Source organism: Condylostylus longicornis, unplaced genomic scaffold (assembly GCF_029603195.1).
Source record: "Condylostylus longicornis isolate FDR11 unplaced genomic scaffold, ASM2960319v2 ptg000063l, whole genome shotgun sequence".
NCBI lineage: Eukaryota > Metazoa > Arthropoda > Insecta > Diptera > Dolichopodidae > Condylostylus > Condylostylus longicornis.
This window is the reverse complement of record NW_026578031.1, coordinates 206,278-274,918: the sequence shown is the minus strand read 5'-3', so window position 1 is coordinate 274,918 and position 68,641 is coordinate 206,278. Positions and strand designations below refer to the sequence as shown.

Sequence of the window (68,641 nt, the reverse complement as noted above, 5' to 3'; positions counted from 1 at the left end):
TGGGTCATATGCACCATATTTACCGTCTGGGGCTAATACAAATTGATATTTAAATCCAGCTATTTTTGATATTTCATGAATTAAATCAACTGAATATCCTTCATATCTTGCATTTCCGATTAAACTTGAATCATTTTTACTTAAATCAAATAAAAACGGTTTTCCCACACGAGATGACACAATAAAAATTTTACTTTGAAGCTTATCTTCTTTACGTTTTAAATTGCCTTCTGATCCAATGCCACTAAAACCATTTATAGGATCCCATTCAGAAAATTGTGCAAATCCATCTGGTGTTAATTCTAGAATTTGTGTTGTAAATTGTATACGTTTACCATGTTCATTTAAATGAATTTCGCCGGTACTTCCTGATTCTTTTCTCTTCAAAATCAGATATCAATCACGTTTTTAATTTTTTCCTTTAATATTAAAATTTAAAAATTTTATACTCACCCCCTTAATAAATTCAACAATCCTTTTACCAAAAGCCCATGGTTCTGGACTATCACATGTACTAGACGGTGGTTCTAGTTCTTCAATTATTTCTAGTGTAGAAAGACCTTTTGCAAATAACCATACAGCATCTGTTAATGTTAGCATTGTCGTCTAAAATAAAAGTTTTAAATATATAAGAAAAACATCAAAATATCTTATTTCTTTTACGGGTACTTCCTCTGGACTCAATTTATAGTATTTATTTCTTTCTTTTTCTACTTCCTCCAAATCAGCAACAACATTCAAAATATTTGAATCAGAAGGATCTACAATCCTTATTGTTGTTATATTTGCTGAAACTGAAGCTAAATCACCAAAATCTAAAGTATAAGTATCAAGTGGTATGAAAAATATACTCTGATATTCTCCTAACATTTTCAATTCTCTTGCATTCTCCAACAGAGGAATAATAGTCTCAATATCACAATTTATTATTAAATTAACTTCTTTTTTGTCATGTAAATTTTTTAAAAATGGTAAAAATTGCTGCTGTTCATCATATTCAATTTCATAGAATGTTGTTAAAGGTGAATCACGTGTATGTAACTCTAAAACATTTTGTAATTCTGTGAAATCTTTAAAAAAATAAATAAACATTAGTTATTTCATATGAATGAAATTCGTTTTGTTACATAATTGCAAAGGGCAATTTGAATTTATTTACTTACGTTTATTAGATTCATATACCACAGCATATCTTCTCCATCCATGAGCTGTGACAGCTTCAGCAATAGCTTTTCCTAAAACACTTTCATCCGGATACATATTAATTGTCATTGAATATAAGTCTTGAAAATGTAAAGGATTTCTTAACTTGTAATTAAATAAAAAATGCGGTATTTCCAAAATATTACAAATTGATGAAACAATATCTAAAAACAATCAAACCAAGAATAACAAAAAATACTAATTGAATTTTATTCTCAAACCTGATACATCACTATCTGTTGGTCCAAAAATCGCTATTACACCTTCTGCAGCTAATTCACATGTTAATTGTTCTAGCATATAGCTATCCTCGTAATCGGCATACTTTATTATTTCATTTAATTTAAAATCTTTTTCCATTTGATTAACTCGATATATTGCAGCTCGAAATGCAATATCAAAATCATCATTTTCATTTTCAAAAATTGCACCTGTACAATAAACAACAAAATAATTGTCATATAATATTATTTATTTTTAAATAAGACTTATTTAAATTGCAAATTCATCATCAAGTCCAAAAACAAGTGAATAATTTTTAAGCTACGATTAATAATTAAAATTTTTTCTTCCTCTCTAGTTTTTGTTGCGTTTTTTGCTATCATTTCCACTTAATGTTTATGTATCTCAATAATTAATCACTTATTTTAAGTATTTATTATATTTCAAAATTTCTCAATTAAAATTATTCTCAATTTACAATTATTGAATTTCTCACTTTTTGCAAAAAGCGAATTGCATATAATATAATACGAGAAACATTTACTTTCTCATGAAATTTACATGATGCAAAACCATGATTCTCTCTCAATATACTCAGTGAGTTAAAATAGTGAAATGATGCTCTTACATTTTACATTATTGTATATACTTATATAAATTTTAAATAAAATAATTAAATAGAACATTATGGCGTATATTTTATAATGCAGGCACCGGCAACGCAACATTTAAAATAACCTTGTAATAAAAATGAAAATAAATACATTTATGCTGTGACGTCTTTTACGCAAATGGGAATTTATGCTTTTAAAGAATCGCCTGTCTGTTTGTTTTTTTTTTTTTGTCATTTTATAAATACCCTCCATGCCGCTATGCGTCATGTTTATTACATAAAAGTACTAGATTTTTTTTTTTTTTTTACAATTTTTTGTCTCGTCGCTCACTTTGCTCGTATGTATGTTTTGTATACGTGAGATGAAAAATTCTATGTAAAATTTTTTTCATTTAAATTATACACTTAATTTATTTTAATTTTTAATATTATTTTATTTAATATATTTTAATAAGAAACCATACACACCAATTGAAAATTCTTTTTTAGGTGGTTTAGCACTTAAAATAGAATTTATAAGTAAAATTAAAATACAAATGCATAAAATAATTATTTTCATTTTTCTACATTAATATATCAAACACATTTCGTTAATTTTAAAATTTAATATTAATTAAAAATTTGTTAATAACAAATTATTTAATATTTTTAATAAATTTTCATTAATTTAAAAAATTTTTTTTTTTTGCTAAACCGAAAAAGTATCGTTTATCTTGACTCATTCACAGTTTAAATTGTACTAAAAAAAAATTTTTTTTAATTTATTAAAATTAAAATACAGAGATATTCTAAAATTAGATGTGTTATAAACCTAAAAAATTTTTGCAATATTTTTATACAAAATGCATAAAGCAAAAAAACTGCAATCTCTAAAAACTTTATATTTTATATATTTAATTGATTTTCACTTTTTATTTATTTATTTTTCTCTCTATTTAAACATTTTTTAATTGAAAATAAGCCAAAAAAAAAAAAATAAATAAATAAAAGTCGTGTTTTCTTTTTCAAAATTTTAAGGTCATTCACGCGGCATTATAAATTATTCTGTACAAATTCTATTATGAAATGTAAATATTAAAGCTTTTTCTTTCTTAGATTTCAAATATTTTTTATATATATATAAATTTTTAATACTTATAAATTATTAAAAACAATTAGCTTTTTTTATGACGTTCAAAATATTTTCGCATAATTAAAATTATTTAACAACTAAAATTTCAAGTACTTGCAAAAAAAATGAGAGAACAAAGCAAAAAGTGAGAGAGGGACGAACTTAAAAAAAATTTTAAAATAATATGTTTGATTTATTAAAATAATAGCTAAAAAAAATTTAATTTTAATTATGTGGGTATATGCAAAACAATTATTTGACAAAATCATTAAATTTTTCAAATTATTTAAATTTATAATTTTATTAGCTTTTGTTATTGCAGTATGTATGTATGTATTGAACAATCATGTTCGTTTTTTAATTTAAAATCTCTTTATATCTCAAATTTTACAATATATATATATAATTTAAATAATAAACCATGTTGTGTAACCAAGTCTTCTACTCTTGAAAAAAAAAAATTAATTAATAAATTTTTTAATAAGAAATTTTCTTTGAAATTTTGTTCTTTCAAAAAAAAAACATTCAGTTTCTCTTTTTATCCTCCTTTATGATTAAAATTGAAATTTCTTTTTTTTTCTCTCTCTTCTCTTTCAATATTTTCATAATTCAAAATTGAATTTTTATCATAAATCCCTTTTAAAATAAAAATAACTGTTCATATTTCAATAATTTTTTTTCTTTATTTGCTATTTTCATTCAAATAGAATTGAAAATTATGGCAATCATTCACAATAGATGAAAAAAAAAAATTATTTTACAAAAGCATATTTTTCTTCTCTTTTTTTTGCTACAAAACCACTAAAATATTACAATTGAATATAATTACAAAAAGTAAAAAATCCTTATATAATTTTACAAAATATAAAAGGTAATCACGGTTAACAGCTTTCAAAAATAATAGTAATTAAATTTATAGGTACGTGTTTATATAATGGAATTGAATTAGTTTTCAAAATTTTTTGTTATGCATTCGTAAACATCCAGATAAGTATAATAACTAACAATTGGAAATTTTAAAGCTAAATAATAGTTAAGTGTGATTTTTTAAATTTAATACGACATAGTTGTGTCAATGATTTAGTTTCGTCAAACCAACAGTAATATCTTTCTTGAAATAGTTAGTAGTACTTTCATCTATTTCAATTATATAGTTTAATAGATTGCATACATTTCGGATGAGACAAGAAAAAAGTTGATAGAAACATTAACATAATGGTTGAATTCAAGGGTTAATTCCGTGAGTTATGATAAGTAATTAAATTAAATTTCTTGATGGCATGGTATCATTATATCGTTAGATTTCAGGATTTATAGAAATTTGTGAATCGCCTAAATTTTAAATTTTACAAATTTTGAGAGACTATCGTCTTGAGAGAGGATGGAAATCGAAAAAATTTCCAACAAAATTAATTATTAATAACTAAAAGTTACTAAAATTTTAGATTTACAACTTATCGTCTAGAGGAAAAACGATAAAAAAAATTTCAAGAAAACGAATTTAATTCTACTGCCATTTTGTCATTTCTATATACTCAAATATTTATATTAATAGAATTTAAAAAATGTTTGTGGTTTCGTTTCAATAAATAGTCAAAAAAATAGTCAAAATATTTAATTTTAAGGACTTTGAAAGGCTATAACTTTTTAAAAAATCTTTTAAAATATAAAATTGCAGCTTTCAGAAAGGCGGATGCACTGACTAAAACTAAAATACACTTTTTTCAAATTTTTTTGGAAAAATGCTAAAAAATTCATTACTTAACGAAAGAGTAGTTCTAATTAATTTCAAGCATATAACTGGTGCGATTTTCTCAGTGAAACTATTTTCTGATTTCAGAAGTCTAATTTTAGCTTGTTCACGAATAACATGAATAATTTAGCTTGTTCAGGTATTGTAATATGTAAGCAGTTTATCAGTATAAACTAATGAAACCAGTTTAATAAACATTGAAAAAGGGGGAAGACCCTTGCATATTTATCCATATGTGACATAATACCATAATTATAATTAAGTTAAGATAGTCCGGTATAATTGTACCATACATTTGTGTCGTACAATTTCAAATAAAAATTAAATTTGAAAGAATTCAATTTTTAAAATTTAAAAAATTAAAAATATATTAAATTCTAAAACCTTAACTTTATAATTAAAATTCAATTGTTAAACAATGTAAATGTTAAAAAAATTAAAGAATACTATACTCTTTTTTTTTGTACTAAGAAATGAATCTCATTTGATTTGGTTTTAAGAGACTGTTACATTAATAATACATTACATTTTACATATACATTCGCATATGTGCATTTGTATATATATATTAAGTTTATGTTACAAAATGAAAAATTAAGAAAAAATTGAAGAATAGAATTAAAGGAATTAAAATTTTTATCTAAAACACAAGTTAACAAAAATAAAACATGCAAAAAAAATTAAAACAAAAACAAGAAATTCATACATACGTAAGAGAAGAAATAACAATAAAAATGAGACATAGAGAGAAAAAAATAGAGATATAGAAAGAGGGAAAATTTTTTCACATGACTGAACTAAGTCCTTTATGAATGCACTACTGAAACCATAAAATTGCATTATCTTTATTTTGCATATTTCCACTAAAAAACAAAAACATAACGGAAATATCCCATTGAAAATATTTTTCTCTCTCTCTGTCTCTCTTCTATTCTCCTTTGTTTTAAATATTTTTCTATTTACTTTTTGTTCTGTTTTTTTTTCTCATTTTCAATTTTGTACTATGGTAATATAAGCATCACTTTGTTTGTGTCCTAATTTTTCTATTTTCTTTTTATTTATTTTTTGTTTTCATTTTTCTCTTTTCTTTTTTTTTGTTTCGTTTACTACTCGTTCTATCTCTTTTTTCAAACTATTGTAGTAATTTTACAATATTTTATGTTTGTTTCGTTTTTTTTCATTCTTATTGTTTTTTTTTGCTTTTCTGTTTAATATTTGAAAGGAAAACACTTTGTAGCCCTCTGTGATAATATGTTTTTCATTTTATTGTATAATTGTATTTGTTTAGAAGCTGTAATGCATTTTATTTTTGATTGTTTCGATTCTTGTTTTTTTTTTCTAATTTGAAATCAGATGAGAGGACAAGCCATAGAAAAAATGATGAGAAAATAATATTCATTTGTTGATGATATTGTCTATGTACAGTTACATTTTATGGTAAAATAACCGTAAATTCTAGATAATGTACATATATATTTAGGTACCTATATATTTACTACTCGGCTGATTAACAGGTATGTTATATTTTGAACAAAACCGGATTTTCATTTGGTTTGTATTGCATTATCATATTTTCTCATATAGATTCGTAAAACATATGGACGGCAACGGCAAGAAATTATAAAGGAAAAAAATACAAAAGAATCTTTCTCCAAACTCTTAAACGCCGTTCAAAAACTGGATAGCGGATAACTGGATAGGCTAGTGAATTTTTTTAGGAGAATATTCTCTTAACTTAGCTACTAAGCAATTATCTTCTCTATACATTCTTTAACACAGAAATCGTCAATAAGAACAATCTTTTCTCTATAGCTCATGCGGTCATTATTGAAACAAATAAGTACGAGAAACCCGCAGCTTTATCTTATATATAGCTTATTATTTATTATTATTATGTAATTAAAATAAATTTAAATTTTTTTTTTCCTTACAAATTTGGTATGAAGATATTTTTAATGATTTGAATCATTATACATAGGGCGCCTCTGTTCTAAATGCACTGTTATATAACTCACTGTATAAATCCCCATGAGGAGGTAAAACTTTTGCTTCGAGGCAAAGTTAAAATAATTCAACAGTATTATAATTAATCTTGATTGTTTTATTTTGCTTACTTTTTGAAATTTTGATTAAAACTCACTCCCTGTTTCAAATAGACGCATTATTAAACTGTTATTCATATTTGAATTCAATATTTTTAATATCCTTTTAATGTTGAGGTTTTACTGTAATATTATAGTATAGCTTTGTATTCACAAAATAAGATTATTTTCACTGGTTTAAATGGTAGTTACCTTTATTAAATTACTTTTATTAAATAATTAATTGTTTTTGTCTTTTATTTTTTTATTTTTTTTATCATCATACGTTTACTTCTCATTATTTACAGTTTAAGAAAAATTGTCAAATATTAATAATAATGAAAGTGTATAAAATCATTGAAAATTTCAACATGCAATAAAAATGGCTGAAAAGAAAATCTAAAAATGTAAATAAAATTTTAAAGTGAACCATAGATGCTGTTTATTTTATACATATAAGAGTTCCATTAAGCAAAGGCAATAGTACATAAAAATTTTTAGCATTTTGAATTGAAATTGTATAAGAATTATTAGGTTTTTATAAAATCACTAGACAGACTATCACTATAAACTTTAAAGAGACACAAAACTTTTTGATTGAAATAATAATGGGCCAAAATTGAAAATTGCGGCGAGTTCTAAGAAACATTTAGTAATGACGTCTCCTAAGCAAATTAAACGAGATTTGTAAACATCTCTTGAAATTAAAATTAGAATAAACACTACAAATACATAATTCACTTATCTTATACATGTATATATAAACATTACGTATAACACGAATCATATAACATGTAGCATGTGCTCGTATCTATCACTCCCTGTGAGTCAATTTATACTCACATTTTAATATAATATACACAATTACATTTATAGTATAATATGGATAAATACTCACTCTTTCTTTTTCCGTTCACTAATATTTTGACACCAATAGATAATAATAAACCAATTTTGTTTTTTTTTTTATTTGCCTTAGGAATTAAAAGCTTTTATTGAAAAGTAAAACTTTTTTTTATGCTGCTAGAAAATAAACATAATAAGTTGGATTGGGAATAAGGAAGGAAAGAATAAAATCATAGCACGTTCTGGGTTTTTTTTTTATTCTTTCGTTTCTTCTATTGAATAAGTAGATTTGGATTTAATTTTTTTTTTTTCATATATGTATGTATCCATATGTACGTACATACATGTGAATAAACTTTGATATCTTATTTAATTCAATTTTATATGAAATTTAATTTAAAACTTATTATAAAAATTCAATCTATATTAATTTGAAAATAAGTATTCGTATGTTGTATAGTGTAATGTTTGAATGTATGTTTGTATGTATATATAGTTATATGTTATATTGTATAGGTAATTTAATTTAATAATTTTTTGTATCTTGTAAGAAATATTTGTTGGTACAGTAAGAAAATATATGATACGATCAGCACATAACCGAACCCAAGCAATATTGTGTAGTTTGACGAAAATGTAGCACAAAATTATAAAAAGAAACTTTAAACACTTCTTTCAAATTTTATAGACGGTCGTAAGTTTTCATTTAGCATATCTAGAAAAGCGTAAATTTGGCTCTTACTAAAAATTATCCTTTCGCCATCCCTTGATTGTCGGTTGATTCCAGGAACGAAAAGAAATTAAATATTACACTGCAAGAAATTTCGTCAGAAAATTCCTTAGATATGATAAAAAATGTAAATTTGATCTGAAACTTAATTTATCTCATCGTCCCACCCTCCTAAGTTTAGCGCATTCGCATAACCTGCCTTTTGTATGCAATGCGATCGGTAAAAAGAATGAATTAAATTTTAATTTTACTAATTCAAGAGATCTGGTACGGATTATATGCACAAAATTAAAATTAGTGATGCTTTGATTATGTTTTAGAATTCAGCTTTTATTTGATTTGCTGAAAACCGTAATACAAGCTCAATATTGAGTTCTTTCTATGACATACAATAAAATTATTGTAACACTATACAATTTAGTAATAACAAACTATGCGCTGAACCTTGCAGTAATAAAGTATACAAAAATTCTGAATATTTATTATAACAATATCCTGCAGAAATATCTATAATGACTGTGTATAATATAGATTCATTAAATGTTTGTTCATATATACTATAACAAAGGAAATGTACGGAATTGCTTGTTCCATTTTATAGTTACATAAATAAATTGCTGAATTATAAGTCTCAAAACTAGCACTACAGGAGCAGCGATCTCAAGAGAATACTTGTATCACAATATAAATTTACATATGTACTTTTACAGTTGTACTTCACTTTTTTTGCTTTCTCACAATAATAATTTACGCTTTAAAATGTTATACATTTTAACATTATACACCATTTTATAATCATACATCAATCTAACAATGCTTGATTACAAAATTGTTGTAGTACTGTATATTAAGACACAATTCACAGCTTATGAGTTGCAATTTCTGAATGGTACTTACGAGTATATCAAATTGACTAAAATTTTTTGAATTTTATGCCAGATTTTTAAAGTTTAAATTATAATTGCTTTTAAAAACATTAAGTATTATTAAATTTAAATCTTTTATTATAAAACATTACTTTGATATTTTACCACAATTTCGAATTAATTCTATAATAAAATTTTTTTTTTATTAATTTAGTATACAAGTTTGTTTTCTTTTGTTTTTTTTTTTTTAAATTTTCTTAAAATTTATAATAAAGTTTTAAAAATAAAATTCATTTTATTTGCCCTTTCAAGGATACTTTTAAAATATTTTATATTAATATAGTGTTATCTTACAAGTTAAGTTCTTTATTATTATTTAAAAAAATAATAAATCTATTTAGCAATATATGTATGAATGTATATATAGAAATATATATAGCAATAATATAACAAAAATATTTGTAGTATCAATAACCCTTGCCATTGTCGAATCATCATTTATCATTCATTTATGTATGTATATATTTATGTATGTATGTATATACTTATTATATTCAAAAAGAAAATTCCTTAAAATCTTGTGGTTCTAAAAATAATAACTCTTTTACAATAAAATATCCTTTTGGTTTATATAAAAATGTGTTATACGCTATATATACAAGATGTTTCATTTTGTAAAAAGAATATAAAATTTATTTCACAATCAAATATAGCAATCACCTACATTTGATTTAATTAATTTTACCTTAAAAATTTATTAAAATATTGAAAGAAATTTTATTAAGCCCATTTCCAAAGATATTTTTATACTAGTACGAACGTATGTTCGGGTAGCTGCCATAAAACTTCTCAATTTATTTGGCTAGATCTCTGAAACTATAAAAGCTGTGGTATTGAAATTTCATACAAGCGAATATATATAAATATGGCCAATGTGGTCAATAAAAGTCGTTGAAATTGCTTGACTTCTATACAACTTGAAAAGTTATTTGGCATTATCTCAGAAATTATTGAAGCTATAATATAAAAATTTCGTGAAAACAAGTGTATTATTAGGGTTGTTATTTGTCATAAAAATCGTTGAAATTCCTTGATTCCTTAGGGTAGCACCCATACAACTTCAATAGTAGTTTGACCATCATCTTAAAAAATATTGAAATCACAATACTGAAATTTTTCCATAAATTAATATGGTAATATGGCAACTAACAGTCATAGTCTGTACCATAGTCAGTTATGGAAAATTCATACATCGCACATAGGATAACAAATTGGCACGGGTATCAAAAACTTGACACGGTCAACTCTTTTTTTTCTCGTTTTTATTTGTAATTTAAGTAATTATCGTATTATAACTATACGGATAATTTTAAATATAAAAGCTATTATTTGAAGAATAATATAATTTTTAAACACCCTGTTCTAAACATGTAAAAAATATAAAACTCATGTGCATTAATAGATTTTCATTTTATTTATTTTATTTTTTATTTTTTTTTTCATACTGTAGTAATTCTAAGTCACCTGACAATAATTTATCAAAAGATTATCTGCTTCAAGAAGATTAAGATGGACCAGAAGTCTGGTGACCCTTTTTGTCTTTTCTGTTCTTAATTTTTTTTTTTATTATAAAAATATTATGAAAGAATGTTATGCTTATTTTTTTTTTTTTTGCCTTACAAAGATTGTTTTTTATTGTTATTTTTATGTTAAATTATTACCTTTGGTTGATATTATTCTGAATTTTTCAAATATAAAAATATAATAATAAAGTAAAAAGTCTCTTTAGTATTTAAGGAATTAAAAAGATTCTGTATAATATTTATATTTCAATATGAATCCTTTATATATATATATAATAGTTTAAAACTAATTTTAAAAGTATTAGGGTAATGAAGGATGGTATAAAATTACATGAACTTATAGAGTTTTCATAAAAAAACAAAATGTTTACATTAAAAATGCATAAGATTTTGAGTTTTTAAAAATTTTTAATTTAATAAAGACCACAAAATAATTGTAAAATTAAATAATTTTTTAAATGTGATCATGAAATACTGAGTGTATTTTAAAAGTAATTTAATTTTTATAAGACAGAATTTTAATATATTTTTGCACATAATCAGTTTGTTCAGGAGATAAAGTTGAATATTTTTTCATAATAAATAATAGATAATAAATTTATAAATATAAAATATTATATTAAAAACTGAATTTGATATTGAGGGTAGCTTAATATGAAATTAATTTAATACACGTAAAATGATTACCTACACGTATAATGTTAATTATATAATAACAATTTTAAATAAATTACATTCCCTCTTAGAAATCACACTTAAGCTCTACATAAATAAATTAATTACTTGATAAATGAATCATTAAAACAAAAATCTAAAATATATATTTAAATATATATGAATACATACATATATGTATATACATATATACAGAAATAAATTTATTCAAAATAATATTATGAATTTGTTCACGAAATTCAGAAAAGTTCTTTATCATTATAAGTTCATTATATTTATAAGTATAAGCTACCTTTAATAAACGTGATTTGATTTTAACTATCTCCTTCAAACTTACTACATAATATAGTATTTAGTTCAAAGCATTATACACATGAATATCCTTTACATCTACATATATACCCAAGCATATTCATGAATATCCTATATAATATGAACAAAAATATAGTTAAAAGAAATCACTTGTTAAAATTTCCTTAATTCCAGCACAAGAAAGAAAAATCAAGAACAAGAAAATCTCAATATTTCTTTTCAACAAAGTTTAGTTTTTGGTTTTTCTTTTTGTTTTAGGTATTATTAGGAACTTTTTTTCTTATGGTATTCATCACATTATACAAGTATATAGAAGTAGAGTAAACTTTTTTGTCACACCTTATGAAAACTTTCTACACAAGATTAAAGAATTTTTTGAAAGAAAAATTAAGAAAAAATTAACTACGAAAGAATCTTTTTGCATATTAAAAAGAAATAAAAAAAAAATCTCCAGTACCATAAATTTCTTTATCAGTTTTTTCAAAAATTTCCAATAACTGAAAAAAACTATATATGTATGTACGTATAAAAAAAAAATATCAGGCAATCTGATAATGGTACGTTGTTCAGTTTCCTTCTTATACATATGTAAATAAATAATTTTCTGTTTTAATACTACAGAGAATGTAGATTTACACGAATATGTTTATAGTATTCAAAATATCTACATTTATCAATATCCATTTTTGGAACACTAAAAATATAAAAACTATTAAGTTTCTTCTGAATAAACGTATAACCTATTATACAGTTGTATGTTGTACTTTATATTCTGCACGTAACTCATGACGCCTGACAACATTTGATGATCTTCTCAAAGCCCTTGTCAAGCAAACCTATACCCAAAAAAAAAGTTAAACCTTTATAAACTTTTACTTTATATGATCGTATTTATATCACTTATTTATTCAGAAATATTCAAATGGGCTAATTAGCTCGTATATATAGTTTAATTTTACTATTTAATAATATTAATATTAAATATATAAAATATTACTTCAGTGCAATTCAAAAATAATCTTACGAACTAATTATAACAAAACTTATATTAATTTAATAAATTAATTATTAATTGATTTTTTAAATTTTGTAATTTCACTAATATTCTTCAGCTCAATTGGAAGTTCATTATATATGCTATATAGCCTTTATTATAAATTGCCTGTTAAGTCTAACATTTTTGCGTATCTTTCCTGCACCCCTTGTATTATGTTTGTGTACGTTACTATTCATTAGTGTTAATGTTCTTTACTACACATTGAATGAACCTGAATGCCCAGCTTCAACTTATTTAATATTTTATTGTTCGTGTGATTTTCACGATTTACCGTACTGAGTTTATATCCCAATATTTGTTTTGGACTTTAACAATCAAATGACGTTAGTTTTAAAGAAAAATCGCATTACCTGCTATAGAACTTTTACCATTTTTTCTAATCAAATAAATATTCCAATGAATAAATTATTTAAACAAGACAAACAAGCAAAAGTGTAATTTACAACCATTTTCAACATAAATTAAAATTTAAATTATTTTTCAAATTTATTTTTTAATTCCAAACTAACAAGAAAAAAAATACTGGAAACAGTGGTATAACAAAATTGTAAGGAAATTTTTTTAAATTTTTTTTTCTTTCGAAATTCTCACACGGGAATAATACACTTCTTATAGAATTTTATCTTTCAATTAGTTCTTTGACTTTCTACTACCAATACTCATACTTTTATCTTTACTAATTCGAATTTTAAGCACAGAAAAAAAATTCTTTATAGAATTATTTGATTTGCTTTTCTTTGAACTTTTCGAGTCCTTTTTTGTGTCAGTTTCATCGTCTTCCTTTGTAGATTTACTGAGGTTTTCAGAAATCTTTTCAATTTTGTCGTAGTTTCCATCACTTTTCGATGAACTCCTTGATGAACTTTTAGAACGATTTGAAACAATACTGTCTGATGATGAGTTACTATGTTTACTTGAAGTAGTTTTGCTTTCACTTTTAGGTGTACGAACTGGCTTTTTTGTTTCCCAAAATTTTAATGCAAACATTGTCTCGTCTATGAATGCTTGTGACATTGATATCTAAAATTAATTAAAAAATTTAAATATACCATTTTTTTTTAATCTATATCTTTTAATTCACTTTTTGCTCTAAGGCAACCGATTGAACACTGTAAAAATATTCAATAAAACCAATGATAAAAGCTGCTATCAAACCTATTCCTAATGCAAGGAATACACCACCCACATTACCCATTCTTAATTCAAGAGAATCACCTCCACCAGCTTCAGCCGGACATTCGCCACCACCATACTTTTCTTTCCACCAACGACGTTTTAATTCGACAAGCTTACCAGTTTCGCCCAGTTTAAGCATAGCTTCACTTATTTGTTTTCGCCAGGGTGAATCTTTAAAAATATAAAAACTTATATAACTCTAAAAATATTATGAAAAATATTCCACTTACTGAATGGCATTGCTATACCATACGTTTTATAATCTAACCACTTCCCGACTTGATATAAATTGCAATCTCTTTCAGCTATATATTCCAAAGTTGTTGATTCCATAAAGAAAGCATATTTTCTTTTAGATTTTTTAATTCTTTCAACACCCAAATCATTTGTTTCAGTCCAAACAGATGGATCTTCTGCATCCATAAAAGACCACATTTTCTGATATAATGCATCATCGGAATTTTTAAAGAATCCCTGTGTACTACCACCAGCAACAGCACCATACTTAATTTCAGTTTGTTTTGCCAAATCTTCTACATTCTTAATTGAAGTATCAATTTGAGAATTTGTTAAAAATGCCGCTAAATTTGCGGTATAAGAATTGAGCATCATAAGAGCAAAAAACCACCACATTCCTGTTAGAATACGTGTAGAAGCTGATCTAAAAATTAAAAATATTGCAATTTTAATATAAGGATATTCCTTATATACTAGATATACTACTTTGGAAGTAAATCGCATCCTTGACCCATAATAGATCCCATTGCCAACCAAACCGTATTTTTAATGGTCCAAATATTTTCCAATTCTTCAGGTTCCGGGTTTTGCGGTGACGGATTTTCCCATTCATCTGGAGCTATTCTTGCTGTAACAAATACCATCAATGAAATTCCTAAATAAGCAGCACTTGTGTATTTCCACACGTCTAAATAAGAAAATTGTTTTTAAAAAATTTTACTATTCTAATGCAATTACTTAATATGAGAGTGATATTGAAATTGGAATTAACAATTACCTGCTGAAAATGGCAATCTAAATGAGAACAAATCTGGTGGTACTGGATCTGCTTTGATATAAAGTATACTAATACCCAAAGTCATAAATGGTGGTGTAAAATCAACAACAGTTCTTCTAGCTGATGTCATCGTTAAATCACATATTCCCATATCAGCTTTCTTTTGAAATACAAAAGTTATTAACAATTAATTTTATTTATTTTTAACCTCAACTTACACCTTCCATGACTTGACCTACAATTCCATTCCATTTTCCAGTTGATTTGTCAAATGCTCCATATTTTCCGTCCGGTGACAATACAAATTCATATTTAAAACCAACAATTTGAGATATTTCATCAATTAAATCCATTGAATAACCTTCGTATCTAGCATTTCCCGTCAAACTTGAATTATCTTTACCCAAATCAAATAAAAATGGCTTTCCGATTCTTGATGATACTATGAAAATTTTACTAGCAAGTTTTCCTTCTTTACGTTTAGCACTCTCTTCTACACCAATATTTTCAACACCACTTAAAGGATTCCATGTTGCAAATGCAGCGAATCCATCTTCTGTTAACTCTAATATTTGTGTTGTAAAGAAAACACGTTTTCCATGTTCTGTAATATCAATACGTCCGGTACTTCCTTCTTCTTTTCTCTGTAATTCAAAAAATATTGTGTATTTTTTATAATAAAACTTGAATTTAAAAATGAAATGCAAACATTTTTTATAGAATCTGTAATATTTCTGCCAAAGGGCCATGGCGTTGGATCATCACATCGACCAGTTGGTGGTTCCATATCTTCTACAAGACCAGATTCAGCTAATCCTCTTGCAAATACCCAAACAGCATCATAAACTAATAACATATTTGTCTAAAATTATTTTTATTTTAGTTTCTTTTTTTTCATATAAGTACTACATAAATATTTTAATTTCAGATTACCTTAACATTACCATCGGAAGTTTTGAAATAGTTTCCTCTACTTCTTTCTCTTTGTTCTATATCATGTAAAACACTTTTTACACTAAAATCTGTTGGGTCAATTATTCTCATTGTTGTAATATTTGCACTTACGGTAATCAACTCTTCGAAATCTAAAGTATGTGCATCCAATGGCATTAGGAAAAAGCTCTGTAATTTTAAAATAAATACGTGCAACATTTTAGTAAGGATAAGAAAAGTTAATTGAATTTTAATAAAATACAATAAGTATCACCTGATATTCCCCAACCATATCCATCTCTTGAGCTTGTTTTAAAAACGGTATAATATTTTCATTGGCAATGTTTACAACTAACGTCATTTCTTGATTATATTTCAAATCTTTTAAAAATGGTAAGTATTGTTGAGAATCATCATATTGTAATTCACGAAATGTTATTCGACTTTCTTCGGTATTTGGTAAACCCAGTACATCTTGCAAATGTATAAAATCTATTTAAAAATAAAATGTTACAATTTGGATAATACAAAAAAAATCTATTTAGGTATGTACCCAAATGTCTCTCATAAACAATGCAATATCTTCTCCAGGAAAATGATGTAACAATAGCTGAATATGCTCTGCCTAAAGCCGATTCATCTGGATGAATATTTATGGTCATTGAATAAAATTCTCTAAAATCAATTGGATTACGAATTTTATATGTAAATAAAATATGTGGAATTTCTAAGGAATGGCATATAGAACTAACAATATCTATGGAAAATAAAATATATAAATAATGTATATGTAAATACATATGTTAAATGTATAATACACAGTATAAAATTACCTGAAGCATCAGCATTACTTGGTCCAAATATTGCTATAACATCTTCGGAAATTAATTCACAAACTTTTTGCTCTATACTAAATGTATCTTCTTGATCTGCATACTTAACAATCGGAATAAGTTCTATACTTCTCTCAAGAGTATTTGTTCGATCAACAGCATCTCGAAATGCAACATCAAATTCGTCGTTTTCACTTTCAAATATTGCACCTATAAAAGAAAAACACATTAAAATAATTCCGTTGTAAACAAAATTTAATTGTAAAACACAATAAAAAAGTATGTATGAATGTATGTAAAGCTAATTTTACACATCATGTTTTTATTTACAAAAAAATCTATCAACAAATTTGCTTAATTATTTGATTATCACTCAGGCTTCAGGCATAAATACACAACCGTACATATTACGTATAAAATTATATGAATGTAAGTTTACACTTATAAATAATATTAATGAGCATCAAATTAATGAATGAGAAAGAAAAACGAATTAAAAGAGAATGAGTGTTGTTCTAATTTACTTTACGTCATTATGAGCAAATAATTTATTGCAAAAATTATGGTATTTTCTATTTGTTTTTATTTATTGTACTCATTTTTTTTTATTATTAGCAGTTTTTTATTGATATTTTCGTGTATCATTTAATAATAGCATAATAATTATTAATAAAATTAGATACCTAGGAAAATGTATACATATGTATGTATATAATTCAGCCAATAACATAACAATAAATCGTGTACATCACGAGTATACATACATACATTATAAATTGAAGAATTTTTTAAGATCATCCTAAAAATACGAGTATTATCATACATTCTTTATTATTGTATGCTTTGAATACCTGCAGTCATACTAAAATGATCAGACCCTGTAAACTCTTTTCTGAATGAGAATTAAACATAAATTAACATTAAAAAAGTTTTAATAGAAAACAAAACATTTACCCGTATTCAAATTGATACAATTCCATTATTACTTCAATTTGATATTGCAACAATAATTTTTTTTTTTAAATTTTAATTCCTTTTGGCAATCACTTTTGATATTACAAAAACAAGAAGACATTTAAATATGTAATTACAACATTAAACTATTTGCATATGTTAAAATTTTATTGCTCACAAATAATTCAAACAAAAAAATAATGCTCTCTTTGATTTCCTTAACAATTCTTTTAATTGTTATATAACACGGCAAATATTTTACTTACAATTTAATATTTGTGTACTGGTACAAATTAATTTTATTTCAAAAATTTAAGTAAAAAAAAATTACTTACCTATATTAAATTGCTTTCTACCGGCACCTATTGTTATTTGCAATATTAATATAAAACATTTTATTAAATTTTTTATATACAATTTTAAAATCATTAAATATAAAACTGATCTTTTAAAAATATGGAACAAAAAAAAAATGATTTCTTTGATTCCACCGTTTAAATTTTAATCAAATGCGTCCGTAACTGAATAAAATTCTTACGAGACTAAGAAGCTGTAAAGTGAAAAATGAGTAAAAAGTTTTCTTTTCAAATGGGTCTGCTCTGCCGTTTTCCGATGACCTTCGCGAAAAAAAGCACTTTACACTAAGCCAAAATATCATATGTGTATGCATTGCTCTTCATCCATCCTCCTTAAAATATTCTCTGTTTTGTTTTCTTTGTAAATAAACATAAAAATCTTTTGTTTATTTTATACGTTCCAATTTCTCTTTTTGTTTCAACTTTTGCATATTATTTTTTTTCTTGGATTAAATTAATTCTCTGAAATTATATTAATTTAATATATGTATGGGTATATGTAATTAAATTACCTACATAGTTGCGCAGATTCATACAAAAATATGGTAAATGAACTTAAATACATATGTATACAAAACCATAGAAAATAGATCTTCCAATTCAAAAATACTCTCAAAAATAATAGATAGCAGAAAATGCACATGCACTGCAGTTGGATCGTATTTAATTTTATGAATGAAATGATTACAAAAAATAGATGTATGTGAATGTTGGTGAATATACATTAGTATATATATAGATACAAAAAAATTAAATTGTTTTGCTTCGCTTAATTTTTTATAGTTACGTTTTATTTATTTGTAAACAAAGTTTTTTTGATATTAATAAATTTAAGTGCATCCCTACATACATACATATGTGTGACATACGTAAACACAACAGTAAAATTAATGATTAAAGTTGAGTAATATTTTCGTTCTTCACATCAGAAAGTAAATTTAGCCTCGATAAAAATAATAACTATATTAAAAAGATAAAAATAATATTATTCTATATTCCAATTTAATGATGTAAGCAAATTTCCGTTAACAAAATTAACAATTTCATCATTAATAATTTATAATAAAATTGAAATTATTGTTATAAAAATTTTTTTCTTAAAATAAACTTCTTGATTTTCTCAAAAAATTACTTTGGTAGTTGAAAGGAAATAAATTTAACTGATATTTTATCAGCACCATCTGTATGACATTTTTATAATAAATGTGAACGGCAATTTATTTTTTTGCTATAAAAATGACAAGCTGGTATAATTTTGACATTTCATGTTTTATATATACACAAAATAAAAAAAATATTATAAAACAGCTGTTTGACAAGAAAATTTTTCAAGTTTCACCTATTTATTTCTTTTTTCTATTTCGATTAAAAAAATAGTTATGGCTTTAAGAAATATTGTAAAAGAATACAGGCTTTTAATTAATAATGGTCAAAGGGCTTTATCTTCAAAAGTTGTCTCTGAAGATAGATCAGATCTAACAAAACGTACTCATACCGGACAGGTAAAGTTTGATTACGCAAAAACTAATCAAAATAAAAATCGAATTATTCATATTTTTTATATAGGTTTTTGAAAAGGATGATTATAGAAATGTTCGTTTCACAAATGCTGCACGTTATGTTAATGAAAATTGGGGTATAAAATTAATTGACGAAATTCCACCAAAGGAGGTTACAGAACGTGTAGTTTGGTGTGATGGTGGAGATGAACATCTTGGACATCCTAAAGTTTATATTAATTTGGTAATTTGAAAATTTTATATCCTTTTAAGTAGTTGTATATCACATACATATGTATGCACACATGTATATTGGGAATATATATGCATAGGTATATACCATAATATGTATATGTAAATAAGGTTATTAGGCATTACTTTACAACAGCAAATTTATGAATTAATCAAAAAATAAGATATTGTAGATCAAACACTAATATATATATAATTTTTTAATTTAATTCATAGGATAAACCTGGAGCACATACTTGCGGTTATTGCGGTCTTAGATTTATAAAAAAGGACACTCATCACTAAATAAAATTTATTTTGTAGTTTAAATTTGTTGAAATTCAAATAAATGCTAAAGATCATTTAAATTTGTCTTTTATATAGATATTTAAGAGTCTTAGACTTTCTATTCAAAATTATGCAAATTTTCAAAATTATCAAGGCACAGAAGCGTGATGAAAAAAAACTTTCTTCTAATATATTATGTACATTTATTTCAATAAATCCAATTTAAAATAGAGTTTTCTCACGGCTAAATTTATTAACATTTTTAAATAAAATTTTTCGAAATACAATGACAATTACATTCTAAAAAGTAAAACGTTAAAAGATAATACAATTTATTTAGATTTATTTTACATAAGGGAATAACTTTTTTTCTTATTGTTTTATTTTTTATTAATTTTTCTTTGCATTAGCTTAATCAGTAAATTTACGATTTTGATTTCTGCCGAATAGAGCATTACGAATTTCTGGTACCAATTGCTGAGATATCATGTGTAATCTCGATTCCAAAGTATTTGGAACTTTGCAACGGCCATTTAAAGCGATAAGTTCAATACCGCCACAAGTATCAGGTGGTAAATAATTTTCAGTATCAATAGTAACAACAACATCTTTGCCAATAGAAGCACGATATTGTTCATATGCACTTGGCAATACATCTGAAACTAAATCATGATCAACCTTACGGCAGCGAAGTGTCACTTGTGGTTCCATTGTTTGGAATAATGCTTGAACAATTAGCTTTTGCAATATATCCCGATAAACTGATTGATTTTTAGTTACTTCTCCCAATCTTTTACGAGCTTCATCTAATACTGCTCTAACATTATCCTCACGTACTTTTAATACTTTTAAGCGAGCTTGATTTAACATATTAGAAGACTGAATTTTCTTTTGTAGTTCAACTTGTTTCTCTTTCTTTTCATAATACTCCATTATTTTCAATCGTTGTTGCTGAACTAGACGTCCTTTTTCAATATTGAATTCTTCTTCAGCTTTTGCATCGATTTCTTCAGCTTTTTCAGTAGCTTCCTGTTCGATGAAAGCCATCATATGATTTATTTGTTTCTGAACATCTGCATCGCTTAGAGCCATTTTGATACTATTTTTATGGAATTTTTCTTATTAGATCTGCAAAACAATAAAAAATCTTACAAATATTATCTTATAAGTTATTTTGATCATGTGACAGATATATTTATTTTAAAAAATTAACTAAAATTTTAGATATTTTATTTTTTTTTTGTTTAAATTGTAATAATAAAAATTTACAAAGATTTTAAAAAAAATTAATTTTAAATTCTTTAAAAATTTTACGAACCAATTGGAAAAATAAGCACCAAGAAAACTTAAAGATGAAATTTTTCAAGTTGCTGTATGTACGTCTAGTGCAAATTCTTTCTTGTCAGGTGACTACAAAAATTTGATAGAAATCGATTTTGACAACTATTCAATGACATTTTACGACACCGCAAATTAATTTTATAAAAGCGACATCTACGGATTCATGTGAGGAATATTTAGAGCAAACTAATAAAAAATATGTCCCTGTACGAGACATTAATAAATTTTAACTTAGTTATTCCTAGTAAGAAATATTAAGCATTGTTAATTATTTTTTAATTGAGTTATTACGTAGCCTAGCCTAGGCTGAGTTATTACGTAGCCTAGCCTATTATTCCATTTTTGTTTCGTGAAGGAACCTAATATTAAGGACTACTGTTGTATAATACAAACTAGCAAGTGAAAAATTTAATACTACATTCAGTTAATAATTATACAAAATTAAATAATTATGTAAAAATTCAAGAATTTCCTTGAAAAATTCAAAAAAATTCGAGATAAATTAGTTAAATATATTTTTAAGAAAAAATTGACATATATACTATATTATTTCTGCAAAAAATTCAATGAACGTATTCGCATCCGGCTGCGGTTAGACTTACCATTTCATTCGAAAAAGTAAGTTTCTGTATAGATCAACTTTTAAACTATCAAACCGACTCTTTTTAAATTTTAATTACCGTTGTCTAAAAAAGCAAAAATATAGTTTATCGGCAAACGTAAGACAACCATTGATGTGGGTTTTGTAATATTAATAATAATGATGCTATTGATAGTGCATTTGTTCCTAATTGTGAAAAGCGTAACGGTATTTGAGTAACGGTAAATGGTGTACGTATACGGTTGTGCATTATTCAAAAAAAGGTACATACGTAAGTATATCATATTATTAAAACACATTTAATAACATAATTATTACGAAAATATTTGCTACAAATAATAATGATTTTAGTATAATAGTAATTTCAAACTTATTATAAAGGTGACTTCAAATTATTTCAATTTCGATTTGGTTTTTGATTATTTAAACATTTATTGCTTAACTTGAATTCGTTCGTTTTGCTTTCCTAAAAATGCACGCACACTTTGTTCTTCCATGGTTTTTATATGTACATTTAACGAAATTTTTAACCGCTTATTCCTTTTGTTCAAAATTTGGCTATTTACTAGCAGGGCAAAAAATGGGGAAATGCCCTTTGGTTTTAATATGTGCCTACTATATCATAAATTAGAGATTTTATTCAAATAACTAAAATTGAACCCCCTTGAGTACATTAATATGCTTACAAATTTCAAATAAAAAGATTAATATGGTTCTATTGAAATTCAGCGGAAGAATTACTACTAAAAAAAGGCTCATTTAGAAACTGCAAATTTAGTACAATTTGTTATATTTAAAAAAAAAATACATATAAATAAAGTAAAAATAAGAATAAAATTAAACAATTAATATTAAAGAACAATAAAAAAATCATTACATTAATTTTAAAAATATTTTCATGTATATATATTCGAATTTAATTAATAGAAGAAAATCATATTGTTTTATAAAATCACATAGAGATTCGTAGAGTATAATATGATAAACTTAATGCTCTTTCAATAAAGCAATTAAATGATTCTTTTTAGCTTTTTCTGATTTTCTGTATTCATCAAATAAATTTAATTCAAAATGTGTTGATACAATTTTCCTTGCGCCTTCGTTGCAATCAATGATAGTAACAATACATGGATAAATGACAACATTGAATTTTTCCGGCAAATTTCTCAAATTTTTTAAAATTACACAGTGAGGGTTCGTAATTAACAAATTTTGATTTTTGTCATTATTTGCACAAAAGAAACCTAAACTGGCTATTAAATCAACTAGCATTGCTTGACATTCATTATTATCAAAACCTAAACATTTAGGCCCACAGTACTTCAAAAGCATTGATACAACATCTAAATATTTCATAGAAATAAGAGATTCGGCTGTCAATACGGACTGGAATGTATTAATATCTAAGACTGCAACTGATATGAGTAAATTAAATGCTGCTGCTGCTAAAGATATTATTCTTGGTGGTATAGTTTCACCAACAAGCACAACATTTGAATATAGTGTGGTAATAACCCCAAATAGATCTGTTGATTTAATACTTGATAAAAAACGTGTTGGATCACTTGGATCTTGTGGACATATTTCAGTAAATTTTGTTAAAAGACCAATTGTTGCCAGTAAAGATAACACAGCACTTTGTTGGCTTTCTACAGAATCTTGTATATCACTACAACGACGAGATAAAATTCCTATTAAACCTGTCATTATTGCATAATTTATTAAATCGGGAATTCGTTCTATTACGATGGGAATATGCTTTTTAGTTCCAGATGGTGATAAAGCAACGGTGCAAGCTAACATTAGTTCGACTGACAATGGAACTGCAATTCGAGCTGATTTTATTTCTGGGAGTTGACAACTTTTCGTTAAAGCATCAAAAAGCACTGTTATAGTATTTCCCATCAGAGAATGTCTAGCAATTTGAGGGCAAGAACTGCAAGCATTCCTATAGAGTTGAACTGAAAGAATTGTCGTTCTTGTATTTAATTCATCTGCATTCTCTATAGCTTTAGTTAAAAAAGAGGCAACAGTACCCAAGCCATCTAATAACCAAAAACATTGAAAATCATTTACTTGACCTTTTCCGATGATCCTAAGTAATTGATTAAACTGTCTTTCCATTCCTAAGGGGCCTCCTCCCTTATTCACTAAATTAAGAAATTTCGGAACTTGACTTTCTCTTTTAATATGAATTGGAACTGGTGCTAATTGCTTTAAATACTCTTCCGCCTTCTGACCCATTCTTTGTTTTAGTTTTTTCAATTTTTTCTTTTGATTCTTTGAATTTTCTCTGCTTACATCTGAAAGAGTAGATGAAAGCTCTCCGTCTTCTGGCTTGCAATCTTCTAAACTTTTTGTTGAAGAAATGGGTGTGGAACATTCTTCCACGTTTCGGGAAGGTATGGACAATTCTAAAGCTCGTTGCCGAATATGTTCGATATTTTCTTCATGACGTCTTGCAGATTCCATTTGTTTTTGAATAATTTTCTTCTGAAGTTCTTCAGTAGTTTGCTGTTGCTGTGCCTGCAATGCTAACAATCTCTCTTCGCGATCTTTTGCTTTTTCTCTAGCTATCTGTAATCTTTGCTTTTCCCTTTGTTCTTGCATTTTTCCAATCCTTTGTTCACGCTCAATTCGACTTTCATTCATTTTTTCTAATCTTCTTTGTCTTGCTTTTTCAATTTCTTGTCTTCTGCGTTCGACAGCAGCTTCTTTTGCAGCTTTTTCTTCTACCTTTTTTTGTCTTTCTTGCTCCAAATCTTGTAGCCGAACTTCATGTTCCTTGCACGCTTCTAAAAAATCTAAACGCTTATTTTGTGCCTCTAAATTTTTAATAAAAGCTATTTCTTTCAACTTTTCTTCTTCATCATGAGCTTTTCTGACAATATCGCGCAAATACTGATTACGATTTTGCGTAGCCTTTTTCAATCGCTCTTCCATTCTCAAACGTTTTTTCTCTATTAACTGCAATTTAGCAGCTTTTACATCCTCAACTCTCGCTAGAAGGTGCTGAATTTTTAATGCCTTTTCTTTTTGAAGTAGTTCCCTCTTTTCTTTGGCTCTTGCTTGTTTAGCTTGATATTTTTTGAGAGTTTCTTGTAAAGATCTTCTCCTTGATGGGCTAGACAATTTTTGATGTAATTCCTGTGCTCTTCCCGGGTATCGACTAACGTAGGCTTGTAAGGTTGCAAGAGTTTCCTTTCTTTCACAATTAGACATTTCCGAAAATAAGGGATAGTAGCGCATTTCTAATGTCATGTCTTCTTCTGGAACAGTAAATGAATCGTGTGAAAGGTCATTGGTTAAAGTTTTTTCGTTGCAATCATCCAAATCAATCATAACTTCACAGTCTGTTTCATCAGTTTCTGTATCTACATCAATTTCCGTATTTTGTAACTCTAAAATTTGTTTTTCCAAAAGTTCCTGTTCTTCGAGCAACTTACGTTGATCTTCATCAGATTCCATATCATCTCTTTCTTCATATTCATCGCAACTGGAAAGTGTAACATCATTCCTGTTAAAATTGGGACCAACTGATAAGCTGTCATATAAATCTCCTATTGCTTTCGAAAATTCCCTGTTTGTTTGGATTTTAATATCAATTTTATTTGGGTCTATTTCATCGGAAATCAAAATTTCATCTTGAATCTTTTCCTCTTTGTTTTCATTTGACTCAACACTTCTTTGTGGAGATTTACTTTTTTCTATTAACTTTTTACTTTCTATATATTCTTTATGAAGTGATGTTATTTTTAAACCAGTTAAATCAGATTTTTGCCTTTTAATGAGAGTTTGACGAGTTTTTAACCCATTATTAATGTTATTTGTTTTGTTATCCCTGGCTGTTAGTTTTGTAATTTGTCTATTCGAGTTTCTGCTTGATGCGATGTTAGGTTTCGTTTTCCCTACACTTTTAGTTTCCTTTTTAAAAATGGAATCATTTTCCTCCGTTCTGTTTTCGTCCTTTTTTCTTTCAGATTCATCTTTTTCATCCAAAAGTGGAAGGGCAGGTAAGCTTGCATAACCGGTTGGTTGATTAAAGCGCTGAACCCAATGGGAGCTAGATTTCCTTTTGGTTTTTACTGTTAACCAACCGTCGTTTTGACTTTGCTGTTTTTGATTAGAATTGGAAACGTTGGCATTACAATTTTCGAAAGAATTCGTTGACTTGAGATTACATTCATTTTTTAATTCAGTTGAATTATTTATAGATCTGCTACTATTTCTTGAAAGCCTTCCAAAGCTTATAGAATTTTTAGGCACATTTTGTTTCTTGCTGTCTTTTATATCAATCATAGTTTTTGAGCGCAGAGGAATGCGATCATTCGTAGATGACTTCCATCGATCAGTCTTATATAAATTTGAATTATGTTGTGGACTGATTTTTTTCTGGGCTACATTGATAGGTATTTGGCAATTTTTAATGCTATTACTAGTACTAAAATTAATTTTATTCAATATTGTTTTATTATTTGCTTTATTTGCATTTGGAATACTGTCGTTCACGGGTTGAACATGTTGTGTATCTAACGAACAAGTTGACCGCACAAAATTTTTATTTCTTAGTGACACCGATTTCGCCGCTGGTTTACTAGAAATGTTTTTATTTAAAATTGTAGAATACTTTACTGGACTAATCTGTTTTTTAAGATTTTTCTCAATTTGCTTATTTTCTATAGTTTTTGTTGTAACGTTTTCAGATTTCTTTTCGATTTTGTTTGTATTTTCTGTTTTTTCCTGAGTCTCTGCAATCTTGTTTTTCAGATCCATATTTATTGATCTAGGTAAAATTGGACTTTTATTTTGATTATGATTAATCTCTTTATTCATTGATTGTAGTTTTTCTCTTATTTCAGCTAATGTTAAATTTTCATCTTCTAAATCTGTTTGAGTACTATTATCACATTTATCAAACTTATTACACAATTCGTTTTCAACTACTTGAACGGATAAATCTTTATTTTCACAACCAAATTCATAATTCAATTGCTCTTTAGGGCTTTCAGCATCTTCCAAGTTTCTATTACTCTCATATTGAATTTCATTTTGTTCTCTCACTATTTCTTTCGTTATTCCTTTATTGCTAAATAATTCCTTGATATTTAATTTACCAACTGTTGAATTTTTAGAAGTTGATTCATAACAATAGAACTTTTTAGGAGAAGGTTTGCTGTCTTCAACAGCAGAACTGGGGCTGCTTTTACCAGAAAAATTTGGACTAGATTTCCCAGATGTTAAGGGACTTGAAAAACTTTTATGTACTCTGGGAACTGGATTACTTTTTCTAATTTCCCAGGCAAGTGAATTTGGGCGCTGCGGTAATGGTGTAGATTCATAGTCCCATGAAACACGAAACCACTCTGCCAAAGCCTTAAAATCCCTAATATAGTTTTCCAATACTAAAATAGTTTCTTGACAAGAAGACATATTTTCATAACATTCCACAGTTTCATAGATTTCATTAATAGCTCTTTGAAGATTTCCAAATAGAAATGCCCAATATCTGGCTTGAATTTCTGATTTTTTATCTCGACCTGTAGATGCACTTCTAACTCTTCTATTTGATCCTTTTGAGTTACTGTCATTTTTGCTTTTTCCAGGATATAAATTTGGTCGAACCTTTGGAAAAACGGGAGGCTTTTTAGCAATTGATGATTCAGAAGACTTAGACAAAAATGACATTAGTTAAACCAAGTTTTATTGAGTGTTTTTAAATAAAAATCTCCGTAATTTTAAAATAGAATGTTTCCTCGCTTTGTGATATTAACAGATGTTTCATTTGCAATTAAATATTGGAAATTAAAAATTTTAAAAATAATTGTATCCAAATTTCTTGTTTACTGAATACAAAAATAGTCTGTTTCTTGATTTAAATTCCTTGTCTTCGAATTAAATAATTTTTTCTCCTAATTCAAAGTTTTAACTTTAACTTAGTTTTATTTTTTTTTTTGCTTTTATTTACGTTAAATTTTTTTTGGTTTGACATATGTATGTTAAACTTCAAAATATGAAATATTTAGATAGGGTTCATTCGATTGCCTTTCTAATTGCCAACAAACGAAAATGTTTTTTTGTAAAGTTCATAACTTAAATACATAATTTCATTAACTGACTTTATTTTAATCTTAAATGTGGTTTTCTTCTTATACAACATTTTTATAAAAAAAATATTAAATTTAAAAACTACAGAGTTCTTCAAAAACCACAAAAATGAAAAATCTTTCAAAACTTAAAAAGGAATTCAAATCTTATTTTAGTTAATTTTTTTTATTTCCCAATTCAAAATTATTTAATTTGTTCATCTTTTTGCCAAAAAAAGTTTTTTGAACTTACTTTGAATTTTGAATTGCTTAAAAAATCGATAAATAAATTAGGATCAGTTTAGTTCCAGGGGATTCTATATTATCGTTATTCGAAAATTATTTTCTCGAGTTATTTCTTGATATATCTATTTGTTCAATATATCTTAAATGATCAAGATGCAGAACAGGCGTTATTACTGTGACAGCTTTTACAAAACTGTGGTGTTAACGAGAATGACATTTAAAATATAAAGTCATATAAAGAGCTGTCATGCGTGTTATTATTTTTCTTATCAGGAGTGAAGCAAATTTATTTCCAGATAGTTCGGTTTCGGTTTTTTTTCCTTTTTTATATTATTACAAAAGGAAGTAAATATTTATATTATTATAAATAACAGTATTTGCAAAACATATTTCATTTGAATATATTATTTAATTTTATTTGAAAATGGATATTTTAAAAAAAATGTTTTCAAAAACCCAAGAAGGAAAATCCGAATCTGAAACTGAGTAAGTTAATGGCGGAAAATAAATCGATATTTTTTGACAAACCCGTGAGAAAAAGTTGAATTGCATATTGAATAACAATTTTTTGCAACGTAATAAAATATTGAAAACAAAATAACATATATCTTATTACTTTGTAAATTACAACGATTGGGTTATTATTGGATAGCGTTGCATAAATATTTTCGAGTATTTGAGATCAATAACGTAAACAGTTCATTTGTAATGTAGGTACCTACCTACTGCACCTACCTACCATCTATATTATAAAATTTTAGAACTTCCCTCAGAATCTGAATTTATAAATTTATGAAATAAATTATAAATTGAACGATCAAATTTATAAAATAAAATACATATTTTTTTTTACACAGATTTCAAAAGGATGAGTTTCGTAAGCCGGCTTGGTATGAAGAAGATGAAACTGATGATGAACTTTTTGGAAGGACAAAAGCATTTCAAATTTTTACTAATCCGATCGAATTGCAAAAGCATTTTGAACGTCAAATGCAAGAAATGATGAAATCGATTAGAGAAATTGAAGGTATTGATTTTTGACGTGTGTCGGAAAAATTACAAAATATCTTGTAAATTTCAGAAAATGGTGATTTGTTTGACAGAGATTTAAAGAACGAATATCTGAAACCTGGTTATGAAAAAGAGTTCAAACAGCATACAAGTGATACTGATTTGGACGGGGAGTAAGAATAATTTTGATTTACTCTTTTTTATAAAATTAGTTTTTACAATAATTAGACAAATTGTCTTTTAAAAACTTATTTGTAGAATTAATTCCGATCAATTACATTCATTGGTGCAACGCGTTTCACCTGAATTGGATAATATACTTTCAAAGCCGAAGTCATCTAAACCAATGTTTTCTAATTCAAAAGATATAAGAAAATTAGCAGATGAAGAAAAAATTTTGGGTAAAATTCATGGTTCAATTATTGATGAAGAAGAGAAACGTCCGACAGTTAGAAAGAGGGATCCTATAACACCTAAATTTTCGCCACATTTTGGTGGAGTATTTGAAGGAACATATCAGGTGATATATGATAACAACTTAATTAAATTTTATAGTTGTATAATTTCAAATATATGGGTTTAGGGTCCGAAAATGTTTGGTCAAAGTGTTGTAACACATACAATTCTTAAACCTGATGGTACATATGAAACAAAACGCGTTGTCAAAGATTCTGAAGGTAACATAAAAACCACAGTTACGCGTACCAGGGATGGTAAAAGTGAAACAGTAACAACATACGGCGACGGGAAAACTAAAAATTCATCTCCAACTCTAATTGATGTTAACAAAACTGGATCAATTTTGGCATCAGATCGCAATATATACGTATCCAAAAAAGGATATGCCTTGCCAATGAATTTATGGTGACCAGAATTCGCCCAAGCCTCGAATACTATGATAATTTTTTGGAAAATATTTATATATATTCAACTAGAAATTAGTATAAACATTTGGTGTTATAGCTGAAAATACTTGATCTTCAGAAAATCATTAATCTATATAATTTGAAATACATACAAATTTTTCTTTGCAAAAACAAAATTACATAAATATAAAACATTAAAAAAATATGATATTTTAAATATCATAATCATGTAAAATTGAGTAATTAAAAGAATTTTTTCACAAGTAAAAAAAAACTGAAAGTTTACCTTAATCATGGAGAAAATTCTTTTATAGATTCAACAAAAAAAAAAAAATTAAAAAAAAAAACAAAAGCAGCAAAGCAGCTACTAAAGGTAATGCGTTGTTAAAATACATTATTTTGCTAAACCTGCTGATATATTAAAATTAATGTAATTGAATTTGATATTTACATTATTTATTAGTGTCGATGGTATAAGGTGATGAGGATAGTTAGCAATCAATAATGCATCTAAAGAATTTGCTGATGTGAAATGAATTCTGACATATTTGTAATATCTTTTAAAAAATATTTGTATTTATTTTTAATTTATATGTTTCTTTTAAATTTATGTTTTTCAAATATATAAAAATGGAATAAAATGAAAAACAAAATACAAAAAATAGTTGACTCAAAAATTAACGAATAGTCAAAATATGAGGCGGTGATTTAAAAAAAAAAAAATTTTTTGAAAGACAAGACAAATTTGATACTTAAATTTTTTAAGTATTTATCTTTAATAATGAAATATAAAAAACAATATTATGATCAAATTAATGGACTGAACGATATGATACAAAAACAACTGTGACTATAGTTATTATTCAGTTTGTTTATTTAAGTTACTTAATTGACTAATTCATGCATTAAATTTATTTACAAAAAAAAATTCAATTCAAAAGCAAAAATGTATCTGTATATTTAATGAAAGGTAGTAATTTAGACTATAGAATAGTATTTAAAACTTAGAACTATATTTCATGTACAATGACAAGAAACAAAAAAAAAATCATATATTTCAATAAATTGTGTTTTAGTGTGCAATCAAAAATCTAGTTTAATTGTTTTTTAATTTATTGTATTTTAGGATACCCAATGAATTTTTGATTTAAAAATGAAAATGTGATTTATATTATCATGATCAATTTGTCTTTTAATTTAAATTAACTGAAGCTCTAAAACTTAACTCTTGGGGACATGGGAATTATAAAATAAACCATTTCAAAATTTTTTATCTTATATTTTTGAACAAAAAAATACAATTAATTCTACTAGTGCTGGGAATATTTAATAATTATATATATAATATATTTATATATGTATATACACATATATATTATATATTTTACTTATATATTTATTTATATTATGTACATTAAATACAAATCACAAAAATCTTATTATACAAATTTTAATTTTCTAATAACATTTTACATACCAATTTATTTTTGTTTTAAATTTTTATGTAGCTAATGTGAACATTTTTATGGTTCTTTTGAAAACTTACTAAAATGAATAATATAGAAATAAACTACAAATTACTTAAAAATAATTAAAATATTTCGTTTTGTTCAATTTATTACTTTTTTTTTTTAATTCCATAAAAACAAAATACTTCTCTTTTCGGTCCTAGAATATAGAAAAATTTTAAACAAATTTCAAATACATTAAATATTTCTAATATTTATTGATTATTTTGTTGATTTATTCTTGACAAAATCCTTCAGTCTCTTCAATAGCAAACGTTAATTTTTCTACTAATTGATCATAACTCTTATACGGTGGTAAATCTAACCGATTAAAACACGTATGTGATCTTGGTAACCATGTCTCTTTTCCTACTTTTTCAATGCAAAAACGTTGTGGTCCATTTGATCCCATTAATTCAGCAAAACCACCTACGGGTACTCTACAAGTTCCGGTAACAAACTGAAGAAGTCGGGCACGTTTTTCATTATCCGTTTCTCGTACAAACTAAAACATTAAATGTTATTTTTCATATATTGAAAAACAAATTCAAAATACGGAATAACTCACCTGCCAAAACCAAACAACTTGTTTGCTATTGCGATTATAATGTCTATATATTGTGTTTCTTTGCCAATCATCAACATCAACGTCTTGCATTCCGCATAAAATTAATTCTAATTCACGTTCGTCAAAATATTTAAGCCATTCTAAAGGTACCACTTCATTGAAACCTTCTAAAAATGTTTTTGTTTGTTGTTCAATGCCCCTAAATAAATAAATAAAGATTCAGTTTGCTCCCCACTTATTTTAAATCTTTTTAATGTAATTTTTCTTATTAGAATTATTATAAAATATTAGTAATATAAATGCAGTAAAAACTAAATGTTTTAATATTAAATCATGTACTTCTTGCTCTAAATGTGCATACCTTGTCATTCTCCATTCCGTCATCAACGTAATATACTCTTCCTTATTTTCTTCTGTAACACGAACTTTTTCTCCGTTTTCTTTTAGTTCGTGATGAATTATTTGTCCCAATACTTCAAAATCGACACTAAACCATAATTCCAGACCACATTCGTCGATATTATTATCCCTTACCCATATTAAAGAATTATAAAACTCTGGATCAATTGTTTCGATATCTTTTATGGTTAATTTTTTATTTAACATTCTTTTGTAAAACGGCATTGTAAAACCAGAATATATGAAACGTCCGTGGTATAAAGCCATTGCTATAAATCGCCCGATAAATTTAAAATATTGCAAATGATCTGGATTGACATAGCTAGCTGGATTAATTTGTAAGCTATAATTATTTTTATTTGCGTACTCAAATAAGCAATACATTGGATTTAAAACTTCATGTGATAACAAGAAAAACCATTCGCGCGACACTCCACCGTAATCTAGACCCTCTTCTCCTCTAAATATAATATACAAACGCCGTCTTAGTTCATAAGCCGGTAGTCGCATAATTTGATGATATGAATCTTCAAATAATGTTTGTCTGGTAACGGTAATTTTTATATGTGACGGTAATGCGTTGCTTTGACACAAATATCTAAATTGACTAAGTTTCCATCTAAAAGAACGTTCGTATGCTCTTGGTACACCATAAACTCCTTTCGCTCCTTTAGGGGCACCAGGTCTAGGATCTTCAAAAGTTGTTCTTCTGGCGTTATGGTCAACAAAAAATCTTTCCCCAGTTGCTGTATACCTTATTTCCCAACCTGGTGGTAAAGGACCTTCATTTATCAAACTAACTTCCTGTCCTTGTGTTCGAGGATCTTCCCATTGCGTTGTCCGATTTTTGTGATTCACAAAATAAACACGATTATCAGCTTGAACTTTTTTCTCCCAACCATCAGGTAGTGGTCCCAAATGATCTTCTTCGTCTTGCGTAACGGGTGCTACTGAAGCAGTAGGCTGTTGTTGCTGTTGGCCATATAAAAATCTTTGATTGCCTTGAGCTACTACATGAGCTCGTTGCCCTTGCCAGTGTTGAAAATGCATTAAACGCTCACTATTGGGGCGTTGCCATGTGGTTGTTCTGGTATTGTGATCCACATAGTAGACTCGACCTCGTGGATCTTTACGTATTTCCCAACCTGGCGGTAGAGGGGTGGGCTTTTCCCAGTAGGTAGATCTTGTGTTATGATCTACATAATATCTTCGCCCATACTGATCAAAGCGAATTTCCCAACCCGCAGGCAATGGTTCATCATCAGCATGTTGAGCTTGCAGTTGCTGATCTGTTGCGTTAGAGACGGGAGCAGGACTTCCATTTGGAACATTAGCCGCAACACCATTAGGCAGTTGTGCAGGTGTTAATTGTTGTTGTTGTGCTGGTTGATCAGAACTAGTGCTAGCTGATGGTTCAACTATTTGATGCTGAGTTGGATAACCGGGTACAGAACGTTGGCTTCCAATTCCTATAGTTAGATTTATTTTATAAATATTATACTTCTAAAGAAAATAACAGTTTTTTACAATCTTGTTTTGCACTTACCGTTTGAATTTGGTGCAATAATTCTTTGTGATTGAGGCTGCTGCTGTTCCCATACATTGCTACTGTTTACATTATTTCTTCTAATAGCTCCAGTTGACGATAATGTATTTTGTTTACCAGGTGACAATGACGGGGACATTGTTGGTGCTGATCCACTTAAGCTAAAATTACTTATTCCTGCAGTTATTGTATTACTTCCACTTGCATTTCCGCTACTATTGCTCGTTTGAAGTTGAGGAACACCATTCTGAGTAGGTTGCATATTATTTGTCCTTAATCGCATTCTAGCTCTAATTCCATTCATTAAAATACTTCTTCGTGAATCATTTGAACCACCATTTAGAGCTATATTATTGTGTTGCATTTGATTGTTATCATTTGCCGACACAGCCAATATTGGGGAAATTTGAGCCCCTGAAGCAGTCCCCAAATTTGCTCCACTATTACCATTAGGAACACCATTTTGAGTCATATCTATTTTTAAACCATTCAAGACAGCGACCAATTCGCCGCTTTTCGTTTGTCTATTATCTGATTTCGATGTAAACATTAAATCCATATTTAATTCCAAATTATCTATTCTTCCATTATAATGCTGTAATACTTGATTTAAATTTACGGAACGTTCACCTATTAAAGCATCTTTTCGAAAACTAGAGTGATCTAATACTTTAAAAATCAAAATTGAATTGGGAGTTACCTAAAAAATTAAAATAAAATTCGTAATTCAATTCGTAAATTAAAAACTTTTCATAGTAGTAGAATTTACCAATACTGTAAACTCTTCATTCCATTTCGGCAAATACGTGTTTTTCACAAAATCCGTTTTCCGCTTACTTTTATTATCAATTAAGAGTTCTACATACGGATTTGGTTTAAGAAAGCCATTATTGCGTAGGGATGCGTGTTCAACTAAAAATAAAATTATAAGTCTGATAAAAAAAAAGAATATTTTATATACATATATGTATAAGTAAAAAAGAACCAGAATTTTTATGTACAAAAACTGAAAACAAAAATTATTTCACACTTGCTAAACGATGAGTAATTTTAATTACGGAAATTTACGTATTAACATTTTGTAGATTTCCATGTTAATCAAAAATTAATAAACACGAAACTTTTTTCATTAAATTCTAAAGAATTTTTACCTTCATTTTCACATCATTTTCCTGTGTGATACGAAAATTATACAAACTTTATATTTACTTTTCTTATAAATTTATCTTTTCATTAATTCAATTATATGTGCTCTAAATAAAATAACTTACTTGTAACACTTAATTGATGATATCCTTGATTATTGCGATTAATTGTCGATTCCGCCATTATTTAAAATTGAATTTATTTAAAAATTTAAATTTCATAAATATTCAACAATATCATTTTCATATGATGAAACAATGTCTCTACAATAAAAAGAAGAAGAAAAAGAGAATGAAAAAATGAAATTATTTTTAAATAAATTTTAACAATAAAAAAAATTTATTATTTACTGATAAAAAATATAATTAGTCAGTCAGGGTTGCGAAACTTTTTAAAAAAAATAATATTTCAAATAAATATAATACGTTATGTATATATGCATGTGTGTAAAATATATATTATTCATTACTTATTAATTTTTAATCCTATGAGAAGTCATTGTTGTAAAACAGTATTTTAATTGAAAATCTCATGTCCCTTAATGATACAGGTTTTATATAAATGTAGTAGACAAAGAGGGGCAAAGAACTGGTACAAGGTTACCTTATTTTTATTATTATTATTTTCTATGTAATTTTACAAAATTAAAATTCTTAAATTTTAATTTGATTGTAAAATAAAGGGTGGTTTTCCATAATTATTTTAAAAATTTCAAATATCATCACGATAAAATTTCAATAAATATTTTGTAGTAAGGTAATTACGTACGACGACATATGTATATTTCATCATTACTGAAAGAAGTAAATAGGTACTACCTTTTAATCTGCTTTATCATGATATTATAAAGGTAATAGTATAGAACAATATTCTCATGTGTATATCTACCTATTTAGAGTTAAAAAATCAGATAAAAGTACAATAGCCGGTTCAAAAGAGTTAATCAAGAAAGTATGTAATATCTTACAAAGTTTATTAATCAACAAAACACGTAAGATCATAAATTATTTTCATACCCTAAAAACTTGAAGAAAAAAAAAGCAAAATACACAAACCAACTTATACTCGTTTTGATTAATTTTATTAGAATTTTAGCAGGAAAACCATTTAATTAACATTATAGCTTTTCCACATCGATTTATTACTAATTTTACTTATCTTAAATAGGTAATAATTCAAAAATAACCCATAGTATTGATAAAGAGCTTTTCGACAAAAAAATAATAATAATTATACTTACTTATTATCAATTTTTCTAACAACAAGAAAAATATTTGAAAACCCAATTTGTAAATCGATTTTTTATTTTTTTTTTTCAAATATATAAAATTTAAGTCCTTGAAATAGAAATAACTTGCACCAAAATTATATTAATTCAATTGAAATTTCACAATTTTTCTTATATTATGAGGCTACGCGAAAAAGGTTTACATATAATACAAATAAAATAAAAAAAATCACTTGACCTTTTATCGTGGTATAGCGTAGACTATTTGAGTTAAATTTTAATTGCTAGGTTTAGAGGTTGATATGTATAGAAACGTATTATAAATGTCGCATCAAAAATATTAACTTACTTTTCTTATATCAAAATTTAGAAAATTTAAAATTTCTATTTAAACTATTATTTTAACTAGCTAAACATAAAGTTTTTGATCATATTAAATAAATTTGATTAACTTTGAGTTTTTTTTTATTTTAGCTTTGCTTTCTTATGAAAAAGTTAAAAAAAAAATTTTCTTGATGTCACTTTTTTACATTACATATTTGACAACTTCACAATAAGTCACAATTGCCATTGTGACTTATTTAATTTCCCTTTTATCGTAATTAGATGTGTTCACATTGTAAGGTGTTTAACGTAGCCGATAGAATTCTGAATATTCTTTTTTAAAAAATATTTTCTTCTCTTCTTGTTTTTATAATTATTATTTTTGGTCTTTTTTTTTAAAGTTATCTGAAGTAAAATTTTTTATTTAATTATAAATTTGAAATATTATAAAACTAAACTATTAAATAAAAAATGTGTTTTAGACTTTTTGTTATTCAATAAAATATTGGCATGTCTTTAAATTCGACGTTATGACTCTTTCATAAATAAATGTGTTATGTTTCACTACCCCTTACCCACAAACAAATTTTGTAGATAGAGTTTTTCCAATAGAAAATACTGTTCCTAAAAATGATTCAAAATTGCTTTTCTTTCTTCTAAAATTGAAACAGAACCACGAAAAGAGAACTAAAATGAAAATAATTTGCTTTCGCATGTAGTCCCTCTACAATAAACAAAAAATCCCAAATCAGTAAACAAAATAACCATGCAAAGGTGAAATTGAGTTTTACCCGTCGAAGGATTAGGTTGAACCCTATATTTTTGCCATTTCTAGGATATCGATATATATATATATACATAAATATGTATCTCTATATACATATTTGAAACGTCATTCGTTAGATTGAAAATAAAAAACGCAACCCCAGCTGTTTGAGTGGTATTGTCAAAAAATTAATTATTAAAAGATTATAGAAAATTATATACAATGCAAAAGTAAAAACAAAAACATTTAAATATAAATACATGAACATTATTAAATTAAATTACTGGTATCAATAACACTGAATTAAAGCACAAAGCAATTAGTTGTTCTTCAAAGATGCTTTCAACAAGGACCCCAATATCACAAGAAAACAAATTATGGCTATCATGGCATGATTCCGCTTTAATTCCAATTCTCAATCCGACAAATATAATGGATTATTTTTCTCAAAAATCAAATCCATTCTATGATCGAAACTGCAATAATGAGACTTTAATGATGCAGCGTATAAGTTTAGATCAGTTGAAGTAATTGATGGTACAAAAATAATATGTTAAACATTTGTTATTGGAAAATTTTTCTTTTAGAAACATGACTGGAGTAGAATATATACTATTACATGTTCATGAACCAATTTTGTATGTTGTTCGAAAGCAACATCGACATACTATAAATGACGCTACACCATTGGCAGATTATTATATCATTGCTGGCGTTGTTTACCAAGCCCCTGATTTGGGGAATGTTTTTAATTCGAGAATTGTAAGTTTATAACTAAAAACACATATATATTTGTAAATGCAATCTTCTCTGTAAATGCTTCAGCTTTCTTGTGTGACTCATCTTCAATCAGCGTTTGAAGAAGCTAGTCAATATTCCAGATATCATCCAAATAAAGGTTACACATGGGATTTTTCTTCTAATAAAGCTTGTAAGCGTAAAATCTGATTCATGATTTACTATTTTTTTTACTAAAGTATAAATATTCTTAACTTGATAAAACGCTTTCAATCAAATTTTAGTATCTGAAAAGTCTAAAGCAACGACGAAGAAAGAATCTAATACCACAAGAGAAGAGCCTGGAACTTTATTTCAAAGACAACGAGTAGACATGCTTCTGGGAGATTTGCTTAGGAAATTTCCGCCCCCTATGCCACCTCAAATTCAGCAGCAAGCTCAAGTGCAAATAAATCAACAACAGTCAGCTGCGAATGCGAATGCTGGAACTTCCTCCCAACAAATTAAAACAGAACAGAATCAGCAAATAGACTCACAGACACAACTTCAACAAATCAAACAGGAACCAGTTGAAATGAATGCGCATCATTCTAATAATCCCTCAGATACAACTGCAAATATGCCAGATCAAAAAATCGACCCTTCTTTAATGGATATGAAACCACCTCCAGAAAAGAAAATGAAAATGTAACTAAAACTTAGTTTAAAATTAAGTACAATGAAATATTTAAAATTGACTGATTTTTAATTTTAATATCCGAAACCGAAAGTAACGATAAGTTGCCAGTTAATCCAAATTGCCCGATAGTTTCGAAGTTCAACGTAATATAGAGCAATCTAACAATACTCTTATGCAATAACTTTTACAACGCTGATCTATGAAACATCTAATCATGAACATTATAAGCGACGATTCCAACGAACTACAAGCCAATTTGCCTAAAACAAATATGTAATTAATTAAGCTTAAAGCTTATAGTTAAAATATGTAGGTAGGTGTTTACCAAAGTTGAAAACTCAAATTAAATTATGAAGTTATGCGAATGAATACTTACTAGCCACATTATTTTTAAAGCAGTTTCTTTTTTTTTAATTTTTGCATAAAGTACATACATACAAATGTATGATTAAATAGTTTCAAAGTGAGGAGAAAATAGGCCAGTGCCTACATGTATGCATTCTTGATATGGAAAATTAATTTCCTTCACTAGTTGACAGAGCTGTATTTGTAGTAAAAGTTCAGCATGGAGACTATAGTCAAATTCATGATCTTTCGTAATTTTCATGTTCAAGACCTTAAGGTTCAACGAAATACATACATATATGCATAAATATAAAACTCCAGATTAAAACGAAATATTGGTTTTTTATATTTCAAAACAGTTTAAGTAATTAAGTTCCCTCTCTATCAGTTAAAATTTGTTTATGAGATGTTTATGAAAATTGTTTATTTGTTAATGAGTAACGAATATAAAGCGAGTTGAACAAAGAGTAAATAAGTTGAAAAATATAAAAGTAGTATGTAAGTTATGGAGTTGAAAAAATATTTGACAAAGTAAATGTCAAAATCATTCAACAATTTGCTTCGAAACAAAAAATAGCTATCCGGTATAAACCAAAACAATAAGAGCGTTTTATTTGAAAACAAAATTCAAATGGATGAAATCAATGTAGAATATTTTATATCCTTAGTCGAAGTACATGAATGCATTTGGAATAATTCGGTAATAAATGCTGAAAGTTTACCGAAAATTGAATCTGCGTGGTCATCAATTGCTTTTATAATATACGAAAACTTTGATGCCCTAAAGGGAAAACAGAAGTTTTGGGGTAAGTAGCTATCCAAAAATTATCAGCGATTTTAACTGATTAAAATATTGTAGTTAATAATCTGAAAAGGAAATGGAAATCAATACTTAGTAAATTTAAAACCCTTGGAAAAGACTATGAGCATTTTCATTTACTGCAGTTTTTGGCAAAATCGAATAAATTTAACTCACTTACTTTTGAAGGCGAAACAAAGTTTGCAAACTCTGAACCATTGAAATGCGGGGAGATCTTATTTACCGAAAATGTTTATATTTATAAATGCTTGATTTGCAACATATCATTTGCTTCGTTATATTCTTTTGAAACACATATTTCTACAGTACATAGTTTGCCTTTACTGGAAGAAAGGAAAAACGAAAATTTAGCTGAAGTCTCAAATGGAGAAAATATAGAATATTTAATTGAAGATTTTTGCGAAGAAAATATTAAGAAAGAATTTAATATTCAAGAAAGGTTTAAAAAACGTACGTATTTTTTATTAACGAGAATATTAATAAAATAATTACCTAAATAAATAATATGCACTTAAATATACATATAATTTGTAACTATTATACTACTAATCAAACCAATTATTTTTTTAGCAAACACAAAAGAGGAAGTAACAGAAATATCAACTTCCGAGCAAATGATTGTTATGAATGAAGCAAAAGTCGATTATTTTGATGAATTTAAAAATCAGGAAAACAATTCACATAAGAGACTTAAGCATACGAATCAAATTGAATGCCCCCATTGTTCAATCATTTTTGAATTAAATGAACATGATATCAATCGCTGCTTCGAAATACAGGATATGATTTTAAAGCTTAACGGTGATCTTCGAGCCTTACGAGATGAAGGAATATATCATTGTGACCGATGTTCTAAATATTTTGATTCTTCAATTAAAATGCACAATCACCGGAGAAGAGAACATTATGAAATATGTCCAGTATGCAAAATTCGTTTATTAAATATAGAAAATCATGTTATCTCACATCACACTGATATTGATTATAAAAAGTTAAAAATTCCAGATTCGTTTAATTCTGGAATGTTTGAATGTAAATTTTGTGATAAAGTTTTTGAGGCAAAAGATATATGGCTCAGACATAAAAATAAATGTTCAATTACAAAGCAAGAAAATCATAAATTCATAAGTTTATCTTGAATTCCTGCTTAAAACAACAACTTATTTTAAAAGTCTTGCAGCAATTTGATACAAATACCAGTTTATGGCCCTTGATGGAGCTTTGGAGATTTTAAGAAAAGACGCAGAAATTAGATTTCCTTTGCATTTTACATTTCATAAACTCAGTCGTAAAATAAATTCAATGTAACTAGGAAAATTATATTAAAACATGAAATAAACTTCAAAAACTTATAATTGTATTTGCACTAAAGATAATAAACTTAATAATAAAGATTCACATTAAACTTTTGGTATCCATATAAAAAATACATTTTGTTCTTTATGCTCCATTTGCAACACTCCTAAATGTCTCAACATAGCTAATTTTGACAATGAATTTCTGTCTAATTTTTGCTTATTCATCTTTTTTGCTATTTCATCTTGTGCTATAAAGTTTTCATCTACAATAAAATTTCATGTAAATAAATTTAATTACATAGATAGGTAGATATAGTTACTTGGAAAAAGGACGGTTTGGGCTTTGTATAATTTCCAAAGATTAAACTCGGTGTTGTTCTTAACTCCTTCCCGTTTTTTATGGACAAGTTGATATTTTTCATTAAAACAAGGAATAACAATATCATCCAAAAATCGTTGTAATTCAAAAAGTGTTTCACGGCCTTTCACGTATCTACATTAAAATATTTTTTTTAGAAAAATTTATTTTCTGAACATTTTTTAACTTTACTTGGGTATCAGTTCAAAATCAGCAGGATTTATTTCCAATTCAAAGTTTATGAAGTAAATTTGTTTCGGTTGTGTTTTTTGCTTTACAAACGGGCTATTTACATACTCAGATAAGAGCATTTTCGAAAAATTTTGCTAAAAAATAACTTCATTATTGGCACTGAAAAATATTTTTCTTTTTACAGCTCACTTTCAATGGCGTTACTAAATTTGATTCTGTGGGTTTTGCCAAAGTGCTATTCTTCTTTTTCCTTACTTCTAACAACAAATCCATAACCGTCAAATGCTGGTTCTTCATTTTTTCTATAACTGAAAATAAAGACCCTTATTGATTGAAAAATATTAAATTTTTAATTTGTAACAAACTTTCTTGGAAACGAATCTTTAGCTGAGGTAATTGTACTTCATACAATTCTCTAGTTTCCTCCAAAAGATTTGCAACATCTTCAGCCTTTTTTCTTAGTTCTTTTAATTCAATTTTAATAGTGTTTTTTGGAATTTGTAAATCGCAAAATTCATTTAATAGCTCACATTTCTTACATAAATTTTCAATATTTGTTTTAAGGTCTTCCATAAGCGCAAGGATCTTTTTTTATTTCTTTCAATTAAATTTAGTGGATTAATACACTTTGATGTTTCCTGATTTGATATTATTTTATATTTTGAAAGACAATATCGCAAATCTTGGATTTCCAACTTTTAATTGCAACAGTATTTTTAAGGCACAGTTTGATTATATTAAAATAAATAGTTATTTACTCACAAATCATGAATATTGGAAAAAGTAATTCACAAACAATTTTCTACCTGATCACAGTTTTAAATTATTTAAAAGTATTTGTTGTTTTAATAAAATAATTCTAGATCCGAGAACTGCCAGGTTTTATGAATTTTTGAAAAATTCAAGTTAGTGTGTACATCGCAATAGTTTTTTGTTCAATTTACATTAAACGTTTCATGCTGGTTATAATTTTGAATGCTTATCTTTTAAATATTAAAATTTCTACCAAAAGCAAAAATAAAACCAAAAATCTCTGTCATAGTGCATCCTGTAAATTTTACAAAGAACTTTTAATTTAAACTCTTAATGAAACATAGAATTTTTTTACATGTTTTTTTTTTCAAATTAAAGAACTTTGTCTAACATTCTTAAAAAAAATCTTTGTGTTTCATTTTCTATTAGCGACACATTTCCGCCCAGAAAGATTTCCATGAAAACGAGAAGAGTTTACTCGTCCCGAAATTTCGGGAAAACACCGACTTATAAAATTATTGTTTTTATGTTTTATGTTATTTACATGTTCCTCCCTACACACTTGAAATGTGTTTTAAATTTAACTTTTAATGGGTCACTGAACACACATAACCAGTTTAAACTTTTGTATTACTTGAAAATGACTAGTATTCTCATAATGAGTTTTTGAGTGAAGTCGACGATTTTAACGAGTTTGTCCGTCATGACCCACGAGTTTGCTTTATTATAACGAGTTGCTAAATAATACTCGATCGGGAATTAGTTATTTGACTCATAAAACTTTTTACTGCTACCCATCGTCTGTCGATACTAAAGAAACAACATAACAAAAAAAGTTGCTGTATCCAAAATAATGTAAATTTAGTACGTCATTTCCTAAAACGATATCTTTTGATCAAATTTTGTAATTCTAGAGCGATGAAATGAGCTTAGCTTTAACTGATGCGTTCTAGAAGGTTCAAATTAAAGAATAACTTTCATTTAATAACCATAACATATTGCGTTTGTAAAAGAATGTACATAGTTGCATACGTCGTTGAGATGCATAAATCCCCTTATGACTCTATTTGCTATTTATTACTGATTACTTGAAAAGATAAATTGAAGGGGCGCTGGCAATCCTAATGTTGATTGCGCATATTCTGTCAGATTAAAAAAAAAGTTGTCAATAAAAGCGGCATGGGTGGTCCTTATTTTGCCCTACGTTTTAAATTTTTGTTTTTATTTTTTATATACTTGAATTAAAATTTTTAAAAATTTATAACTTTTAAAACACTTTATTTTCAAAATAAAGTGAATTTTTGTTTGATGCTATAGAATTGGATTTTTGTATAAACTTAATAATTTTTTTTGAAATTGGCTTTATTTTTTTGTTTTGGCTCAAACGGGGAAGTGTCTGTCCTTGATTAAATTTTTTTTTTTAAATTATGACGTGAGTGCAAAAAAGACAAAGGCATGTAAACATTTCAATCAGTGCTAATTCAATTATTTTCCAGGAGCCGAACTTCTTGCATTCTTTTTATGTTTTTATTTTGGTTAGATTTAAATGTTGCATTAAGTATCAATCCGTCTTCTCAACTTACTCAAACAGACCAACAGTTAGAGCCGATAAATGGAACTATTAATTTTAGGATGTATGGTAAGTTATAAAAAAAATATTTTACGATTTTAGAATAAATAAAGATTTATTGTAGGGAAAAAAGGTAAAGATTTAGATAAACCATGGTATGATGGCAGAGGTGATATAAGGCATATACAATGTGTTAGACCAGGACGTTGTGAAACTTTAAATATAACAACATGCTTTGGTGCAAAAATTTCTTATCCACAAACAAGTTTGGCTTTAACTGATGCATTTAATCAAGAGCAGATTAAAGAAAAACTTTTTAATTATCAAGCGTTACAATATTTTCCGAAATGCTGGGCGCATATTCAGGTAAATTAGATTGTTTCACAGCATTTTTCCAAATATTTTTATATGTAAATTAAATTAATTGTTATTTCTAATTTTCAAGCCTTTTCTTTGTGCTGTGTTTGTACCAAAATGTGAAAAAATTAAAGACGAGGATTATGTTTATCTACCTTCATTAGAAATGTGCAAAGTTACTCTTGAGCCTTGTAGAATACTCTACAATACATCATATTTTCCAGAATTTTTAAAATGTAATGAAACCCTTTTTCCTTCAAAATGCAACAACGATGCACGTGAAATGAAATTTAATGTTACTGGTAATTGTTTAAAACCACTTGTACCGACTGAATCATCAACAAGTCACTTTCACGGTATTGAAGGATGCGGAATTCAATGTAAAGATCCTTTATACACAGAAGATGAACATAGGCAAATTCATAAATTAATCGCATGGGGTGCCTCAATTTGTTTGCTGTGCAATCTATTTGTAATAATTACATTTGTAATAGATTGGCAAAATGCAAATAAATACCCAGCTTTGATTGTATTTTACATTAATTTATGTTTTGCTATAGCTTCACTCGGGTAAGTTTTCTTGCTTTACATTTTTAAAAGTAGTATATAAATTTTTAGAAAGATTAACAATTTTTCGACTGTAATCTAGATAATACTATAAAATATTTTTTCCCGAACTAATTTATTTTAAACAAATCGTTTTCTAATTTAAATTAATCTGCTAATTAAAATTTAAATTAAAAAAAAACCCTATTTTGTATTGTTTTTAGATTTTGATCCAAGAATCAACGTTTTTTTTATATTTTCAAATACTAAAATTATACATTTTAAAGAAGAAAAAATATTCATTATTCAAAAAATTTATTAATAATTTTCTTTATATATACTTTTCGTTTCATATGATCAATCTTTAATTTTTTAAAAATGTTATTATTGCTACGTTATTTTTTACTTAATTCATTTGATAACCAGTCCAAACCTTCGTATAAACCTTGCCCTTGCGAAGCACACGTTGCTTGAATGTACCAACTACGATTGCGCAATTGATTTAAATTTAATTTTTCAGTTAACTCAGCAGCAGTCATTGCATTAGGTAAATCTTGTTTATTTGCAAATACCAATAAAATAGAATCCTTCAGTTCATCCTCTTGTAACATTGCATGTAACTCTTTTTGCGCCTCCTCAATTCTCTCACGATCATTTGAATCGACAACATAAATTAAGCCTTGTGTATTTTGGAAATAATGCCTCCATAATGGACGAATTTTATCTTGTCCACCAATATCCCATACCGTAAAACATATATTTTTATATTCAACTGTTTCGACATTAAATCCAATTGTAGGAATTGTTGTAACAACCTCACCCAATTTTAGTTTATATAAAATTGTGGTTTTACCAGCTGCATCCAATCCAACCATCAAAATTCTCATTTGTTTTTTTAAAGATAAACGTTGCAAAAGACTGGATATAGTTAAACCCATTATAAAAGATTATTGGAATGCTAAATTTTAAATTAAAAAAATGCAATGACTCAGGTTAGGTGGTTTTCTAATATTTCTGACAAAAGCATCAATTCTTTATGAATTCGATGAAAAATTTGTATGCGTGGAATATCAATATTGCCAATCTACTAATTTCTTTACTTCCGTTTGTTTTTCTAAATTAATGAAAAATATGAATTTATATTTAATTTTTATTTTCTTCAATTACTAAAATTGTTTTAAAAATTAAATTACTTTTTATAAAATCCGAATAAACAAATTAAAGAACCCGACACGTCAGAATCGCAATCAGGAATTAAATTTGCTTTTGACAGTTCACATGGGATTGTTTTTTCATTTAGCAAAAGAGTCAAAATAAACATGACCGTATGAAACGACTCTGACGCAAAGAAAAGTTCTTCAGATCAGATATATTTTTAAATATTAATTAAAACATTAATTTAAGCATGAATTTGGTTTTTCATATAAATATCACAGAAATTTGTAAATTCATATGTATTGTACATACTATTTTTTATTTAATTTGCATTAAGGTAAAATAAATGTATTTACAGGTGGCTAATTCAATTTACACCAGGAAGTCGAGACGATATTGTTTGCAAAAAAGATGGAACTCTTCGTCATTCAGAGCCAAGTGCAGGAGAAAATTTATCCTGTATTGTAGTGTTTGTTTTAGTGTATTATTTTTTAACGTCTGCAATGGTTTGGTTTGTTTTTCTTACGTATGCTTGGCATTTAAGATCTATAGGGAATAATCAAGATCGTATTGATAAAAAGGGATCATACTTCCATCTGGTTGCTTGGTCTTTGCCTTTAGTGCTTACAATTACCATTTTAGCTTTAAGTGAAGTTGATGGTAATAGTACTGTTGGAATTTGCTTCCTTGGTTACAAAAATCATCAAATTAGAGCTGGTCTTTTATTGGGACCATTGTGTGGAATCTTATTGATTGGAGGATATTTTATAGCCCGTGGTATGGTGGAATTGTTTGCTTTGAAAAGTTACGCAACCGATATCAAATCGACTTCTGCAAGCAATAAAATTCATTTGATTATCGTTCGAATGGGAATGTGCGCAATGTTAGTGTTTGTTTTCATTTGTGTGACTATTGCATGTCACATCAATGAATTTAAAAACTCTCAATCATGGATGGAAAGTTTTCGCATTTTTATTATGTAAATTTTATTTATGAAATTTAAAATATTTTATTTTAAAATATTGTAATAACTTCTTAGATGTAAAATTTCATCTACTTTTACTGATGAACATAAAACATGCAAGATGCACAGTCGTCCAAGTGTAGCAATTTTACAACTTCACTTATTGTGTCTTTTTGGGTCTGGTATTGTTATGTCATCTTGGTGTTGGACAAAATCTTCAATCGAAACATGGAAAAGATACATTGCAAAGTAATCAGAAAAAGTAATTTTATTTTGTGTTAAAGTTTTATACATATATTTTTTATAATAGGAAATTTGGTCGTGAAGGAAGCGACGACGTTAAAATGCCGAAACATAAAGTTATTGCCCAAACTTGGGCGAAAAGAAAAGAATTTGAAGATAAAGGCAGATTATCAATAACTTTAAATAATACTCGCACAGATCCAGTTGGCTTAAACTTTGATGTAAATGATTTAAATTCATCTGCCACTAATGAAATTAGCTCTACTTGGGTCAATTACCTACCTCAATTCGTTACCAGAAGATTTGCTCTTACGGGCGCCCCTGTAACTAACTCATCTAGTCACGGTGCTCCACGTAAAAGTTCTTTAGATTCGGAAATAAGTTTCAGTGTTCGCCATGTATCTGTTGAGTCCAGAAGAAATTCGGTCGATTCTCAGGTAAGAGATAATAAGAATTTAAGAAGGCGAGGTTTATTATTTTGTTTGAAAATGGAAATAAATTTTTTATTTAATTTTTTATTTTATTTTTATAAATTTTTAATTTGAATTAGGTTTCTGTAAAAATAGCAGAGATGAAAACAAAAGTCGCAAGTCGTTCGAGAACAGGAAGTCATGGAAGCAAGAAATCAAAAACTAGAAATTGTAGGCGGGATTTTTTTACTACTGGAGGTATGCCTGGTGGTAAAAAGTTTAGTAGTAGAAAAGAAAGTAGCACATCTATAGAAAGCCAAATAATTGCAATGAAAAAAACCACAGGTTTGTTCAAAAATAAAAACGTAAAACGACGGGACAATGCAGTTCTTGATCCTAATGATATAAATAATTTTTTGGCAAAGAATGGTAGATTTATTATACCATTTCTACAAAATCAGGGAATGACAACAACTTCAGACGAAGAGTCAAAAGCGTCCGTTAAAATTCAAGATTCGCGTTTAGATGTTGTAATGCGCCAAAACCAAAGTGATGTCGATGATTTAGATGATTCTATATATAAATCAAAACATGCGGAAAATTACGTCGAAGACGATGTAGATAGCAAATCGTTAAAAGCTATTATTAAACGTTCGACTTCGTTTAACAATAAAGATCATTGTTACGAGTCTCCGAGTCGCAATAGTAAATGTAGTAATAAAAGCCGGAATAGTGCCCGAAAATCCAATAATCATAGTCTTAGAAGGAATCGTAAGAACATAAAGATAGCACCTTTAAATAAAAAAGATGGTTCAGATATAATATCAAACGGCAATTTAAATGGATCAATTAGTTCCATTTCTTCTGAGTTAGATTTACCAATTTTACATAGTTCTTATTCAGGAAAATCAATTACGGCTGTTGATCGAAATTTAAAACCTAATTCTCGTAACAGTTGTGATGTTGGCATACAAACTAATGCACGTGAAATTGCTACTCAAACCTTAGATTCATATGAAATGAAGGAGAGTAAAAGGTGTACCAAGAATAATAATAATTGTTCAAATCGTAGAAAAAGCGGTAACAACAATAGCAGAAGTAATTTGTCCGAAAATGATAGTGAAGGTGAAATAGGAGAAAGGCATAAACTGTTATCTAATGCTAAAATTCATCCGACGATTGTAGGAATGAGTGAATCAGAAAAATTAAAAATGCTGCTGCTTCCCTCAAAATAAATAATTATAAATATAAGAAATTCTAGAAATCTCAATAAGTTAATCACAATATAAAAAGTAAATTTTATGGACATTTAAGACTGAAAATATACTCTCTTGGCTCTGCTGATTTCACAAAATGACAACGATAGTTAACGTTTTCAATAACATAAAGTTAAGTCAATTTTTAATTCAAAAAATTGCAGAAAAATGTATTTACTATTTTAAGATTTATATATGTAAGTCATATAACACAATAATTTTTTTTTTAATTTTGTATTTTATATCTGCTTTTTAAACTTTCTGATTATAAGAGATTGTGTAGGCATACATACATACACCCATACTTTTATATGAATTTGATTTATTTAAGTTAAAGAGTACAATAAAACTGTATGTCGTTCAATGTTTGTTTTCAAATTACTAAAAGGAGTCTATTACTAAATTTTAAAAGGGTTTACAGCTTATTTCTACAAAAATTGAAAAATGACAATTAAAAAATGACAAATGACAATTTAGTATACAATTTAGCATCACAAGCATTTTGAACGTTTGTTTTGGTTTAGAGCAATTGTTTAATTTTTCTTTAAGGTTGAAAAAATAAATCGCCATGTCCATTCGGGAGAATAACCCAGTTATTCGTAAAATCGGAAGGCAAAACTCCAACCAAAATCAAATAAAACAGAATACTGGGACGAATGCCACATCCAATTCTTTACCTTCTCAAAATGTTAATAACGGGTCTGAGGAGACAAATGTATCCTTTCTGCAAGAAATATCTGACATTATGAAAGGATTTGGCGACTGCGAGCGCCCATTACGTGAAAGTGTGCAATTAGTTGAAAAAATATTGCAGCAGCAATTGAAAGGGATTTTAAGTGAAGCTACAGAAGTTTGTCTGAGACGTAAAAGAACTACTTTTCCTGTTCAAGCAGATTTTGAATTTTTAATGAGACGGAATCCTGTAAAAATAAATCGTATGCGAAAACATTTGAAAGATATGAAAACTTTTAGAAGAATCTTACAGCTACAATATGGACGGCCACAAGTGTTAGCTGAAGAGAGTGATGGTCAAGAAACTGATGAGGACGTTGAAATGGAAATCCCAGAAAAATATGATGAAGAAAAAACGCGGAGAGTTTTCAGAGCTGATCGAATTTCTCAAATTCTAACTGGTCAACAATATCAACAATACAATGAAGCAAGACGAACTTCATTTTACTGCAGGCATTCAGAAAGAATGAAATTAAAATTTAAACAGTTTTTGGGAATTCCACAAGACAGTAAAATTCCAGGCATTACACTAAGTATATTAGCGTACTTAGCTCATGAAACAATAGCGTATATTGTCGATTATGCAATCTTAACTCGTTTAAACTCAGAAAATCGCATTACGGAGCCCTACAGTCGAGTGACATCATCAGGCAATAGTTATACTATGGTAACAATATTAGATTTCTATTTAAAGCTAGACCTAAATAAAATATAAACTATATTTCAGTTGCACCTTTGTCCAGAAGTTGTGCAAGGCCGTGGTTTAGAAGGTGTAAAACCAATAACTGTTCGAGAAATACAGGAAGGAATGAGGCGTTTTAATCAAATTGGTAGAAAAACAATGGGCTTCTACAGGAATTTAACAGATCCTCAAAAAAAAAATTTTCTAGCTATTTAAAAATTTGATGATTAATTAAATGGTAACACCTACAAAAATCAATTTGACATTTTTTATAATTTTATTTATGAGTTGTGTATCAAAAAGGTAAAGAACACAAAATTACTTAAACACTATTGTATCTAACATAGCACCCAAACACTGAACTATGTTGTTTTGCATGACCTTATCAACCTTCTCTTCCAAATGACGTTTGGGATCTTGCTTTCCCACATTTTTAATAGCAAGCTGTTCAGGTGTCATCTTTTCTTCATCTTCCAAAGCCTTAAAAGAATATTATTGTTTTTTCATTTTATTTTAAATTAATTAAACAGTACCTTATTATAATTTTTAGCTAGTTCCAACATTTCAGCGACAGTTGTCTCGTTAATCGTACAATGCTCATTGTAATCTGCCAATTTAAGCCCATCCATCCAAGATTTTTTATGCAAGTTGAGTAACATTTTTTGTTCCAACTCATTCTTTCTGTAATTAATACTTATTGAATAATAATGCCTATTTAATCCATGAATTAGCGCTTGAACTGAGGGTTTTTGTAAATGACCCAAGTTCGATGTTGTTTGTCTTGGTTCTTGCCCTAACACCAACATATTCGGATTTATTAATCGAAAAGCGTCTATTACAACTTTTCCTTTGACTGACTGAATGGGATCAACTACAACAGCAACAGCTCGTTCACTTAGCGCTTCGAAAGATTGCTGTGTATTAATATCAACACCAGATAACCAACACCCAAACCCGGGATGCGAATGGTACCACCCTACTACCATTTCAGGTCTACCAGTTTGTTTTAACATATCCAACATCTTAGCTTGAAAAACTGGGTCAACAGCTTCTACGGAAACTCCAGTACCAGTTTGGGGCATAGCGAATACATCTATTACTTGTACTGTATAATCATCAACAAATTCACCTAACATCAAACCCATAACTTCCATAGGAACGCCAGCGCGACCATGCTTAAGCATTTTTAATAAAGCTAAAGAAGATATATAAACTTGCTCCGCTGTGTCAACAACTGGGGCATCTAAAATTTAAACAACATTAAAAACATACAAACATATGTATATATTAAAAAAATACTGATAAAACTAACCTGTCGGCGGAGCCTGCGGCATCGCACCCCCTAATCGAAGTAATCTGTCCATATTGTTATATTTTTGAAGTAAAACTTTTTAAAAATCACACAAAATTTATGTTATATTTGAGACGTTTTAATTTTATATGAATTTTAAAATAATTTTTTTTTTAAATGCAAACTATGACTTGTAAAAGTTTAATGATTGAACATTCGGATTGTAAAATGACAGTAAAAAACTGTCAAAAATATGCAAGTCAACCGATATGAAATTTGACATTGGCCGCGTTTTTTAAATACAAAAACATTAGATTCGTTCAAGTCACGAACTTGTTATTGTAATTTTCTTTAAACTGTCAATAGGAATAAGAATCTATAATTTGGGAAGTTTTCACTGAAAAAGAAGCATTTGAAGTGTGCAGAATTTATACACAGCATAATATAGCTAGAGAGATTTATACGTCGTTACTACGTTTAATTTTTCATTTAATTTATTTTTGTCCTATTCGAATATATCATTGCCAAATCTCAAAGTAAATTTAAAAATTTACCAGAATATTAAATTAATTGTAAATATGTATGTACATTTAACAAGTTAAATAAATAGAGGAGTGCATACTGCCCATTTCGTAGACTTTTCTGCATGTGTAGCTATATGAAAAAGCTCATATTGTTATAAATAAATATATTCTTTTTATGTTTATAAATTTATTTATAAAAAAATTTCTTTGTATTCACAACCAGTTCAATCTTTTGAAAGTTAAGAACATGAAGAAAAATAAGGGCTAATAGTTAAACATATACAAATTATATATTATAATTATAAATTATAAAATTATATATAATTATAAAATATACATATATAAGATACCTCAAACCAATAATTGGTAAAAATATAAAATGCTAATTTTTGAAAATTATAATTAAAACTTTTGAAATTTCACTTACAAAAAAATTTGCCAACGGTAATTTTAGTAAAATATTGATAATTTTTCAAAATACAGGAAAAATTGACTTATACCCTTTTCAATAAAAAAAAAAACTGCTCATGCCGTATTTTAGAAGTAAATACCTGTTGACATTTTCTTATAACTTAAATTCTAAGCTTGAATACAAAAAAAAAGACAATTAAAAAAATAAGCCCGCTAAACTAAACCACTTTAGTGATTTTTTCATTGCATTTTTTAATGAAACAAATTTTTGTTTGTTTTCCTTTTTCTACTTTTTTTTTTTGAAAACTTTTCGTTTTAAACATTTTTAGTACAACTCATTTAGTATGTTTTTAATGCCACGATAAGCAAAAACTAAAAGAAAAGTACGGAATATATTTACTATATTTGAAATGAAAAAGCAAACTGTTATAATTTTTAATTTTGCAATATTTTTTTAAGTAAAAAATTGTGCAAGAGAAAATTTGACAAAAAAAAAAAAATAATTTTTTTTTAATTTTTATTAATTTTGATTTTATGTTTGTTAAGCAAAACTAGAATTTTTATTGTGAAAAGCGTTGTAATTAAAAAAGTAGAACAAATATTTTTTTTTTTGCTTTTTACAATAAAATGATAACGAAAAGTGTTTAACGTGGTTATTAATTAATAAATTTTTATACATTGAAAGAAAAAAAGAAAACTTTGCAAAATAAATAATTTTTTTTTTTTGTGATAACCTGATATTGATACGAAAATTTCATACAAACTTTTATACTGAGTATATATACATTGTACACGTATGTATGTACTATACGTGTGGTTGATTATTATTTTGTGTAAATAAAACAAAATGTAAGTATGCATACCTTAATCAGCAGTAAACAAATTTTACCTGTATAATTGCATATATAGAAACAAGAAATGATAAAAATAATTTAATTTTTTATTATTTTTTTTTTGACTGCAGTATTTATCAAGATGTCATGCTTAACTATATATACAAGCAATTTTAAGACACTTACAATAAATATTTTTACAAGAAATGAAAAAATTTAACAAAGATTATTGATTGATTAACGGTAAGATGTTTACAGTAAAATCCTTTTTTATAATATACTCTTATACATATATAAATATCAACTATAAATGTTATATGTTATTATCATTTCTTATCATAATAATGTTAATTTTGTAATAATTTTGTTGTTCTAACTACATTCTAACGAAATAAACTATTTATACATATATATAGATTTACGATCTTATTGACAATAGAAATATTTAATTATTTGAGATTTAAAATAATGAGAATAAAAATTACCAAAAAAAATCAAAGTAAGATCCCGTTAAATCTATCTATTTATAAAGAACGTTCAAAATCCATTAATTTTATAAATATATACTGTGTATAGAGCCTTTAATATAAAAAATGTAATTAGCCCTTAAAACAAATACATATATACATACATGAGAATGCAATACTGTCAAATCAAGTTGTTCCATTAATAGAAATTATCATTATATATAGCGTTCATTATATAGAAATTTCACTGTATATAAGTTAAATGAATTATATATTTCAAAGGTTACTCACATATTCCTAAATATAACATTATATAGATTATTATGTCGACAAGTGAAATACTTAAACATATATGTAGGTGTATCATACAAAATGATATTTTCTTAAAAAAAATCAAGTTAAGTAGGTACATCTCAAAATTTTATTCGCACTAATGTAAAACGTGCAAGAAACGTGCAACTACCGTAAAAAAAATTTAAGTTTTTCTACTTTAATTATGTAAATGAACACTAAGGTTTGAAAAATTTCATAGATACCTACTATATATTTATTGCAAAAAATTTTAACACGATTTTTGTTCGCATAAATATTTTCATATGTATTTTCATAATATTATGCAACTATAAAATTTTAAAATTGTCAAAACTTATGCAATTTACAAAAAAATCAGATGGCAAAAATAATTGCAATTTATAACAAACATTATAAGTTTGATATAATTCAACTTTGTTCCTACACATTCCTACACAGTCTATCAACTATATAATACTTATTGTCAACTATTTCAATTGTGCTATTAATCATATAAGCTTTATAATGAAACTAACAACATGTGGAAATTCAATTTTTTTTAATTAATGATTAAAATTTTAATTTTTCGTAATAAAATCTACTATTAGAGAACATTTTTTTTAGGTTAATATAGCTTTTGTTTGAAAGTTTTTCTTATAGTAATTAGGTAATTAAAAATGTACTGTATTTAAAAATTTATTGCACTTTTTGAGTATTAAATTAATTTAGAAGTACAATTAAGAATCAAGTTCTTGAGCATAATTGCATGCTCACTTTTACAACCGTTTCTTTCACTGAGAACTGCACTGCGTATGAACTTAAATGTAATTGGAGCTCATAAAAAAATTATTAATTGACATTTCCTAATGAAAAAAAGCATTTAAATTTTGAAATTTATAAATTTTATATCTCAATTTTTTTAAAGGAAAAAATTATAATTTCCTCTCATCTTACACCGTCAAATTAAAAAAAAAAAATCAATGGTTAATAAAATAAACTTTTATGTACAATATTTATGCATAAAAAAAAATAGAGAGAATCATTTACAATAAAAAAGCACTTTGTAATTATTGTGAATAACAATTTTTCTTCACTTTAGCCAAACTTTTTGTTTTTGTTTGAATGAATATGAAAAAAAAAATGAGATGAATGAACTTTCTTCATACTTTACTCTACATAATCTTGACATTATTTTCATTATTTAAACTTTATTATAGAATAATACAATGAAAAAAAAAAATAACTCAAATGGAACATTAATTTCCTCAACTTTTTTTTACGTTGTTTTTTTTTCTTCAATAATTTGTTTTATAGTTGATGTTGTTGCTTTTTTTTCTGTCTGTATACCAAGGTACTTAAAATTGCGTAAAACTACTATGCAATAAAGTGTTCATATAGCTTGTATCGTATGTACTTTTTTCTAACTTTGAAATTTTATTATAAATAATAAATCATATTTTTAATAGTGCTTATTATATTATGTGTTTTTAAAACTAACAAAAAATGTCAAAAGTAACAAAATTTTCGTATTTTAGTTAAGTACCTTTTTGTTAATGACAGACAGTACTTTTATGCATATCGTTTTCTCGTTTTTATTCGTATGCATATTTACTTACACGACTGGTTATACTTTCATCACAACACACATAATATGCTTAATAACTATAGCAAAACTGTGTATATTAAAAAACATAATTCATTCTTTTTTTATTAAATTCATTGATTTGATCAAGGTCTTAAATAAACTAGAAAAAAAAAGAATCAACTGATCAGAATTAAGTAAGAAAAAATAAAAAAAAATTGACAAAAAATAAATTGTTTTTTTAAACTGCGTTGAAAAAACTTACCAAATAAAAAACAAACAAAAAATTACAAGTTCACAACATTGTGCACAGATAGCAAAGACAGTTCAGTCCAAAATTATAAAAGAATATTTTATACTTGGATTATTTTCATTGTTCTTTATCTAAAATTACTTAAAGGAAGGGTTCGAGCAAAAAGAATTTTTATATGACCTCGAATACAATAATCCTATGTACAAGTAATTCATTTTTAATTCCTGTTAATTCATGAGGTGGACGTCTGAAATAAAATGTACCAAAAAATAATGACTATTTATGTCTAAAATTTTTATGGCAACATCGGTAATGTACCATAAAAAAAATGTGCTAAATTGTTATTTTTTCAAAAACTGCAATAATAAAATATTTCTAAACAACAACTTATCTTAATTTCGAGCCGTAAAATGTACTAAAATTTTCTTAATTTTAGGGAAAAAAATATTTATTAATTTATTAAGAGAAAAATTTACAAGAACAATTAAGAGTTTGCTGCATAATATGGAATCTGAATGTAGTACGTTTAAACATGTGTACATAGAACTTTTCTAATTTGTGCCAAAACAGCTTTTGCCAAGGCCCAACAGTGTTTTTCTTTTATAGCCAAAACTTTTACTTTTTCGTGTTATTGATTACAAATTCTCATATTTAGAAGAAAAAAAAACAATAAAATAAGTCTGCAGTAATTGTACTTGATGTTCGATTATATGCATAATGAAATTCCAAAAAAAGAAAAACTATAAATAATAAAAATACAAAAAAGCGAAAAGTAAAACCTGTAGATATATTGAAATTATGCCAGAGATTAATGTTCTTCTTCTTTAAGAAAATGTTAAAATTTTAAGCATATTGTATAGACTTTAAATTTTTTCGCATTTATATATTATTATTCTACATGTACATATACATGTATATGTATATATAAATTTAACAAAATGTATTCTTATAAATCGATTATAAATCATCGATGTCCACTAAGTATTGATTTATAAGCGTATATTATTTATTATTATTGTTAATAATCGAACATTTTTATCGTTCAAGTGCATAAATATAAGTAATTTTTTCTTCTTCTAAAATATATTTACAAGCCATATATGTAATGTTGTACATATGTATATGTGTATATATATATATATTTAAGTCTGTATTGTTAATGCAATACAGATATTTCGGGTTTTATCTTAAAATTTTTGCCGCCATAAGTTTTCCTGAATTTAAGTTAACTTTGTAATACTGTATGTAGAACAGAGATTTAAGACTTTTGAATTAATTTTCTTGAAATTGATTATGTAGAAATGAATCTTATGGAATAATACCTACTAAAGAATTTAGAAATTACAGAATTTCATTGTGTTCGAATAATACCTATTGAAGTATTTTCTAGTTGCGTACGTGAATTGTAGCTCATATATATATAAACTTTGTATAAACAAGAAAATTAATTATTTAAATAACAGAAAAAAAAATATTTCAATGTTATTAAGTACATTTTTATACCCGTACGAACGTATGTTCGAAGGGTATACTAAATTTGCCTTACCGTTTGTAACGCTAAGAAATAACGGTGTTAGATATAGACTCAAGTGTATGTTTTTGATCAGCGTCAAATTCTGAGTTGATTTAGCTTTGTCTGTCCGTCCGTCCGTCCGTCCGTCCGTCCGTCCGTCCGTCCGTCCGTCCGTCCGTCCGTCCGTCCGTCCGAACGATAACTCAAAAACTAATTGAGCTAAGTTCACCAAATTTTCACAAATGATTTATTGTAGTAAGTGCCAGAACCCTATTTAAATTGGACATGATCGGGGTACCGGTTCGGGTAGCTGCCATACAACTTCAAAATTTATTCGGCTATATCTCAGAAACTATAGAAGTTATGGTATTGAAATTTCACACAAACGAATATATTAGTAGGGCCAATATGCCATATAAAAGTCGTTGAAATTACTTGGCTCCTTCTGGTACCTGCCATACAACTTCAAAAATTATTTGGCTATATTTCAGAAACTATTAAAGCTATGGTATTGAAATTTCATACAAACGAATATATTAATAGGGCCAATGTGTCACATAAAAGTAGTTGAAATTACTTGGCTCCTTCTGGTACCTGCCATACAACTTCAAAAGTTATTTGACTATATTTCAGAAACTATTAAAGCTATGGTATTGAAATTTCACACAAACGAATATATTAGTAGGGCCAATGTGTCTCATAAAAGTTGTTGAAATTACTTGGCTCCTTTTGGTACCTGCCATACAACTTCAAAAGTTATTTGACTATGTCTCAAAAACTATAAAAGCTGTGATATTGAGATTTCACACAAGTGAATATATTAGTAGGGCCGATGTGCTTGATAAAATTCGCTAAAATTTCTTGGCTCTTTCTGGTAGCTGCCATACAACATCAATAGTAGTTTGGCACAACCAGTATTTTGAATAACACATAGTACTGAAATTTTGCATAAATTAATATGGTAATACAGCAACTTAAAGTCATAGTCTGCCCCATAGTTAGTTATGGCACATTAGTTATTCGCACATAGGATAACAAATTCGTACGGGTATCACAGAGTTGACAAGGTCAACTCTATTTTTTTTCTCGTTTTATTTAAAATTCATTAAAAACTCGTATATATATATTTTGAATTTCTTGCTTTTATTATGAATCTGAATGGGCAAATATCATTTTATCTATTTTATCTGCATCCATATATTCTTCCGGTGAATAGAAAATGTTAACCATTAATTATAAAATCACGATTCCTGTATAATGATTGATTATTAATTAATATTATATAAGCATGTATGTGCAATCGAATATTGAATTGATTTTTGACCGTCACAAATTTTTTTAACAAAATATAAAAGTTTACAAAACAATAATACAAAAAAATTTTGAAATAATTGAAATTATTTTTTGTAAAAATGTATTTTTTACCTTGTGTTATATTAAAAACAACGTATATTGGAATTATGTAAACAAATAAGAAAATATTAAAATTGTTATACATATTATATGGAAAAGATTTTAGGACAGTGAATTAAAAAAATAATCCAAAAAAAAAAAGCCTTGTATTGCTTATCTTATATGAAATACTGGCAACAAAAAATAATACAATTATCATGCTAATTAAAAAACTAGCATGTTTGCTAAAAGAATAATCAATAAAGACTTTGATCGTGAGTTTTTGAACTTTCATTATACTTATACACTTACGAAATGTTTTTACCCACCACCGCATTGTATGCAATCACACCGAATTTAGTATATCGATTTTGCTGTAGAAACATATGTACTTTTCCATTTTATTAAAATGTAAATAAACTATTTTTAGCAAGATTTCGGTCTCTGTCGATTTGTCGTCTGTGTATGCACCTCAAGTTTCGTATCTTAAGTTCGGTTGAACCGATTTTGATGAAGTTTTATATATAAGTTTATTTTGATTATGTCGCGGATTAATTAACTTTAAGGAGTTGAATTTTTTCAAGCCTCAGAACTGAGCTTTTTTACGGGTCGATATTTTATAATTTTGTGCTGCTTATAAAGACAAATAATCAATCAACGGCAAATAGAGAATTTACTCTCAAAACCATTATTTTAGGAATGTTAACTAAGAACTTGCTAGTATCCTTAAATATTTGGAGGAAGTTTTTAAAAGACATTTCCATAATTTTATGCAACATATTCACTAAACTAGAAAATACAATTGCGGTCAGTTACTTGCATATTTTTTTTTTATATTTAATATTGCTATCATTTTTCCAAAATCATAAAATTTTTATATAATATTTTTAAAAGTGAACGCTTTCAGGTTCTTTTAAATATTACCGCTGACATGATTTATATCAATAAATGTTATGTGTGTACATATACTTATACTTTCTTTATAAGATTAATGTATGTGTGTTGACTGATAGTGTTTTCAAGTCCCAATGGTTTTAATTAACATGATTGATTAATACTCTCTTAAATTATCTATTTTGGATTAACAGAAACAGAAATGAATTGTAATATAACAGTATTTATGATGACAAGAAATTATGACAGATAGATATTTCTCATATTTCTCAAATTTCTCATATTGTTGGTTGAGTTATTTTGTTTTTGTTATACTAGAAAGTTTTGTAAATGTTTTACATAGCCTATTAAAAGGGTGATATGACAGTTATTTCGGTAGAATTTATTTATGGAAGGAAATTTTAATTGACCACATCTATGATTTGTAAACACAACAATTTTCGGCTTTTCAATTGAAAAGGTATATTAATTAATTTCCTGTTGTCAAAACAGTCATTAATATTTTTTTAACTCTTTTTCATAATTCCTACAGGGCTATGAGAACTGTACGAACATGTATAAGTGCATTAGCTATTAAATAAATAATTGATTTGAAATTATTTTAAAATGAATGGTTTTCATGAATTTTAATTCAGAAGTTCTTGAATTTTTAACAATATTAATTTTTGTATAGTATTTTGTATATTGTTCTGGAAATTAAAATTTTTCTTCTGCTTCATTAAAAAGAAATTTATACATTAGATGATTTTCTTTATTATTCAAATTAGAATTCTTTTATTGTTTACGCGATTTAAGCGCTAAGTCGTAAGAATACGTTTATTTTATGATTTTACAAAATGACAAACTTAAATATTTTCTTCTTTTGATATTCCGATAAGTATGGCTTTATGTTGGAATTCAAAACACCGCCATTAAATTTTTAAAACTAAAATAAGAAAATCATACACATAAGTTAAAATGAGGTCTGTGATAAAATTCATGAAACCCAACATTAAATTCTGATTTTCATTCTTTAGTTGAAAAATTTTTTTTTTTTTTAATTTTAAATATTTTTAATGGGAAAAAATATAAAAGTGAAACACGTGAATATAGTCATATAAGTTATAACGGGAAAATTTTTTAATGAATATATACAGTTGCAGACTAAATTGAAATGCCTTATCAATAATTAAATCAAACTTTTCTTATTTCCATTAGAAAATCTGGTCTCTTTTTATTTCAAACTCCAACTTTGCATGTGGTCAAATACTAATCATAGGCTTACCCTTATCCAATTCTTTATATTAGTATATAGCAACATTTTGGTAACTATATAAACTTTATACTTGTAAAGAAAGTCATGGAGCTTTTAAAATTTGCTATTTAACATTGCTCGTCTTGTATATTTCGTTGACATTTCATCGTTCGAAGTTGAATATTTTCCCCTATAGTTTTGATGTTTATATGTATATATACATACATGTGTGTTTGTTATTGTGCATTTGAGAATTTTTACTTTTATATTTTTTATATTATTAAAAAAAAGGAAAATTCTTTTCACTACAAGTATGTATATACTTAACGGTTTTATAAAAATGCTTTTTTAAGTGGTAAATATGGCAATAAAAGAACACAATATATATGACATAACTGTGCATGCTCCAAATCTTCTAAATATCACATACGTTATACATATGTACATAAAATATAGAATTTTTGTTTTAAAAATACAAGAATATCAAAGTTTTTAAAAAAATATGAAAAGTTTGTGCTATTTTTAATTTTAAATAAATATTTATGTATATATACACTCATAAAAGTTGAAATGTAAGAAAAGGTTAATACTTTTTGACAATACAACATTAATGAGAACTGTTAAAGTTTTATATTATATGTAAGTATGTATAGCCGCATGTTGGTATACTTAACAAGGTTAGTACTTAAAAATAATATCAGCTCATTAACTACTTACTCGTATATGCAATAAAATATAAGTACATATAAGTATATGTGAGTCGTTAATATTTAAGTAACTATATTTTTTTTGGCATATGATAATGACAATTATATTGACATTACACAATTCATTCATTATATGTACATAGATTGGTATGTGTCTATTGTGGTTAACTTAATGAAAATCGGAAGAATTCGTAACTTAGTTAAAAAGTCAAGTAAAAATGGGTTTGCCTTATCCAATTCTAAAATAATGGAATTCTTAAAGGAATAATTTAGAATATGTTGTAAATTAGTAGTAAGAACTGTCAACGATAAAATTCTCTTATAAAAACATTATATGTATGTATATACTCTCTATTTTGTGATAGTTTCAAGAAGTTCTGGAAAAATTCTGAAATACTCATATTTATTATTGATCTTAGTATTAAAGTGAATACAATTTTTTTTTTAGTTTTTAACCTCCATTTAACCCTGTTTGACATTATTTATATAACTTATTTCTTTATCTCACTATCGTGAATCGATAATTTTTTTACATGATATATTTTTCTTTTGTTGAAAAATTATGAGAGAAAATGATTATATGACGTGACAATTTAAGTTTTTCCAGTTATGTTAGTAAAAAAACTAAAAAGTAACGTGACAATTAGTTTCTCTTATCATAAACGTATCATGTGGATGCATTTGTTTTCAACAATAAGTTGTAGATTTTCCGAACCACAAATGCGACAATTTTGTCAATTAGCAATGATTTTGTTCGAAAAACTTTAATTATTTACAAAATATTTCTCAATAATAAAAATGCGTTGTTCTTTTGTGTAGCGCTCCATTTTGAATAACCCTGAACTGTCACGTTGTATTTTTTCCTTTTTTTTGGGTTGACAACACTTTACCGCACAAATTGTGCAAAATTCAAATCTTGCGTGAATTTTGGGATACCCTTAATTTGTCCAATATTTATTAATATTTTTATATTAATTAATTAACTAATTTTTTAATTTAATGAAACCAATTCAAAATATTCACATTTGTTTTCGAACTATTTCGAACTATATCAAAAACAAATATTTGAATTGTCAAAATTTTGACAAAGGCGGGAATGCATTTATAATTGATTGCTTTAACTTTAAATTAAAAAAAAACTCTTTTATTTACTAATTTTATTGCTCCCCCTCAAATATGGATAATATAATTTCTGTTTTAAATGGTTATTCCAGAATAAAAAAATATTTGAATATAAATTAAAATTTAATGTCATTGTTATTATAATGAATTTATCAAATAATAATTATTACTTATATTTTAAAAATATCTTTTTTTTTTCTCACATTTTCACTAACTTTAAATTAAATTTATTTAAATTATTATATTAATTATAATACAGTCTTTATATACAACATTTTTATAATTAATTATCTTTAACCGGAAAATGTTTTTCTTTTTATAAATTATGGAATAAATTTTTGCATTAAAAAAATTATACCAAACCACCATCATATTGTTATACTTAATAAAATACCATAGTATCCTTTCTAGCGTAAAAGATAATTATTATATTATGTATTATTATATGTGTAGTTTTTAATATAGAATTTCTTGAATCATATATAATTGAATACATATTCATACACACACATAATGTAGTATATTAATGTAAATGGTATGCAATTATTTAAAAAAAGGAAAAAAATAAAAATATATTTTAAACACAGGTTATTTAGATAGCATTGAAACTTTTACATTTTTATTATCATTATTATAAAACAATTCAAAAAGTTAAAGAACGGATAATAAAGAATAAATAAGAAGAATTAAAATTGTTTTTATGCGCTCAGACATTTTATAAATAATTATCGCTTGATGGGAGACGCACTCCATTTTTTCTTCTCAATGTCATTTTTAATTCAATTTTATTTATAATTAAAGTATTAAATAAACCTGTTTTTTTTACAAGGTATACATTTATCCTATTACTATATTACAATAAAAAATAAGAGAGAAAAATACGAATGTCTTTTCATTCGTATTTTTCTCTCTTATTTTTTATATCATAATTGACCCGTTTGACAATTACACTCCAAAAATTTCTTTCGACTTCTCCAGTTGATAACGCTAACTTTTCTCAAGCTATGTTCTATACTCGTATTATCGTGCCATCTGAGTTTACCTCTGCTTTGCCTGCTTATAGATGTACCCCTTATTATTGATTTTGACAGTCTTTCGTTCGTCATTCTATACACATTCCTGGCCCAATTTATTAAATCATCAATAAGTTTTCAATTGAACTCAAAACCTCTAATATTATAATTTCATCTTTTTTATCATTTTCTAAGTTGCGACTATTTTTCATCCGACTGCAAGGGTGATTTGATTTTGTTTGAAAGTATATTATTTTTGAGATTTTCCATTTCAAAGCCAATGAATTTAAATGTACATGTAAATGAAGTCTGGCTCAGAAAGGAATTTATAAAATTACAGATATTAAATATTTTCGGTTAAAAACTTAATATTTCTTCTGATTTGCAAAAGTTTGTCATTAGAATTTTATCAACATTTTCTAATTTAAAGACAATTTGTTTCTTTTTTCATTCGTACTATCAAAATTTGACTAAAAAATATTTTTGTAAAATTTGATTCAAAGGTCAGTTGGTTCTGTTTTATACTATTGGAATTTAGATTAGAATTGCCTGAATTTAATCAATTTTTTCTAAATTATAGATCTTAGCACAAAATTTTTTTTTTGCTAAGTTAATTTAGATAGTATTGCCTCATAGGTTGAGATTTATTTTCGTTTTAGATTTATTTTTATTCTATAAAATTTAGATTTTTTGTTATATGAATTTGAATTTTACAAATTTCTCTATAAAATTATAAACTTAAACGGAAGCATAATATGGTGAAACATTCAGTATAAAATGCATATCTTATATAAAGTCTAGTTTTGTATAAAGCATAAGTATTTGTATATATACAATTTACATAATAAAAAAAACTGACTATGCAAGAGCATTATGTGTATAGCATTTACAAAAGAATATGAAAATTTTTTTCCAAATTTATATTCTTGATTTCCGATTTTTATTTTAGTGCGGTTTTTGCATTATTAAAATAAGAAAATAATAAAAAATTACCATATTCTTTTATATTTTAGGTTTTTTTTGTTGGTCTTCGCGTACCTATATAACAGACAGGTTAAATTGTTCTTTCTTTACTGGTATTTTTTTTTAATTTTTTGTTTTCAAAGTAATTGGTATAGACTTAGTTGCGAGAATAGGTTTACTCAAATAAATTATTATCATATACCTGAATATAGTATACAAGTATTCCAGAATTTATTATAATAAAATGTAATAGGAAGGTATACATAAAGTATATATGTAATTTCCTTAAAAACTAGTTAAAAAATGAGGTTATGTTGTAAACGCGCCTGTAAAAATATTATTATTTTTTTTTTATTTTGATTTTTTATAGAAAAATTTCGTAATTTCGTAGGTAAAATTGTAAATTTTGTGTTTTGTTTTTTATTGTTAATGCACGCTACAAATTCTCACCTTAGTCTTTAATTATCTTGATAACAATTATGAAGATATATGAATGAATATGTGTGTATATAAGTATGTAATATGTTAATTTGTATTTGGGCAAAAATCGTGTTAAAAAAATTGTAGTTTCTTTCAATTTTTTTTTTTTTTCTGATACATAGTTATAGATAATTATTTATGTACTTATAAAGTATAACAATTTTCATTTTATTTGAAAAAAATTAAAATAACAATAAAGAAAAAAGCGTGAAAGTATAAAAAAGTTGTTCGTTTCTTTTTCAGCAAAGTCATTCTTTTTTTTCCTCAACCTCATCAAATATTTTTTGCATGTTTTTTTTTTTCTTACCATATTCTTTTTAAGCTATACATGAAATACACCAAACCGAAAGACTTCTTCTTCATGCACTATTTTAGTAACATGCCAAATATGAATTTGTTTTGCAACATTTAGCAATTTATTTGTGTCGAAACTTCAATAATTCTTTTTGTTTTATGACGTACAAATATGCAAGTATGCTATGTACATATATATATATACATATGTATATATAGAAATTGAAATCAAACTGAAGTTTAAAGCAAAAAAAAAAAAATGAATTCTTAACATGTTATTTTGGAATATTTAATTTATTTTTAACAATATACAATAGATTTTATTTTTTTTTTTTTTTTGTTTATGTATAACAGTTTTCTTTATACTTTAATAATAACTCTTTAAGTTATAAATAAATTGTAATTTCGAATGGAAAGATATATGGGAATGGGTGATTTTTTTACTTTTTAAATTTTAAATTTAAAAATGCCGAAATGGAATCAATAAATCGGTCTTTGTTAATTACTTTTTAAATACAACCTCATATATATGCAAATATTATGACCACAGCTTTCTTTTAGGTATAGAAGTCTAATTTTCCACTCCATTTCGATTATTTCGACTGGAATGTCATGAATTACACATTCAATATTGTTTTCACAATTAGCTATATATATGAAGTTTTCGAAACAATCCGGAATGAGCCAATTCGACTTTGACTTCTATAATGCGAGTGTCATGTAAAATGTCAAAAGTAAATTCACCAAAAATTAAACATTAAAAATATTACCCTATATTACTGCAAATTATATATATATATGTACATATTGTAAAATTCATGAAAATTCTTGAATATTTCGTGAAAATGGTACTCGTATAAGCTTCGTATATATAATATGGAATTAAAAAATTTTTATAATATAACAGAATTTTTAATATTTATTTAAAAATTTGTATATATTGTATATATCTCTACAGATTATAATAATTATATGTATACATATATGTATATATATATATATATACCAATGTATATGAAATTAAGCCGAAAGAAGATTTAGATTTTAAAAATAATTGGAATGCAAAATGATGAAATTTAAAATATTTTCTCAGGTTATTTTTTAATGTTATATTCGTTATATACAATGTACTATGCATTTACACGTTATAATATATGTATGTATATGTATAGAAAATTTTTAAAATTTTTTTCATTATATTTCTTACAAAATTATTGATTATCCAGATTAAATTTTAATATTAATAGTTGATCTTATAGTCATGCTCTTAACTTGTTAATATGTGGCATATAATAAATTCTTTAATTACATATTATTAAAACATTGTGATATACATACATTAAGAAAATTTAATTAATAAGTAATTATGAAATTATAATTGTATAGGTTTAATTTAGTTAATTTAATTTTGAAAATTAAAAAATCATTATAATTTTTTAAATATTTTAAGAAAACAAGCACATATAATGGAATTGCATATGTACAAAGTAGAGTATTTTATGTCAAATTCGAATAGACATGCAAATTGTATTGCTGGTCAAGTGCATATCTATAGTAATCAATATTTTCAATAATTTAGTAATTAATGTTTTTAATATATAAGTATACGTATTTATAACAGTTTAGGCTGAATAACAGGTAGAAGGGAGAAACCATTCGTTAGTAAAATTCCTTAAATTCCTTAAATTTATAAAATATTGTTCCTTAAATTAGTTCATTTTTACTTATACAAATTTTACAACTGTTTATTCTTGTAGCATTGCTGAGGTATTTAAATAATTGAAAATATAGTAATGAAAGCCACTTTCAATATAAACCCAAGTAATCTTAATCACAAACATTATAAATTTTCCGTCAATTCCGTGAAAGAAGATGTCACAAAAAAAGAGAAAATATACAAATAGAAATTTATTTTCTCAAAACTTAAATTAAAATAAAAAAAATATTTCTTTTTTCACCAAATTTTATAAAAAATAAAATTATTCATTTTCTACAAAAAATGTCGCCATTTATTCTAAATTATAAGTAAATTCACCAAAACAAAATAAAAAACACTTTTAAACAAATTGCCGTAATTATGCAAAAAATTTAGAAAATTCGCACACAACTTTACTAAAATAATTCGAAATTTTCAAATTTTCAAAATTTCAAAAGTCACGCCATTATAAAAAATTAAAAAATTTTATCTCACACTATTTTATAATGTGGAAGAAAAATTAAAAAATTGCCCTTTTTGTACAATTGAAAAGAAAATTATTTGAACAATAAAAATTGAATACAGAAATTTTTTTCTTTTAAGTAATGTGAAG

At 26.3% G+C, this 68,641-nt stretch overlaps 14 protein-coding genes across 16 annotated transcripts in view; 6 read left to right on the top strand and 8 right to left on the bottom strand.

Moving 5' to 3' along the window:
* The window catches only part of LOC129612193 (glutamate receptor ionotropic, kainate 2-like), a 4,873-nt gene extending 2,269 nt beyond the window's left edge, over positions 1-2,604 (bottom strand). Inside the window, exons 1-6 of the mRNA XM_055525712.1 lie at positions 2,507-2,604; positions 1,425-1,634; positions 1,164-1,367; positions 664-1,070; positions 454-606; positions 1-381 (exon numbers count right to left, since the gene is read on the bottom strand). The exon at positions 1-381 is cut by the window's left edge and continues 45 nt beyond it. Of these exons, the coding sequence (XP_055381687.1) occupies positions 1-381; positions 454-606; positions 664-1,070; positions 1,164-1,367; positions 1,425-1,634; positions 2,507-2,597 (1,446 nt within the window). The 5' untranslated portion in view covers positions 2,598-2,604. The remainder of the gene's footprint in view (positions 382-453; positions 607-663; positions 1,071-1,163; positions 1,368-1,424; positions 1,635-2,506) is intronic.
* Positions 2,605-13,457: 10,853 nt separating this feature from the next.
* On the bottom strand, positions 13,458-18,494 carry LOC129612191 (glutamate receptor ionotropic, kainate 2-like). Its single transcript, XM_055525709.1, has 12 exons — positions 18,299-18,494; positions 17,010-17,219; positions 16,730-16,933; positions 16,451-16,668; positions 16,177-16,365; positions 15,953-16,105; positions 15,462-15,887; positions 15,244-15,403; positions 14,952-15,153; positions 14,459-14,889; positions 14,134-14,399; positions 13,458-14,072 (listed from the first exon to the last, which is right to left on the bottom strand). The coding sequence occupies exons 1-12, from the start codon at positions 18,390-18,392 to the stop codon at positions 13,683-13,685; spliced, it is 2,943 nt and encodes a 980-aa protein (XP_055381684.1). The 5' UTR covers positions 18,393-18,494; the 3' UTR covers positions 13,458-13,682.
* Positions 18,495-19,608: 1,114 nt separating this feature from the next.
* Positions 19,609-20,417, top strand: LOC129612207 (NADH dehydrogenase [ubiquinone] iron-sulfur protein 6, mitochondrial). Its single transcript, XM_055525727.1, has 3 exons — positions 19,609-19,821; positions 19,886-20,062; positions 20,287-20,417. Exons 1-3 carry the CDS (start codon positions 19,699-19,701, stop codon positions 20,353-20,355), a joined length of 369 nt encoding a protein of 122 aa, XP_055381702.1. The 5' UTR covers positions 19,609-19,698; the 3' UTR covers positions 20,356-20,417.
* A 106-nt stretch (positions 20,418-20,523) lies between these two features.
* On the bottom strand, positions 20,524-21,743 carry LOC129612188 (V-type proton ATPase subunit E). Of its 2 annotated transcripts, none has more exons than XM_055525706.1 (2): positions 21,656-21,743; positions 20,524-21,465 (listed from the first exon to the last, which is right to left on the bottom strand). In XM_055525706.1, the coding sequence occupies exon 2, from the start codon at positions 21,427-21,429 to the stop codon at positions 20,749-20,751; it is 681 nt and encodes a 226-aa protein (XP_055381681.1). In that variant the 5' UTR covers positions 21,430-21,465; positions 21,656-21,743; the 3' UTR covers positions 20,524-20,748. The 2 variants fall into 2 exon arrangements, with proteins under 2 accessions (XP_055381681.1, XP_055381682.1); XM_055525707.1 differs by having other exon boundaries at positions 20,524-21,484; positions 21,656-21,742.
* A 1,451-nt stretch (positions 21,744-23,194) lies between these two features.
* Positions 23,195-28,181, bottom strand: LOC129612171 (S phase cyclin A-associated protein in the endoplasmic reticulum). Its single transcript, XM_055525683.1, has one exon. It carries the CDS (start codon positions 27,962-27,964, stop codon positions 23,267-23,269), a length of 4,698 nt encoding a protein of 1,565 aa, XP_055381658.1. The 5' UTR covers positions 27,965-28,181; the 3' UTR covers positions 23,195-23,266.
* Positions 28,182-28,885: 704 nt separating this feature from the next.
* Positions 28,886-31,557, top strand: LOC129612187 (uncharacterized). 2 transcript variants are annotated; one of them, XR_008697212.1, is made up of 6 exons: positions 28,886-29,094; positions 29,466-29,635; positions 29,690-29,792; positions 29,878-30,139; positions 30,203-30,858; positions 30,949-31,557. XR_008697212.1 is itself a non-coding variant. In XM_055525705.1 (5 exons), exons 1-5 carry the CDS (start codon positions 29,033-29,035, stop codon positions 30,485-30,487), a joined length of 882 nt encoding a protein of 293 aa, XP_055381680.1. In that variant the 5' UTR covers positions 28,886-29,032; the 3' UTR covers positions 30,488-31,557. The 2 variants fall into 2 exon arrangements, 1 of the variants encoding a protein (XP_055381680.1); XM_055525705.1 differs by having other exon boundaries at positions 30,203-31,557.
* Positions 31,558-32,084: 527 nt separating this feature from the next.
* On the bottom strand, positions 32,085-37,377 carry LOC129612177 (E3 ubiquitin-protein ligase Su(dx)). Its single transcript, XM_055525694.1, has 7 exons — positions 37,230-37,377; positions 35,778-35,915; positions 35,276-35,418; positions 34,507-35,206; positions 32,923-34,429; positions 32,562-32,760; positions 32,085-32,498 (listed from the first exon to the last, which is right to left on the bottom strand). Exons 2-7 carry the CDS (start codon positions 35,833-35,835, stop codon positions 32,229-32,231), a joined length of 2,877 nt encoding a protein of 958 aa, XP_055381669.1. The 5' UTR covers positions 35,836-35,915; positions 37,230-37,377; the 3' UTR covers positions 32,085-32,228.
* Positions 37,378-38,134: 757 nt separating this feature from the next.
* Positions 38,135-39,824, top strand: LOC129612205 (mediator of RNA polymerase II transcription subunit 6). Its single transcript, XM_055525725.1, has 5 exons — positions 38,135-38,497; positions 38,558-38,732; positions 38,796-38,901; positions 38,993-39,395; positions 39,479-39,824. Exons 1-5 carry the CDS (start codon positions 38,307-38,309, stop codon positions 39,537-39,539), a joined length of 936 nt encoding a protein of 311 aa, XP_055381700.1. The 5' UTR covers positions 38,135-38,306; the 3' UTR covers positions 39,540-39,824.
* Positions 39,825-40,292: 468 nt separating this feature from the next.
* On the top strand, positions 40,293-41,738 carry LOC129612202 (uncharacterized). Its single transcript, XM_055525721.1, has 3 exons — positions 40,293-40,538; positions 40,592-41,002; positions 41,123-41,738. Exons 1-3 carry the CDS (start codon positions 40,364-40,366, stop codon positions 41,689-41,691), a joined length of 1,155 nt encoding a protein of 384 aa, XP_055381696.1. The 5' UTR covers positions 40,293-40,363; the 3' UTR covers positions 41,692-41,738.
* A 149-nt stretch (positions 41,739-41,887) lies between these two features.
* LOC129612203 (uncharacterized) lies at positions 41,888-43,197 on the bottom strand. The gene is made up of 5 exons (XM_055525723.1): positions 42,766-43,197; positions 42,590-42,708; positions 42,401-42,534; positions 42,171-42,343; positions 41,888-42,113 (listed from the first exon to the last, which is right to left on the bottom strand). Exons 1-5 carry the CDS (start codon positions 42,971-42,973, stop codon positions 41,953-41,955), a joined length of 795 nt encoding a protein of 264 aa, XP_055381698.1. The 5' UTR covers positions 42,974-43,197; the 3' UTR covers positions 41,888-41,952.
* Positions 43,198-44,330: 1,133 nt separating this feature from the next.
* Positions 44,331-49,942, top strand: LOC129612185 (protein smoothened). The gene is made up of 8 exons (XM_055525703.1): positions 44,331-44,585; positions 44,650-44,792; positions 44,848-45,089; positions 45,169-45,650; positions 47,140-47,760; positions 47,821-47,994; positions 48,056-48,425; positions 48,539-49,942. Exons 1-8 carry the CDS (start codon positions 44,581-44,583, stop codon positions 49,631-49,633), a joined length of 3,132 nt encoding a protein of 1,043 aa, XP_055381678.1. The 5' UTR covers positions 44,331-44,580; the 3' UTR covers positions 49,634-49,942.
* On the bottom strand, positions 45,925-46,872 carry LOC129612186 (ADP-ribosylation factor 2). Its single transcript, XM_055525704.1, has 2 exons — positions 46,820-46,872; positions 45,925-46,740 (listed from the first exon to the last, which is right to left on the bottom strand). The coding sequence occupies exon 2, from the start codon at positions 46,562-46,564 to the stop codon at positions 46,022-46,024; it is 543 nt and encodes a 180-aa protein (XP_055381679.1). The 5' UTR covers positions 46,565-46,740; positions 46,820-46,872; the 3' UTR covers positions 45,925-46,021.
* A 204-nt stretch (positions 49,943-50,146) lies between the features above and the next one.
* On the top strand, positions 50,147-51,343 carry LOC129612180 (transcription initiation protein SPT3 homolog). The gene is made up of 2 exons (XM_055525697.1): positions 50,147-51,053; positions 51,114-51,343. The coding sequence occupies exons 1-2, from the start codon at positions 50,223-50,225 to the stop codon at positions 51,282-51,284; spliced, it is 1,002 nt and encodes a 333-aa protein (XP_055381672.1). The 5' UTR covers positions 50,147-50,222; the 3' UTR covers positions 51,285-51,343.
* On the bottom strand, positions 51,327-52,574 carry LOC129612181 (26S proteasome non-ATPase regulatory subunit 14). Its single transcript, XM_055525698.1, has 3 exons — positions 52,381-52,574; positions 51,602-52,311; positions 51,327-51,548 (listed from the first exon to the last, which is right to left on the bottom strand). The coding sequence occupies exons 1-3, from the start codon at positions 52,430-52,432 to the stop codon at positions 51,387-51,389; spliced, it is 924 nt and encodes a 307-aa protein (XP_055381673.1). The 5' UTR covers positions 52,433-52,574; the 3' UTR covers positions 51,327-51,386.
* Between the last annotated feature and the right edge of the window lie 16,067 nt (positions 52,575-68,641).

What these genes read in the sequence shown, in the direction of transcription:
- LOC129612207 (XM_055525727.1), top strand. Translation starts at nt 19,699, where the DNA reads ATGGCTTTAAGAAATATTGTAAAAGAATACAGGCTTTTAATTAATAAT. An exon ending in AACGTACTCATACCGGACAG is followed by an intron (nt 19,822 to 19,885) that starts GTAAAGTTTGAT and finishes TTTTTTATATAG; the next exon opens with GTTTTTGAAAAGGATGATTA. An exon ending in CTAAAGTTTATATTAATTTG is followed by an intron (nt 20,063 to 20,286) that starts GTAATTTGAAAA and finishes TTTAATTCATAG; the next exon opens with GATAAACCTGGAGCACATAC.
- LOC129612188 (XM_055525706.1), bottom strand. Translation starts at nt 21,429, where the DNA reads ATGGCTCTAAGCGATGCAGATGTTCAGAAACAAATAAATCATATGATG.
- LOC129612202 (XM_055525721.1), top strand. Translation starts at nt 40,364, where the DNA reads ATGGATGAAATCAATGTAGAATATTTTATATCCTTAGTCGAAGTACAT. An exon ending in GGGAAAACAGAAGTTTTGGG is followed by an intron (nt 40,539 to 40,591) that starts GTAAGTAGCTAT and finishes AAAATATTGTAG; the next exon opens with TTAATAATCTGAAAAGGAAA. An exon ending in TCAAGAAAGGTTTAAAAAAC is followed by an intron (nt 41,003 to 41,122) that starts GTACGTATTTTT and finishes TTATTTTTTTAG; the next exon opens with CAAACACAAAAGAGGAAGTA.
- LOC129612205 (XM_055525725.1), top strand. Translation starts at nt 38,307, where the DNA reads ATGCTTTCAACAAGGACCCCAATATCACAAGAAAACAAATTATGGCTA. An exon ending in ATGTTTTTAATTCGAGAATT is followed by an intron (nt 38,733 to 38,795) that starts GTAAGTTTATAA and finishes TAAATGCTTCAG; the next exon opens with CTTTCTTGTGTGACTCATCT. An exon ending in CCAGAAAAGAAAATGAAAAT is followed by an intron (nt 39,396 to 39,478) that starts GTAACTAAAACT and finishes CGAAACCGAAAG; the next exon opens with TAACGATAAGTTGCCAGTTA.
- LOC129612180 (XM_055525697.1), top strand. Translation starts at nt 50,223, where the DNA reads ATGTCCATTCGGGAGAATAACCCAGTTATTCGTAAAATCGGAAGGCAA. An exon ending in CAGGCAATAGTTATACTATG is followed by an intron (nt 51,054 to 51,113) that starts GTAACAATATTA and finishes ACTATATTTCAG; the next exon opens with TTGCACCTTTGTCCAGAAGT.
- LOC129612186 (XM_055525704.1), bottom strand. Translation starts at nt 46,564, where the DNA reads ATGGGTTTAACTATATCCAGTCTTTTGCAACGTTTATCTTTAAAAAAA.
- LOC129612203 (XM_055525723.1), bottom strand. Translation starts at nt 42,973, where the DNA reads ATGGAAGACCTTAAAACAAATATTGAAAATTTATGTAAGAAATGTGAG. An exon ending in AAAGATTCGTTTCCAAGAAA is followed by an intron (nt 42,709 to 42,765) that starts GTTTGTTACAAA and finishes CTTTATTTTCAG; the next exon opens with TTATAGAAAAAATGAAGAAC. An exon ending in ATTTAGTAACGCCATTGAAA is followed by an intron (nt 42,535 to 42,589) that starts GTGAGCTGTAAA and finishes GTTATTTTTTAG; the next exon opens with CAAAATTTTTCGAAAATGCT.
- LOC129612191 (XM_055525709.1), bottom strand. Translation starts at nt 18,392, where the DNA reads ATGATTTTAAAATTGTATATAAAAAATTTAATAAAATGTTTTATATTA. An exon ending in TGTTTATGAGAGACATTTGG is followed by an intron (nt 16,669 to 16,729) that starts GTACATACCTAA and finishes ATTTTTAAATAG; the next exon opens with ATTTTATACATTTGCAAGAT. An exon ending in CTTCCGATGGTAATGTTAAG is followed by an intron (nt 16,106 to 16,176) that starts GTAATCTGAAAT and finishes AAATAATTTTAG; the next exon opens with ACAAATATGTTATTAGTTTA.
- LOC129612177 (XM_055525694.1), bottom strand. Translation starts at nt 35,835, where the DNA reads ATGGCGGAATCGACAATTAATCGCAATAATCAAGGATATCATCAATTA. An exon ending in ATGAAGAGTTTACAGTATTG is followed by an intron (nt 35,207 to 35,275) that starts GTAAATTCTACT and finishes TTAATTTTTTAG; the next exon opens with GTAACTCCCAATTCAATTTT. An exon ending in TATTGCACCAAATTCAAACG is followed by an intron (nt 34,430 to 34,506) that starts GTAAGTGCAAAA and finishes ATCTAACTATAG; the next exon opens with GAATTGGAAGCCAACGTTCT.
- LOC129612171 (XM_055525683.1), bottom strand. Translation starts at nt 27,964, where the DNA reads ATGTCATTTTTGTCTAAGTCTTCTGAATCATCAATTGCTAAAAAGCCT.
- LOC129612181 (XM_055525698.1), bottom strand. Translation starts at nt 52,432, where the DNA reads ATGGACAGATTACTTCGATTAGGGGGTGCGATGCCGCAGGCTCCGCCG. An exon ending in GCCGCAGGCTCCGCCGACAG is followed by an intron (nt 52,312 to 52,380) that starts GTTAGTTTTATC and finishes TTTAAATTTTAG; the next exon opens with ATGCCCCAGTTGTTGACACA. An exon ending in TAGCTAAAAATTATAATAAG is followed by an intron (nt 51,549 to 51,601) that starts GTACTGTTTAAT and finishes TATTCTTTTAAG; the next exon opens with GCTTTGGAAGATGAAGAAAA.
- LOC129612185 (XM_055525703.1), top strand. An exon ending in TATTAATTTTAGGATGTATG is followed by an intron (nt 44,793 to 44,847) that starts GTAAGTTATAAA and finishes GATTTATTGTAG; the next exon opens with GGAAAAAAGGTAAAGATTTA. An exon ending in TGGAAAAGATACATTGCAAA is followed by an intron (nt 47,995 to 48,055) that starts GTAATCAGAAAA and finishes TTTTTATAATAG; the next exon opens with GAAATTTGGTCGTGAAGGAA.
- LOC129612187 (XM_055525705.1), top strand. Translation starts at nt 29,033, where the DNA reads ATGGATATTTTAAAAAAAATGTTTTCAAAAACCCAAGAAGGAAAATCC. An exon ending in AAATCCGAATCTGAAACTGA is followed by an intron (nt 29,095 to 29,465) that starts GTAAGTTAATGG and finishes TTTTTTACACAG; the next exon opens with ATTTCAAAAGGATGAGTTTC. An exon ending in TATTTGAAGGAACATATCAG is followed by an intron (nt 30,140 to 30,202) that starts GTGATATATGAT and finishes ATATGGGTTTAG; the next exon opens with GGTCCGAAAATGTTTGGTCA.